Below are 72,089 nucleotides of genomic sequence, written 5' to 3'. Positions count from 1 at the left end.
ACACTGTAGTGTGATTAATGCACTTAAAGTTATCTTTTCAAGACCCAAGATTCATGATGTGGTAATATCAGATAACAGTATGTAGGCTTGGAATTAAATAAAATTTCAGTGGAGTGGATATTTCAACACTTGAGTTCTAATTCTTATTACCATCAGTCAAATGGTCAACCCAATAGAATGTTCAAACTGCGTAAAACTCATGAAGAAACAAGAGTATTAACAATATTTGTTACACAGAAGCACACTTCCTGGAATGTAGGAATACACTTTGCAAGGTGCAAGACTTTCACAGGGTCAGCTGTTAAAGGACTAGAGATTAAATATGAGTGGACTTTCTAACTATACTTCTATATCTCAACGTGAACACCAATTTCAGGTCCTGAGAGGCTGAAACAAAACCTCTTAAGATACAAATTCTATGATGATCCCTAAAATGTCTATCATTATTAAAGGAAGGAGACAGTCTGAGACTACAGCATTAGCATGAAGCTGCTGTCATTGCAAACCAGATCATCTGTGAGTATGGAAAGTGAAAATATGACTCATGAATATTATGTTTATTACAGATACTGTGTTTGTGATGTCTCCAACAAAGAGGTAATCAGAGTAATGTCCCTAGTGATATACAAATAACTGTGTCCATTGACATTTTCACCAGCACCAGAAGGCAAGATGAGGAGTGCTCTCTGAGACCAGAATATCCTTTTGGACTACTTGATGAGGACTTACTTGCAGCCATTCTTAGAACATCAAAATGAGAACAGCAGACTACAGACTTTCCAAAAGTATATTAAATTTGAAAGGCACAGTTGAAGGCCCTGAAACATGATGATTGCACTAATTGAACAGAGTAAAGTGATTTGTCTGGGTATTTGACCAACAAGCATGTTAGAGTGTTTTACAGTTGAACACCATGAACAGTCTGGAAATGCTTTAATATTGAAGCAATATTCGGAAACGCATAAAGAAAAACATTTGTTATTTAATGCTATGTATTTTATGTATGAATAAAATTTACCTCATAGAAAGGTGACATTTTGACTTCTGAAAAAGTGAATGCAATGCACATGCATAGTTTTAAGAGATTTGCTGCCTTTATTTGTTTATTTATTTATTATTAAAATAATAAGACAAAGCACATGAGGAAACATATTAAAAGAAAAACACAGTGAAGGAGGTTGGTGTAGAAAGTGAGAAGTAAGAGTGAAAAAATACTAAAAGGATACAAGGCCTAAACAGCATGTCCTACATGGACCAACTCAAAGCCCTGTCACTGTACAAGATATCCTACAGACTGAGGTGACATGTGTCTTGCATATGAGGCATCTTCTGACCCAGTACTGATTTATTTACTTCACATTGACAAGTCCAATAGAATCAGAAATACTCAGTCCAAGGATCTAAACCTGTTCTGCAACATCAACAGAATATTTTGGAGGGACAGATATATCTTCCAGATGATATAGTTTCTCTGGAACAGACTCCTCATCAATACTGAAAAAGTTTATCCCTGTCCATATTCAAGCACAACTTGGATTTATGGATTGGAAACAGAAGATTTACCTCAGGACTGCCCCATACCACTAATGTATAGAGACAACTGCTAATTCCTTTATTCCATGCATGGGTCCCCTCAAATTGTCTATGGTATGATCACAGTTATATTCTCATTAGGAATAATATAAAATTAACAATCATGGGGTGGGTAAAGCCATTCTCTAACCAAATGAGATATGTTAATTTGAGTACAAAAAGGGAAACTGGTTAGGCTTAAAATGACCAACAAGGGCAACTAGCCTAATACTTACATATGAACCCATGAACCTGAAAGACTTCCATATTGTTATTCCAAACTCTATGTTGGGTTTAATTTAACTTACAAACAATGATCTCATCATTTCAGATTTCCTAGACTCTAGAAATCTTTTTTTTACAATCTATAGTTCTATAACTATCATATTAGCCATTTGGTTGATGCGATCAGAAAAATTCAGAGATGGATGTACTCCTATACCAAGGTCCTTAAATTAAATTGCAGTTTTAATCATTGTGTGCTTTATTAAATATTCACTGCTATGTCTATGCCTCCCAAATTTCATATGCTTAGTTGTTGATACATTTATCAATATATTATTCTCTTGTGCCCAAATAGTCAACTTAGTCAAGTTCTTTTGCACACATCTCTTTTCTGTCACATATATAATCCATTTAACCATTTCAGGTTATCTGCATACAGACTATAGAACATTTTAGATGAAAAAGATTAATCTGAAAGATACAGTCTAAACAGGTATGGTCCTAGGACAGAACCCTGTGGGACGCCTTGACTGTAACCTCAAATTTCACCTGTTTAATTGTTGTATGATGTTTGCCATGTCTTATTTGTGAGCCATGCAGATATCCATCTCATCAAGGTTGCAGTAATACCTTGTGGTTCTTATTTACTGATCGGTGTTTTGTGTGTGTGACTATATCAAAGGCTGAAGTTAAGTCTATATAAATTACACCGCATCACACTTTTTTCATTTATAGCTGTTATTATATTATTATACAACATCATGTTACAGGTAGTTACAGGTATACTTTCAACATATTTCTCCTGGTGAGGGAAGGCACAAACAGCGTTGATTCCTGACTGTCTCTGATTGTGCAGAAAGTGTCTGTGTGAGACCTTCCTGATTTGTCTGGTTGCTATTCAAGGTATCTACCAGGAAAAGGCTACAACAAACCTACAGACCAGAGGTGCCAGAAGCTGTTGAAGACTGGGGGTGGAGGGTGAGAGGGGCACTTAGTGATTTAAAAAGGGCAATTTTTTAAGGGTCTATATCAGCATATCGAAAATTTAATAGTTCAAATCACTAAATATCGAACTGAAATGAGCGAACTATTACATTTTCGAATGCCAGTATAAAAAAAACAAAACTAAAGGGTGTAGACAGGGAGGCAAGCACCCCTGGACCTCCACAACACCCACTACTTAAATATACCAACTCCGAGACTGCACTACATTGTAGTAAATGAAAATCTCCCCTTACGGAGATTTCCGTTTACCCATTCGATGTTCTGCACTTTCGGCATCCTCGCATTGACAATATCGTATTCAATATTGTCGATGTTCGAGATGCTGATAGGAACACATTTTTTAAAACTATTTACTACCACAACATAGATTCACTTGGAGGACATTTTAAGCTTAGCCAATTTCCCTTTTGGTGCTTGAATTAACATTTCCTGATTGGTTTTACCTATCCCATGGCTGATAATTGTATATTAGCCCTAGTGAGAATAAATGTGATCATACTATAGATAATTTGAGCGAACCCATGTAAGGGATGCAGAATTTAGGAACTGCCTCTATCCATTACTGGCATGAGGGGCAATCCTGGAGTACATTTTCTGTTATCCATCCTTAGATCCAAGTTGCATTTGAATATGGACAGGGATGAGCTTTGTTTTACTTGAATGGATAGTCTGTTCTGGAACAGTGGAAGCCTCTGTGATATATATATATATATATATATATATATATATATATATATATATATATATATATATATATATCCATCTCTCCACAACATTCTGTTTAGATACCTAGACTGAGTATTTCTGATGCCATTTGACTTGCTGATGTTCAGTAGGTCCATCTGTATTAGGTCGGAGGGTGTCTTGTATGCCAGACAAGTCACTTCTAAGCACTCTGTAGGATACTGAGTATAATGTTAAATCTTTGAGGTGGTCCATGCAAGACCTGTTGTTTAGGACTTGTATCCCTTTAGCAAGGTATCTCTGTGGGTATTCCAAATGTTGCATGGGTCTGGACAGATACATGTCAAAGTGGGCATTATACAAAATGATTGACCTAATGAGGGCTTTGTAAAGGGGGACAATAACATCTCTAGATCTAGTCTCAATCAATTTGTTTATAAGCTGTGCAATATAGAAAGATTTTCTTATGACTCTGGGCACATGTTGGTCAAAAGTTAGGTCACTGTACACACACACATGTTCCCAATTGCCAAACAACTGGGTCAGCTCTCAGGAGGAATTGTCAATTTGGCAGCTCCCTGGATTAGATTTTTTTTTTTGGCTTGATAGCAGTTGATATCTACAGTGCTGACATTTCATTAGGGAGCTGGTATTGCATTTCAGCAGTGTGAAGCTGTGGTGAGACTAGCACTAGTAATAGCCAATTAAGTGAATTCTCACTATTCATCATTCCTGACAAAGCTAATTCTTTCTATTCATTAAGTACTGCTTGATTAGCTACTCTCTAACTTAACTTCAGAGTATCTCCATAAATGTTTCACCCATAAATTTTCAGGGTCTACTTTAGTAGTTCCCCCTCAAGTGTTTGACAGCACCCTGCATAGACACAGGTACCTTGAGTTGGCATTTTTCCTGTAAAAGCACCCTTGAAATTTCACCTATACTATTTGCACATAGGGCAATTAGTTTGTAGTGACAAGCACTGTCCCCGGAGTTGCAAACCAGATACTCCTGACATTAGTCTATATTCTCATTGCATCCATCTGTTCAATAAAAAAGGCCTTTTGCCATGGATATGAACTTTTCCACTGTCTCTGTTAACAACTTTGTGGATATGAGCATCCTGAGGCAACATAGAAATTGCCTCATATTTATAGACAACCAGCTAATTCTCAAGAAAACTATTAAGCTATGTGAGATATGTATTTATACAAGGCCACTGGAGGCAAGTACTCACATAAAAGCATTCCTAATGTCAATCAGGTTGTCAGTAGTACACATGCCGCATGCATCACACACAGTACAGAGCAGACACATAGATCCACATATGCTGAGGAATTTAAATGTAACCCTTCTAAACCCAAAAGACATCCTAGAAAAAGTACACATAACAAATGACCTCAGCAGCCCCAAATGCACTCTTTCAAAACAACACCTACAGCAACACATACAGTCAAATCTCATGGAACCTGTACTTCTAAGACCATAAGGCAAGCCACCACACAATCCAACATTCTTATCATTGGAGACTCCATTGCGAGACACACTGATCTCTCTCTCTCTCTCTCTCTTCACACCAGGCTGAGTAAGGAGAAAGTCATGGTCAGTTGCTTATTAGGGGCCAGAATCCAGCACATTATGCACACACTCAGGTCATTGGACCACAAGTACTCAACCATAGTCCATGTTTGCCAGGGATGGTCTGCCCTTCTTTCTTCTAGGTGAATATTAGCTAAAACCTTGTCCTCCCCTTAATGCCTTTTTTAGGCAATGCCAAACTGAAAATGCTTCCAACATAGCAAATCAAAACTAAGAAAACCTAAGTGTTACTGCTAAGAGTCTAAATAAGAAACTCCACTCTGTACAAGTTTTCCTCACCCTAGATAATGCTGACATCTGTGCAGTCACTGAGAAATGGTTTAAAGCTGCAGAGAGCACCATGACAGTGCAAGGTTATAATGCATTCCACACATTTAGACCAGCTGCTTAACAGGCAGGAAGTAATAGTGGAGGTATCTCAATTTACATCAAAAATAAATCAAACAGGAAAATGCACTTGAGTACAAGAAGTAATAGTGGAAGTGTCACAATTTTCATCAAAAATAAATCAAATAGGACAATGCACTTGAGCTTCTTCATGCTGAAATCACCATAGGCAATATCCCATGCCACTTCCTTGAACGGTATAGGTCTCCCTCAATGACTGAGGAAAACCGTAACACATATTTAAGCTAACTGGCAACACTCACCATCCAACCCAATACCATATTCATGGGCGATTTTAATTACCCCACTATTAACTGGAAATCATGTACAACATCAAATGAGTAGGCATAGAGATTCCTGGATTTTGTAACCACAAACTTCCTGGACAGATTGCCAGTACTCCAATCAGAGGTGCAAACATACTGGATCTGATTCTCACTAACATGGTAGTGCACTATCCTCCCAACCCCACAACCCCAGTATAATGTCCTCTCTGGTGAGGACAGACCACAAAATGGTCTCTTTTGAGGTAAAATAAAACCTGGAACTCCAGCTAACCCTAGAATGTTCAGGAACTACTCTAAAGCTAACTTCCTACTATTAAGTGAAAACCTGACAAAATTTCAAGCCCACCTGAACCCTGAGAACACTGTTGCCTATTCAGAACTGTTCACAGAAACCCAATTCAAGCATGTTAATAGCCACATAGATGCAGCTGTACCCACCAGGAATAAATACAAAACTAACTCAAAAAACAAGCCATCCTGGTGGAATCACAACATCAATAGGTTGTATAACAGAAGGAAGACAATTATGGCAAAAATTAGGAGGTGTTGCACCCAGCAGGATAAAAGTGCTGTCTTCAAACTAAACAAATGACAAAGTCTACCAAAGCCAAATTTGAGGTAAATTTGGCCTCCCAGGCCAAGGACAACCACAAGGCATTCTTTAGCTGTGTCCACAACCTCAAAGACAGTACACAATTATGTGCAAAGCTCATTGTTAATGAAACCACCTATACTGAGCCAGAAGCTATAGCAAACCTACTGGCTGACAAATTCATCTCTAAACTTACTCATTTCTCCCTCAACCTCCCCTTAGGAAATACAATCAAATATAACTCCCCCCTGCTATAACTAAGAGATAGGTCCCCAATGCACACTCTGCAGCCAAGAACACTGCTTCAATAGGCCCTGACAATATCCCAGGTTGAATTATAAATAGTATGAAAAATGACCTATCAGACCCTCTGGAGTAAGTTTTTAACCTTAATCTTCAAACAAGTTTTGTGTCTCAGAAATGGACAACAGCAACCATCTTCCCTCTGCACAAGAGCAGACCATCTACAAACCCTGGAAACTACAGACCAATATATCTGACTAGTCTCATAATGCAAAGCCATGGAAAGAGTTAGCATGGAAATGACCACTAATGACATAGTAAATCTCCAGACACTGAAACCAACTCAGTTTGGTTTCATTAAGTACAGATCATGCCTACTCAACTTGGTGGACCTCTTTGAGAAGACCACCAAAGCTTTGGATGAGGGCAAAACAGTTCACATTGCCTACCTTGACCTGGCTAAGGCATTTGACACAATATCCGACCTGGGCATTGTTGACAAACTGAAGAGGTTAGGTATAAAACCTTATGTCACCCAGTGGATAGACAGCTGGCTCAGAGGCAGGATCCAGGAAGTTAGAACTAGGGCGTCCACCTCTACACAGAGGCCACTCAACAGTTGAGTCCTTCAGAGATTAGTCCTGGGACTGCTCTTTTTTGGCAGCAACTTTTCTGAAGCCTACACCAATGTCAAGGGCCTCTGGCTAACAAAATTTGTAGATGATTACAAATTAGGAGCAGTCATAAAATACCACATTGATACTAATGTTCTCCATGGAGGGCTGGCACAGACAAATTATTGGTATCAGAGCCATGGACTAAAACTAAATGCTAAGAAATACAATATAGTATCTTTTGTGAAGTCAGCCAGCCCTGATAACTATCATATTGACAACACACCCCTAGGAGTTGACCCAGTAGTCAGGCACTTGGAGGTACACATAGACAATAATGTAGCCTTTGACCATTATGGGACTATGATAGCGAGGAAATCATTCTATGTTGTGTGACATATAAAGAAGGGTATGGCATCAAGGTTAAGGAAGTCATTGTTCCAATGTATTTGACATTCATCATTCCTATCACTGAGTACAATGCCCTTTTGATATGTACATTACCAAGCACATCCCACAATTGGAACATCTACAGTGGTTCCTTACTAAAAAAATACAGAGTATAAATAACATGTCCTATGAAAACCACCTCAGAGTCCTATCCCTGTATTCCCTTTCCTACAGGCTGGTGAAGGGAGAGCTATGCCTGTCATACAAAGCTTCATTGGACTCCACTGTGATGGATCTCATGCATATCTGTAAAACAAACAGTACCAGAATTAGCCATTCTGAAGACTTAAACCTTGCTTGTAATATAAATAGGACTTGCAGGACACACAATATGCATCCCAGAGACTACCCCTTCTCTGGAACAGGCTCTCCATCCATGTGAAGAAGAGTTCCTTTCTTATCTAATTCAAGTGTAACTTGGACAATTGGATGGGGAACAGGAAATATATCCCTGGTTTGGCACCTATGTCTCTAATGGACATAGGCAGCCTGTAAATGTTTCATCTCCCAAGTCCCTGCTTACACTTATCAAGGGTACCAGAACTTGTTAGAGATTTGTTATGCATGGCTAGGCTTAAAATGGCCCCTGTATTCATAAGTCTATATACACCTATGAACCTATCACCCTATATACATGTTGATATATGGTTTCAAGTCCCAACCCTTCCATTTCAGACAATAATTTATCCAAAATAGCCTTTCCATTATTTTTCCATATAAAAAAGTAAACTTATGGGTATATATGACCCTGGGGTTGTCCTATTCCCCTTTCCCTTAAAGATGGGTTTAACAAGTGCACACCTCTAATCTAGGGAAATCACCCTATACTTAAATGATCTAATAATTAACAGACAAAGTGGTATGGTATGTTCATGCTGAAGTCTTCTCAGGTCATTATTACTAATTCCGCATCCTACCTGTACTTTTCTGGGTCCAGGATGAATAGTTCCTTTTCAGTATAATGTAATTTAAAGGACAACAGGATTCTATTATTAAATGCTCAACTTCTCTGTCCTTTTTCTTCTTATTTATTGTCCCTGCTATGAGTAAACAACAACAACACAGCAATTAAAATATTTTAACCTGACTGTTTCTCTCCACTAGAACTGTAATGTGGTGGTTTCACTTTCAAAAAACTTCCTGCCCATACTGCAGTCTCCAATTTATAGATGTCATCAAGGCCACTGAATGCAGGTAGTTTTCTGGCCAGTTGCCTCCCCAAATTGACATCACCATGACTGTCCTAAAAACCCACCCATGCTGCGATGTCACAGCTCAGTGATCCTTCCCCTACACATACAGAAAGTAAAGGCTAGAACAAGGAAACAGTACATGAGTCAAGTCTCCTGCTATGAGCTGTAAATCACAACAGGAAACAACTCAAATTACCCTTAACGCTTTGGCAGCTAGGAAAGTTAGGCTTAAAGGGGGGATGGTAGATGAGTCAAAGTAGTACTATTCAGGCTTCACAAAAAAAATGCAGTTTAGCCATTCTAAAAAGAAGTAGCAGTAAAAAGCACTTTGAAAATCTGTTCTGTGGCATTTGCATTGTTTGTGTTTTAAGTAGTCATTGAACAGCATGAAATGTTACTTAAAACTGACTGAAAGACAGCAGTGTATGCATGCAAAATCAATGCAGTGACAGGAGCTTTAGGAAGAAAGAAGCCTGTGTGATGCAACTTTTACAGCCAAACACTCCATTTTAGGATGCCTAGAGCCAGACTAAACAATCAGAATTACTTCAAGATGCCAGATCCCATATGGTAACACTCAGAAATTATGTATAAAAATATTTAAAAATCTGTAAATAGTCCCAGAATGGTGTTAAAATGTAGTAAACACCAAACTATGATAATGAACATTTTTTTTTGAGTCTGTGGGTGCAGTTCTCCTTTAATTTAAGTATCTGAAATTACATGAGTATTACTTCAGTGTATCACCTCGTTGTGGAGCCAAACTGTTTTATGTAAGATTTTGTAAATATGTCTATAATCTGTAGTGTTTAAGAATACATTTTAGACCCTATGCTCAGTTAATCAATTTGTATATTTTTACTACTAGTATATGAATTCATCAATCTGTTTAGTTTTACACAGTGATTGTTTTGCCACTATATTGTCTGTTATTAATCATCTGTGCAATGGTTTAGATTTCAGTTTGGCAAAATTATCTAGCAGTAATAAAACTTTTATAATCCCATGATTATTGCAGATTAAATGCAGTAAAATGTGAAGTAACAATCATTTCCTTAGGAACACAAACAACATTCAAGAAATTTAGTTGCCTGATAAGTTTATTTACAATCTGCAGCAATTGTTGTTCCCTTTGCATCCATTTTAAATAATTTCATTACTAACACTGTACCACCAATATTTTATACTCGATTATTATGGAGATCATAGAATAGCAATTAGCAGTATGAACGAGACTGCTATATGATGCCATATTGAAAGTGTGTTTCTTTAAATGTAAATGGCCTCAATAATGGCAATAAAAGAAGCAGTTTAAGAATTTAAAATGCAAAAACCACAAAATGCAGAAACCTGTTTATTGCAAGATGATATTAGATAAAAGAATGTACTGTACTGGCAAGTTCTAGTTAGAAAGAAAACAGAAACAGAGCATCAGATGTCTGAGGTTATTGACTTGTACATTGACTATAAAGTTATGATATGTATGGTCATTAATGGATATCAAAAATGAAAAAAATAATTTTTGCAAATGTGTACTGGATTCTGGGACTTGAACATAAACTCTCTAAAAAGTATCTGAAAACTTTAACTTGGAATATGAAAAGAAGTATAATAATGACAGGAGACTTTAACTGTATACTTAAAGAAAATTATGTTAGTGCAAATAAACCTATAATCTCACCATCAGCTTACTTAATCTTTTAGAAATTATTAACTTTTCTGAATAAAATGTTTTATTTTATACTCATTACTGTTATAGATTTGGTATGTAATCAGAAATTGATACAGTATATATTTCAAATTATTTGATTTCTAAAATAGAAAAGTTAAAGGTGATAATATGTCCTTTATCTGATCGCAATGCAAATGCTAGCACATTAATGACAAACGCAAGAAAATGTGATTCTTTTAACAGAATAACAGCTTATATAAGAAATGCAATGGATTTTAAAGATTGTTTCTAACAGAAATACAGCAGATATTAGGTATTAATACTAATGGTGAAGTTTCACATGTGATCATATGGGACTCAATGAAAGCAGATTTTTTTTTATGGAAAAGCCTCAACTCTGTTTTCCAAGAGGAATAAATGGGAGATGCATACTTATTAGAACTGCAAGAAAATATAGAAAAATAAAGTTAAAAGTACAAAAGTAAAACGTTTTATTACCAGACAAAAAAAGGAAGCACAATTTCAGAAGATCCTACAGCATATGGTTTCCATTACACTAGACAAGGTCAAATTACATTCTTATTCTTTAACTACTAAAGGCTTACATAAATTAGTTTTTAGATACAACATAACAGCAAGAACTAATTACATCAACAGTATGTCTATCCTGGTAGTAAAAGAAAATATGTAGATGTTGAAGAAATTCTATACTGTTTTAAAACCACTATGAGAAAATTAATGCCTAGATAAGTAGTAATATACAAAAATATTATTTTCAAAACAAATTAGAAAAAATAGAAAACCTATTCCTCTATCAGTAATAAAAGAGCAATTTAAAAAGGCTGAAGGAAAGTATAGCTCCAGGTAATGACAGCATCATTTCTGAATTATATAAATTATTGTCTCAAATGTTTTATATATTTTACAGAAAGTATTCACATAAATTATAACTATATGTCACATACTTCTGTCATGGAACTATACAATAATTTCTCCTTTATTAAAATGGGATAAAGATCCACCTCTATGCTCTTCTTATAAACATATATCATTATTGAATGTTGATCACAAAATTATGTCAATTCCTGCCAATAGATTAAAAATATACTACCTACATTAACAGATGAAGACTAAATTGACTCTATATCAAAAGAAGGCAAACATAATAACATTGAAAGAATAGCTATTTTAATTGACTATGATAATAATAATGAAGAACTATCTGTATCTTACCTGGATGTAGGTAAAGCCTCCAATTCAATATACTGATGTTCAAGTGATTTTACATCTATTAGTCATCTTTACCAAAATTAATTCTCACATGTTAAATCAGTATCTTTTATTTCTCAGTCAATAAAGCTAAACAAAGGCAAAAAAAAACAAGGTTGATCCATGTCTCTCTTATTATTTGTTTTGGCTATTCAGCCTCTAAGTAATTACATAAAACATAAATATAATATAGTAGGATTTAAAATAATCAATATATTTCCAAAATTAATTTATTTGTTATTGAAATACTGTTAACAGGTAATATTGATTCTTCACTAATAAATATTCAAAATTCATTAAAATATTTTAATCTGTCAGGTCTTAAGTTCAGTCAGAATAAGATTAACACTGTATTAATTAATGAAATGTTATTTTTTAGGAAAATTAAAAGTGGCAGTAACCATGAAGAACCACACTGTCCAGGTCAAGAGTGTGTTCCCACTATTTATTAGAAAAACAAGTTAAATACTTTCGTCCCCTCAAGGACTTCATCAGAGGTTTTGATGAAGTCCTTGAGGGGACAAAAGCGCTTAACTTGTTGGACAGCATGTGGTTCTTCATGGCTACTGGTACTTTACTGGATGGACTGCACACAAAGCTAGTTAATTGGAAAATTAAAAGTGGATTTAAAGTGATACTAAAAAAAGTCTTTTGGCTTTTCCCCATTAGAGAGTCACCACTGGGGATCACTGGTCTGCTATTGCTTGACAGTGGATTTTTACAGTGTTGAGTTGCCAGCCCAGTGCCCAGCCTTCACAGAAGGCACACACACACACACACACACTCACACACCTACAAACATGTCTTTAAAGTTCACTTGACCACAGGGATGATATGCAGACTCCGCGCAGAAGGCACTCCAGCCAAGAATCGAACTGGAGAACCTCTTGCTGTGAGGCGACAATGCTAACCACTGCACCACCCTGGCCCTCTTATTTAAAGTGACACTAAAGAGATTAAATATTTCAGGATTATTTTCTTATACAATTGTATAGAAATATCAATGAGTTATAAAAAAGATTTTAGACAATATTAAACATTAGTAAATAAATGGAATAAGCTATTATTTCCTATGGAAGATAAGTTGATTTTAATGAAAATGGTTATTTATTTTATATTTGTTATATTTCTTACAACTTTTTAAAATAATTCATATCAGAGGCCTGGTTAATAAAATAAAGATAGATTAAAGATAGAATTGTACTGTTTTAGGCACATACCTCTCAACTGTACAGATTTTCACAGAATGTCCAGATTTTGGCCTCATATTTTTAGTCCATTTTTATATACTTGTGGTTTTCTGGCAAACTAGTGGTAACTCACTTCAAATTGCAGTTAGACAATAATGCCAAACATTTGATTTCAGACTTCATATCCTTCAGAAAATGCATGCTAATGCAAAACCTGTTATTCTGTCAACTTTCCAAGTTTGTAAGAGCAATATTTAAAAATTGTCCCTATTTTTGTGCCTTTGTCACACTTTTATTTATGGCTTTGCCCAGATTTCATGCTCTAAGAGGTTGAGAGGTATGCTTAGGCATTGTAAATAAGTTCAGTAAATTATTCAGAATGGTCACAAGTGTTTTTTGATTGGGTCTTTATCACTCAGTCATTTACAGTAAACACAGTTAACTGGAATTCAAGCAACCAGAAAAAAATTTGGAGAAATACAGTACAGTATAAACAATTCAGATTTTCATATATTGCATTTTCTGTTTTCCCCCACAGAAACATACCTCACATTTTTAGTTTTAAAAAGGAAGATACAAATAAATTCCCTTTCTACCCAACCTGAGAACAAGTCAAACTAGAGAAGTCAAATTGCTAAAATGTCAACACTTGCTCCATACTCAGTCAGTTTGCATCAGATTGCACATTCTCTCTTCGATTTCTGTTACATACACACAGTCTCTTCAGGTTTTATACATGCATTCACTTATTCTTTCTCTCTCCGATCTTTCACACACACCCTTCAGCTTTCATACATCTCTCCGATCTCTCACACATTTGCTTCTGCTTTCATACATGCATTCGCTGTCTCTCTCTCTCTCTCTCTCTCTCTCTCTCTATTCAATTCACTCAGTTCCAATCCACTCAATGTGCCACTGAAAACCATTCAGCTTGCCACGCTTTTTAGCAGAAATATAAGTTTGAAATATTATTATTCCAGGCAGGCTTTTAATTACTGTATTTCAATATTAAAATCAAATCAATACAATGTTTATAGTATAGCACGGTATAGTATAGAGTACAGTATTTTTCAGGTCTGTTTTTAATAGTAACTCTCAAGCAACCAGAAGCTACATTTATCCAGTATCTACCAAATCCCATGGGTGCTGGTTAAGTGAAAGTATACTGTATAGTACTTCTCATACTGAGCATTATGGGAGTGTTATGGAGGACAACAGCACTTCAGGCTATTCACTATAGCACATGGCATTGGACAAGAAAATGTAAGGTCAAGGTAGCATAATCCTCAGAGAAAGGTGTTTCAACTTCTATGGACCCACCAGGTAAAATGCCTGCTGTCTCTAGCTGAATATACATCTTTACTTTGTTCATAGGTTCATAGGTAGATACTAGGCTATCTGCCCTAGGGCATTTATAAGCCTAGCCAGAGTGTATTTGGCTTCCGCCTCCCTATTAGATTACCCTACTGTGCCTCTGTAAAGTAGGTCACAGAAGGTACCCTTTTAAGATTAGATTACTGTGCCTCTGTCTAGCAGGGACACTGGGGAGATCCCAGGGGTGAATTTGCGATTTCCCATCCACGCGTCCAAATTTTGCTTGAAGAGGGTCAGCGAGGAGCTATGTCTAACATGAATTGGGATTCTATTCCAGAGTGAGGGGAGCCTCTGGGAAATGAATCTGTCCCTCCAGAATGTCCTATTTATTTTTGTGCTGAGGTTTAGGTCCCTGGAGCATGTAGCTCTAAGGGACTTGGATTTTTTGAGGTGGAGCATGTCCATTAATTCTGAGTTTGATATGGCTTTGTACGTCAAGCATAGATCGCCTCTGAGTAGGTGGTAAGCAACTGCGTAGAGCTGGAGTTTCTTTAGTCGAGCTGCATAGGACATGTGTTTGTAGCCCATGATCCTCTTGGTGAGGTACTTTTGGGGTCTCTTCAGTTGCTGCAGGTGTCGGGTAAGGTACATCCCAAAAGGGGCATTGTATTCAATTATGGGCCTGATGAGTGATGAGTAGAGGGGCACAATGACCTCTCTTGATCTAGATGCGAACCCTTTCATGATAAGGTGGGCTATGTAGAAGGTCTTTCTAACCACTTTGGCAACGTGATTATCAAAGGAGAGATTACTATCTACATTGGTCCCCAAATCTCTAATTACTTCTTCCGTACTTAATGGATTACCACCTATGTGGTAATTTGTGGGCACCTTGTTTTTCCCAAAGGGGATGACTATGCACTTTTTAGCATTTAGCTTGAGGCCGTGGCTCTGGCACCAAGTATCCATCTCTGTGAGACCCTTTTGGAGGGTGCTTGTGTCAGCTGGAGATTCGATTATGGCCCCCAGTTTGCAGTCATCTGCAAACTTTGTCAGCCATAATCCCCCTGTGTTAGCTTGAACCTCAGAGAAGTATATACCGAACAAGAGATGTCCCAGAACTGAGCCCTGTGGGATGCCACTTGTAACTGGTTTGGATTCGGACATGGCACCTGCAATTCTGACCATGTGGGTTCTATCTCTGAGCCAGTTTGCAACCCATCTTGTGATATAGGGGTTGATATTTAAGCTGGTAAGCTTATTTATGATACCCGAGTGGGGTATTGTGTCGAAGGCTTTTGCGAGGTCCAGGTAGGCTGTGTGGACTACCTTGCCCTCATCTATGGCTTTGGTAACTGTTTCAAAGTAATCAACTAGGTTTAAGAGGCAAGATCTGCCCTTAACAAAGCCAAATTAGGTAGAGTCCAGTGTCTGGAGGCTCCCAATGTCTTTGTTTATGAGTTCCATGATAATACGCTCCATAGCTTTACAGACCAGACTAGTCAGGCGTATGGGGCGATAGTTTCTGGGGTCCGTTGTGGCACTACCTTTGTGGAGTGGGACCACTGTAGCTGTACGCCATTCTTTGGGTACATATCCGGTAGTAAGGCTAAGTTTGAACAGTGACTTAATGTGAGGGTTCAGTTCTTCTTGTAGCTCATGTAAGACACAACCTGGGACACCGTCCGGTCCCATAGATGCTGTGTTTTTTGCTTTGGAGAGGGCAGCTTTCACCTGTGCATCTGTGATGTCAGGGAGGTTACATTCAGTTGGGATAGGCATTTGCTCCTTTGGGGGGGAAGGGGGGGAGTTTGCGCTGAATCTGCCTGTCAGAATGTTGGCTATGTCTGTAGGTTCGGTATATTTTGTACCATTATGCAACAATTCAGAGCATATCTGGGAGTTTCCACCCATGTTCCTGACATAACTAAAGAAGGCCTTGTGATTATCTTTAGTGTCTAGGGCAATTTTTCTTTTGAAACTGGCTTTTGATGATTTTATGAGGGATCGAAGTTTCTTGCTAATACTGATCAGAGATGCCTTCCCTTTTTGGGATTTTGCTCTGTCATGTAGTAGCTTCCTCCTTCTGTTGTATAGCTTATTTATGGCCAGGGTCCACCAGACCGGTCTCCTGTTTTTGGAGGAGTGAGTTTTGGTTTTATTTGGGATAGCACGATCCATGCATTCCTGCAGGTGCTCATAGAATGCATTTGTAAAGGATTCTGCGGATTGGGCTGTATTATCCTCTGGCCCAGGGCTTTGAAGGATTCCACCTCAGTCTTGAGAAGTGCAAAGGTGGCTTTTGAGAAATTCTTTACAGTGATTTCCTTGGCTGAGGGTGGGGACGGGATATGGATGTCCAGGGAAATTTGTTTATGGTCTGATCTTACCAATGAGGGGTTTACCTCTGGTGTGGAACATAGAGTCCCCATGTTGGTGATGACCAGGTCCAATATGTTGTTCCCTCTTGTGGGAGTGGTGACCAGTTGTTCTATTGCATTAGAGTTTATAAATTCAAGGAACCATTGGGCGAGGGTGTTTGGGCTTGAGTAGTTTTCCCAGTCAATGTTTGGGTAGTTGAAGTCACCCAATAACATAGTGTTTGGAGAGACCTTCATATTATCCAGTGTTCTCAGGAATGCCAAGTGGGGTTCCTGTAATAGGGAGGGTGTTCTGTAGCAGGCTACAAACTGAAAGGCAGTTTTGCCCGCTGTTAGTTGCACATGGATGGTTTCCGATGCTTCGTGCAGTGCCACTAGCCTGGAGGTGTAGGTATCTTTGATGAATATAGATACTCCACCTCCTTTTGTGCTTCGGTCCGAGTTTTGGGGCCGAAACGCATGGTATACCACTTTGAATAAAAATATTTACTTTACTTTACTTGGAGAATGTATTTCACAATTTCCGGAGATATTGGTGTTAAAGAAGTGTTTTGAGACAAATCAGCCCTTTCAAATTTATTTAGCACATTTTTTTTTGTAGACACAGGTTTGGGTCTAATTCATTTGATATGTTCTGGCTTCATTTTTGCAGCATTTGCACAAGTAAAAACCTCTGTTATTTCACACTGCCATGTAGGATAAGGAACAACCCACTCACTATAGTTTTGAACTTCAGTCTGGTACATGCAAAACATGAGGTGTAAGTAACAGGACACTGCCCAACAGAAATAATTAATAATTCCTTGACCAATCAGTGCTGACAGTGTGCTAACCAAGATAATTTGTGCAGATTAATACAGGTTTTATCAGGTTCAAAAAGTGTCTCCCAGACACAGAAAACAAAAACTGTCATACAAAATAATAGCAAATGCAATCTCAATTTAATCAGTAGTGTTCCAGTATCTTCTGGATCCATCAAGCAATAGCCAATTTTCTTTAATATAACCACTACAAACTGTAGTAACTCTTCAGTTGAAATTAGCTCTTATGACATCCTTTAGGTTCAAAGGCTAAACATCACAGCACAGCTTGAACTTCTTTTAACTTAAATCATTAAATAAATAATAATAAATATAACATATAATCTGTACAGGCTAGCAATATGAAATCTTCTAAGCAGTATTTTACTCCTCAGATTGAAAAAGCTCACGTATGGTAAATACTACAACCATGTAGCTCCTTTACGTGTTGCAGAGCAGTTTGCATGATTGCTATATTGTGGTGTACTATTTTAGAATTATTAAGCCCCACCTTTATAAGAAGCCAGACTACACAACACCTGCACTGTAGCATCTAAACCTGATAACCACACTTACCATCTGCCTAAAAGTCTGTTGCTATTCTGATAAATTCAACAGTTTCTTAATTTCCATGTTAAAAGAGGGTTATTCCTGTTAGCAATGGCAGGTATTGGATATTACTCCTAATGCTGAGTTAGTGCCTAGCTTACCATGTTGGCATGATGGCAGTTCTTTGTATGAACATAAGGATTCCCACAACTGCTGCTTATTTGCACATTTTTTAACTGGTAATTCAAATGGTCTGAAAACCATTTTCGCCACAATTTAGGCAAGAAGGATATATACACTTTGGTAATAAATATAACTACCACTACCTCTATTTTATTTAATACAGGTGTATACAAGCTCTCTTCATCAGTCTAACTAATGTTTCATATAACTACTTCTCTTAAGTTCTATCCCCTTTTCTAAATCCCTTGTTGCCTTTGCTACCCTTCTCTGTATTTCCAGCTAAGTTCATTACATAATACATCCCCTATCTGTGTAATTTCTCTGTAACCAACTACATCATGAAAAAAATGTTTTCCTTAAATTTATAGGGTACTGTATGCTATATAATGTGTTCTACGGGTATTCATATAATTGTGTTTTCATGTAAACTCAATTCAGCACTGAAATAAATAGGACATGCTGGAGGGACAGATTCATAACCCAGAGGCTCCCTTCACTCTGGAATAAAATCCCAGTCCAGGTTAGGCAGAGTCCCTCATTGACTCTCTTCAAGGGGAATCTTGATGAGTGGATGGGAGATCGTAGGTTTACCCCGGGTATCACTTCTGTGTCACTGTTAGACAGAGGCACAGTATACTAACCTCAAAAAAGGGCATAGCAAAATTAATTTAAAATGGGTGGCGAAAGCCAAACACACTCTGGCTAGGCTTATAAATGCCCTAGGGCAGATAGCCTAGTATGAACCTATGAACCTAAAATGTCATTTTTTTGTCTTTAAATATACTTGCCAATATGTGGAGATTTCCTCCCTGGGCCTCTGCTGAAAATGGGATAAATCTCTGTCAGAACGTACTGGTAAACCGAGAGAAATAAACAAATAAAATAAATGTAAAACTAGTTCTATATGAACAGTTAGATAAGTAATAGTAGCTATTATTTATTACTCTGTACAGTAAGAGATAATTTGATACATGTCAACTTCATAACAAGTAGCTTGGATATAGATTATAACCGGGTCAGTGATCCTAACAAACATATCATGTGTTTGAGACCATGGATGCCAAGAAATTCACCACAAGAGCAAAGGTCAAGAGGTCAATCTTAGGTTCATAGGTAGGTACTAGGCTATCTGCCCGAGGGCATTTATAAGCCTAGCCAGAGTGTGTCAGCTTTCGCCAGCCCATTGATTAATTAACTGAGCCTCTGTCAAGCAGAGCCAATGAAATGATCCCAGTGGTGTATTTTCTGTTTCCCATCCACTCGTCAAGGTTTCTCTTGAAGAGTGTTAGTGAGGGGCTCTGCCTAATGTAGATAGGAATTTTGTTCCCAAGCATGGGGAGTCTCTGTGACAGGAATCTATCCCTCCAGCATGTTCTATTTATTGTTGTGGCGAGGTTTAGCTCACTAGAGTGTGTGGTTCGCAGTAACTTGGATTTCTTTAGGTGGAGCATGTCCATCAATTCTGAGTTGGACATGGCTTTGTAAGTCAGGCAGAGATCACCTCTGAGTAAGTGATATGCCACTGAGTACAGCCGGAGTTTTTTCAGTCGGTCTGCATAGGACATATGTTTGAGGCCAGTAATCCTCTTGGTGAGGTACTTTTGTGGTCTTTCCAGCTGTTGGAAGTGTCTTGTGAGGTACATCCCAAATGGGGCATTGTACTCTATGATGGGTCTGATGAGTGATGAGTAGAGGGACACTATAACCTCTTTATTTCTAGATGCAAACCCTTTAGTAATTAGTTGGGCTACATAGAAGGATTTCCTAAAAACTTTGGCAATATGATTGCCAAAGGAGAGATTACTATCTACCTGGGTCCCCAGATCTCTTATTACCTCTTTTGTGTTAAGGGGGCTGCTACTTATGTGGTAATTTGTGGGTGTTTTGTTTTTACCAAATGGGATGACTATGCATTTTTTGGCATTTAGCTTGAGGCCATGACTTTGACACCAGGTGTCTGTCTCAGTAAGGCCTTTTTGGAGGATGTCCATCTCAGCCAGAGAGTTAATTATGGCTCTCAGTTTGCAGTCATCGGCAAACTTGGTTAGCCATAGTCCTCCTGTGTTTGCCTGTACTTCTGAGAAGTATATGCTGAACAGTAGGGGTCCCAGGACCATGCCTTGTGGGACACCACTTGTGACTGGTTTAGAGTCGGACCTGCAGGTGCTATTCTTACCGCATGAGTTCTGTCTGTAAGTCAGTTGGCAACCCATCTTGTAACGTAGGGGTTTATGTTCAGGCTGCTGAGTTTTTCTATAATACCTGAGTGAGGAATGGTGTCGAACACCTTGGCAAGGTCAAGGTAGGCTGTGTGAACCACCTTTCCCTCATGTATGGCCTTGGTGACTGTCTCAAAGAAGTCAACCAGGTTTAGTAGGCATGATCTGCCCTTAACAAAGCTGAACTGGGTCGGGTCAAGTGTTTGGAGGTTCCCAATGTCTTTGTTAATGAGTTCCATGATGATGCGCTCCATAGCCTTGCCTCCATAGTCAGGCTTATGGGGCAATAGTTACCAGGGTCAGTTGTGGCCCCTCCTTTGTGGAGCGGAATAACCATTGCTGTGCACCATTCTGTGGGCACGTAGCCTGTGGAGAGGCTGAGGTTGAACAGCGTGTTTAGGTGGGGGGTTAGTTCGTTCTGTAGTTCATGCAAGATGCATCCTGGGACACCATCTGGCCCCAATGACGCTGTGTTTTTGGCTTTTGAGAGGGCTGTTTTCACCTGTGCATCTGTGATTTCTGGGACACTACACTTTTTCAGTATTGTTGTGGGCCCTTTTGGAGGTGAGAGGGGGGTGAAGTTTGCACTGAATCTATCTGCCAGGATGTTAGCAATATCAGTAGGTTCAGTATTTTTTGCTATTTTGCACTAGCTCAGAGCATATCTGTGAGTTGCCACTTAGATTCTTGACATAGCTAAAGAAGGCTTTGTGGTTATCTTTTGAATCTTTGGCTATTTTTCTTTTGAAGTTAGCCTTGGAGGATTTTATGAGGGACCTTAGTTTCTTACTGATATTTATCAGGGATGTCTTTCCTTCTTGGGATTTGCTTTTTCTCCTGAACTAGTTTCCTCCTTTTATTGTGTAACTTGTTTATGGCAGGGGTCCACCAGACTGGTTTTCTTATCTTAGGGGAGTGAGTCTTGATTTTGCTAGGGATGGCATGATCCATGCATCCCTGTAGGTGCTCATAGAGTGCATTTGTAAAGGATTCTGCATCTTGGGCAGTATTATCCTTTAGCGTGGGGGCTGTGAAACTTACCACCTCTGTCTTAAGTAAGGTGAAGTTTGCTTTAGAAAAGTTTTTCACTGTGGTTTCCTTGGTTGGGGTGGTAGTGGGGTGTGGACATCCAGAGTGATTAGTTTATGGTCTGATCTAACCAGTGACAGGTTGACCTCCGGTGCGGAATACCTGTCGCCCATGTTGGTGATGACCAGGTCCAATATGTTTTTACCTCTGGTAGGGGAGTTTACCATCTGATCCAGGGCATTTGAGTTGATAAATTCCAGGAAGCGCTGAGCCTGGGAGTTTGTACTCAAGTAGTTTTCCCAGTTAATGGTAGGGTAATTGAAATTGCCCAATATCAGGGTGTTTGGTAGGACCTTCATGTTTTCCAGTGTCTCCAGAAAGGCAGAGTGGTGGTCCTGGGTCATAGAGCATGATCTGTAGCAGGCCACAATTTGCATTTCAGATTTGCCCGATGTTAGTTGCACATGGATGATCTCAGAGGTATCATGCTGTGCCACTAACCTGGAGGTGTAGGTATCCTTGATGAATATGGATACACACCCTCCTTTTGTTTTTCGGTCCGTATTCTGTGGCCGAAAAGTGTGGTATGAGTTGTAGCCTGGTAGTGCTGGAGCACTCTCTGGAGCCTTGAACCAGGTTTCAGTTACTGCACAGATGTCAACGTTCTCCATACTGAGGAGTGCTTTGACCACAGGCATTTTGAGATTTAAACTCCTGGCATTGATTAGCATAACCCTCATTTTTTTATTTGTGCTGTTTATGGAGGTGGGTTTGACTTTTGAGCCTTGCCTAAAAAAGGCACTATGGGGGCAGCAAGAGTCTTGGCCAGTATTCAAAAGCCTAGGGGTGACAGCTGCAAGCTGTCTCTTGTGAAGCAACGCAGCTTGTCGAGCATGTCATCCCAGGCTGACAGACACTGGATCCCCTTTGAATGACACCAGAAGCTTAGCCAATTGTTGAAATTGATATTTTTTTCTTTATACCGAAGTATCATTCTTGGTGAGGGCAGGATGCTACTCAGGGTCAGGGTCATACCCACCTGGGCTACATGATCAGAGAGCCCTTCCATGTCTGTTTTCATGTAGTCCAGGGAGGTACGTCTCAGGTCATTCACACCAACATGAACAATGACAGAGTCATATTTGTACTTGTTCTGGAGTGACCTGAGTGCTTGTGTTATGTGGCGGATTCTGGATCCCGACAGGCAGCTAACAGTAACCTTCTCCTTGTCCAGCCTAGTGAGTGGGATGTCAGTGTGCCTGACTATAGAATCACCTATTACTAGTGTGTTAGGTATGTTATTTCGCCTTAAGGGCTGTGATTGTGCGGCACATTGATTTTGTGTTTTATGTGTTGTCTGGTTTGTGACGGGAGGTGCAGGTTTGGGTGTCTGCTTTGGAGCTCTCAGATGCTTTTACAGGTTTTTATTTAGAGCTTCTGAGTATGATTTAGTGTATATGTGTATTTTTTGCCAGTGCTGGTTTAGTAAGTCTATGCGAGGCTGGAGGTGTGGTGCAAGTGTTAACCTTCTCCTCATGACTGCCTGTTCCAGTCATGGGTGGAGAGACCTTAGCCTCCAGTTTGGCTGTATAACTGCATCTCTCGCATATGTTAGTGTTTTGTGGTAGGAGGAGAGGGTTGTCTGTGTACATGAGGCAGTTGTAACATTGCCTCAGGATAGTCAGGTTCACCAGCTGGACTGGAGAGTACACCTGAAGTTGCCCTTTGATCATGCCTGAATAGTAGGGTGAGCTGCTTAGTCTCTTGGTTGGTGAGGGGTGGATAAAGAGCCTTGCCCTGCTGGGCAATCAAGTGTCGGGGTATATTAGTGCTTGCTATTAGGTCTGAGCAAGTGCTGGACTGTAGGATGCTTTTTGAGTGCTTAGGTTGAGAGACTAGTTTCAAGGAAAAAACTGAAGAGGAGACTTAGTGGAGGCGGGAATAATTTAACCGTAGCTAACTGGTACTGCCTGGCACTCAAAACCGTGCAAACGCGGTTTTTAAACTACTAACTTCTGGGCTGGAACTACTCCTTCAGGGACAGATGACTGCTCAAAGTTCCCCTCTCTCACAGGTGAAAAGAGAAACTTCCCTCTATCCAAGTAAGGTATGGGCAACTCATAAACTTGTAACACACCCCTGAATTCAACACTAGCCTGAAAACTGGACTATACTAGCTTAGAAGGGTGGGAAACAAGGAATGTTTTTGTTTGTTTTTTTTTTTTTTAAAAGATAAGGCAAAAACAATAAAAAGTACACTTAAAACAGCTTTAAACGACTACAAGCGATCAGAAAAGGCTATCGTACTTAAGTGTGTAGCCTACAACAGTTAAACACATTATTTAAACAAAAAACAACTTTTTAAAAGTGCAGGCAGTCAAATAAGTACAATATGTGAGAAAAACAAGCTTTTAAATTACAATAAATGCTGGAAAATCAGTGTTTAGGTGGAAATCAGTTAAGTACAGCAAGAAAATACAGAAAACTGATTCTTAATCACTCTAAAGACTCTCTTTTAAGCTAGAAGGCTTGTATCAGTTTAAGGCTTTCTAGAGCTTTCCAGTAGGTTAGTTACAGGAATGATGGGAAACGAACGCAGATGTGGTCTTTTAAACCAGAAAGTTGAAAGAGATGGACAGCTTCCCAAGTGATCAATAAACTACAATTCCTGGACCAAGAACCACTCCTCTTGTGGTAGACAGGCTGCCTAGTACTTACCACTCCCACTGATAAGCTAGAAGGCTCCACTCCAACACAAAGGCTTGGGGGGCTCAGAAACTTACAAACAGTCCTGGATACAGCAAAGCTGTACCTGGACTAGACTAGTTACAGAAAAGGTGGGGATCAAGTGCAAACACAGGATTTAAAACCAGAAAGTTGAGAGAGATGAAAAAACTGCCAAAATGGCCAATAAACTACAATTTCTGGGCCAGAACCACTCCTCTTGTGGTAGATAGGCTACCTAGTGCTTACCACTCCCACTGATAAGCTAGAAGGCTTCCCTCCAACACAGAAAGGTTTGGGGGGGGCTCAGAAGCTTAAAAAGAGTCTTGGATACAGCAAATCTGTACCTGGACTAGACTAGTTACAGGAAAGGCAAACAAGCACAAATGCAGGCTTTTAAGCCAGCAAGTTGAAAGAGATGGAAAACTGCCTAAACGGCCAATAAACTACAATATATGGGCCAAAACCCACTCTTCCCATGGAAGATAGGTTACCTAGTGCTTACCACTCCCAATGATAAGCTAAAAGGCTTCCCTCTAACGCAGAAAGGCTTGAGGGGCTCAGACGCTTACCAACAGTCCCGGATACAGCAAGTCTGTATCTGGACTAGACTAGTTACAGGGAAGGCAGGAAACAAGCATAAATGCAGCTTTTAAACCAGAAAGTTGAAAGAGATGGGAAAAATCTGCTCAAACGGCCAATAAAGTACAAGTTCTGGGCCAGGAGCCACTCCTCTTGTGGTAGATAGGCTACCTAGTGCTTACCACTCCCAGTGATAAGCTAGAAGGCTTCCCTCCAACACAGAAAGGCTTGGGGGGCTCAGAAGCTCACCAACAATCCTGGATACAGCAACTCTGTATCTGGACTAGGCTAGTTATAGGAAAGGTGGGAAACAAGCACAAGTGTGGCTTTCAAACCAGAAAGTTGAAAGAGATGGAAGAAAACTGCCCATAAAGGCCAATAGCTACATTTTCTGGGCGAGGGACCACTCCTCTTGTGGTAGATAGGCTACCTAATGCTTACCCTCCCACTGATAAACTGAAAGGCTTCCCTCCAACACAGAAAGGATTGGGGGGCTCAGAAGCTTACAAAGAGTCCTGGATACAGCAAATCTGTACCTGGACTAGACTAGTAACAGGAAAGGCAGGAAACAAGCACAAACACAAGCTTTTAAATCAGCATTGGCATTCATGTTGAGAACACATAATAACAGGCTAGGACTGGTGACATGATCATAATTCTTTGTAGTACATGGAGCTTTTATGCTCCATGTAATACTCATTGCAGGGGAAAAATGCTATGTATTTTACTGGCTTTCAAAGCCATAAAACATTTAGCAAGAGCAGTCAGAAAGGCATTGTAACTTAGTCCTTTACATATGCACTCAACATTTCATGCTTCTCAACTATACAGAGTTTCATAGAATGCCCATATTTTTTGCCTTATATGTTTGGTCTGTTCCTCATAAAGTCTGAGTTTTTTTGACAAATTACTGAGGATTGAACTAATGAAATAAATGCAGGCATTTAAGTTTCAGACCTCGTATCCTTCAGAAAATGTAGGCGAACACACATCCTGTTATTCTAGTAACTTTCTAAGTTTATAACAGGAAGTCAAGGACTTTATCAGAAAGGACAGCCTGCAGAAGTAAATCTTTTATTCTGTTACTGTAATTTGCTGGTCAATACTGGTCGATTTTGATGCCTAGCCCGAGACTGACCTTAACAACTTAAGCAGAGGCTGCTTAATATTTGTTAAGGATAAGTCTCACACCCCTCTTGTGCTTAACTGATTTGTCTTTTTCTGAATATTGGAAAGTAATCACCACGCACCATACACTACATACAGGTGCAATTTAACTTTTAAGCATACAAGAACAGTGTTGTAGCATGAGACAACATAAGTATTATGTGCTAACAAGTGCAGTTAAAATGTTTGAGTGTTTTATTGCGGGTCTGTATTAGAACATCGAAAGTTTAATGATTTGAATCACTAAAGGTCGACCTTTAATGATTTAACCATTAAAATTTCGAATGTTCTCAAAAAATAAATTAAAAAAAAAAAATCTAAAGGGTGTAGGCAGGGGAGCAAGCCCCCCTGCACCCCCCACACTCCCCGCTACTTAAATATACCAACTCTGAGACTGCACTACATTGAAGTAAATGGAAATCTTCCCTTACGGAGATTTCTGTTTACCCATTTCACATTCTGCACTTTTGCTATTCTCGTGCCAACAATGTCGGATTTGACATTGTCGACTTTCGAGAATATAATAGGTAACCTTTTATTGCATGTATCTTATCTTGATATTTGACAGAATAAGTGATTACAAGTATATTAAAGTATATTAAGAAGGTTAATGAGAAAGCATTCAGAGTTCTATGTTGTTTAATATGGAGAACATGCCTTTAGAGATAGGAATCCTCAGAATAGATAACCACGTGGATGGTAGAAAGGAAGGTTGAAAAAGGATAGCGGAGTATAACGTGATCTAAGATGTCTCATTTTGGAGAACAATTTTATTTAGAGGATTCTGAAAAGTGTAAAAAAAGGTTAATTTAAAGGATGGGTATAGACTCAAATATCTTATTGAGGAGATATTGAATTCTAGGTGGAAAGTATTGAATTCTAGATGGTAGGAGTAAGTTTTGAGAATGATTGTTAAGAAATTGTGGGCAAAGGTTATTTTATGAAGGATATGAATTCCAGAAGTTTGAGTTCTAAAGGAATACAAAGTTGTTTTATATTGCATCTTAAGGGTTAATGGATGGTAGACCAAACAACAGTAAATGTGAGATGTTGTGCTGTACTAGAGGAATGATGCTCTTTTCATGTTGGGGGTACTAGCAGAGTTTAAAAGTAAGCAGGGATAGATGTGTGGGTCAGTTAAGGCAAGACACTGACACATGTTTAATAGTGTTTTTTTGTAGGCTTAGGATGTTCTGGGAGTAATTCAGGCTACTAAGATGAACCTATTTTATGGCCTGGATTCTCCTTATATTTGATCCTTAATTACCACCCACCAATCCATTCATATGGCGAACATGGGCTGTAATTCAGTACAATCATCTCCATAATGTCTGAGGGCCTACCTTTACCTTATAGATAATCTGTCCATCATTTATCTTAAATATTCCCATATCTTTATTCACTAGCTGGTTACATTTGAGGCAAATGTTCATTATCTTTGTTCTTGATTGTTAATAATTATAAATCATTACTCACATATTCCACATTTCCTATCAGCTCATTTAACAGTGTTTTCTATAATAAAGTAGTCTTTACAAGATCTTTGAATTTTATGACATTATCTAATGTATTTTAAAATAACAAAGATATGGGACACTAAAATGTTATCTACTATGGACATATTGCCTAATAAGATCAAACTTAAATGTGTTTAGTATCAGAACATGGGAACTGTAAAATGACTGATAATTTTTAACAAATATTGCTCTATTTCTGGCGCATTCAGTAGGAAACAGCTGATATATATAACCGGGAAAAGCTGAAAGACAAACATCAACTGAAGTTAACTGACAAAGACAAACCAATGCCGCTATTGTACATTTTGAAAAGGAAGAACTACAGTCACTTATACATGTAGTTGCAATAAATCATATTTTAGTATATAGTATATATCCAACACACTACCAGGATAGACAAAACATCAAAAAAATAATCATTCCTAGATTGGATACTCACTCACCAATCAACCAAACCTCTCTCAACTCACAGTCTCCCTGACAGCCTTAATGAACACCACTCCACCTTTTTACTCTGGCAGCAAATAAACTCATGGATTCATGGATTCATGGATGAGTACTAGGCTAACTGCCCTTGCGAGCAATTTTAAGCCTAGTCAATTATCCCTTGTGAGACTCAAACCCTGCACCTTGTGTTTGTAAAGCAAACACCTCAACCATTAGGCCAACTCTTCCAAAACCCCATCGTATCAGCAAATCAGAAACAAACAAAAAATTAAATCTCCAAGAGTTCATATATACACCGAAAAGCTGCAGATGGGCACCTCTCAAATACCTCCCATTAGACAAGGCAGTGGAGGTATTTAATTCCATCTTCCATAGCGTCCTAAATAAGGTTGCCCCACCTAGAACAATTAGGATAAAACCCAACTACAGCCCATGGCTAATCAAAGAAACAAGAGCTCTACTAAAAGCAAGAGACAAAGCCTGGGACAATTGCACCATAACAAATCACTAACCAATCGTCAGGAATATCTAGAACTAAGAAATGTTGGCAGTAGTAGCTTTAATGCCCTTGGGTCCCTGTGAAATGGTCTCAGGATCCGCAGTAGGATTTTTGAAAAGGAACTTGTGAAAATCAGGAACCCTGTAATATCTATCAGGTTTTCTGGGAGCAGGAGGTAAAGAGTCAGGAGCCAAGCTAGATTCTGAAAAGGCATAATCAACAATGTCTAGTACAGGAGGGATAGCTAAAAGCCTGTGCAGGGGCAGGAGTAAGAAATCCTTAAGTCTCTTTTTAGAATCAGAGAAATCCTGACTTTCCCAACGAAAATGCTCCCTAAGAGTATGCAAGGTTTCACCAAAAGAGAAATCCTCTGGGGGAAGCAGAGGAAATAGAGTCCTCAGCATCAGAATCCTCATAAGTAGATAAGGGTAAATCCTGGTCATCAGAGGAAACAGAAATTTCAGAATCCCGGTCAGAAGTATCATAAACAAACTCAGTCTAGGTCTCTTAGGGGGGGAAGGTTGGCTTCCCCTGATTAAAGTAATAAGGTCTTCAGCCATTCTTATCATTTGTTTTTTAGGCATAGAGGCCTGACCATGCGATTTGGGCGTCGGTTTTCTAGGCATGGTTTGAGTTTTAGGCCTTGAGGAAGATGGCGTTGGTTTAATATGCAAGTCAGTAGGCCTGAATACACCCTCAGAAGCCGGTGTCTGCACAGAGGCTCCGGACCCATCCAAGGTAGAGACATCCGCAGGTTTCACAGTTGATTCATCTCGCGGCATACTGGACTCTGAATGGGTCTCAGTAGAGGCCTGCAAATCTGAAGTAGCGGGTGTCAGGGGCTGCAAAAGCACCTCATTGAGTACCAGTGAACTGGCGACTGGCTTAGGAAAAGCGTCGTCGGCAGCTTTAGACCTAGGTCTCTGTCTTTATCTTTGTGTTTTTTCAGAATGTCGGTAGTCAGATGGCTTACTGAAGTCATATCTGGATAATTGAACCAAGCACCAAAATATTTAGAAGAGAAAATATACCGACGATGGATAGTTTGTTGTTTAAATAAGGCACAAAACCGACAATGAGGTACGCCGTGGTCAGGGTCTAGGCAAGGAATACAGTGCGAATGAAAATATTTATGAGGTATTTGCTTTCCACAAGAAATGCAATTATTTACTTTTACTGACATCGGTTTAGAGCAAGAAAAAGTACTTAGATTTTAGTTTATAGGTTCATAGGTTCATAGATTAGTACTAAGTTAACTGCCCTTGCGAGCCATTTTAAGTCTAGCCAATTATCCCTTGTGAGACTCAAACCCTGCACCTTGAGTTTGTAAGACAAACACCTTAACCATTAGGCCACCCTCCCAACCCCCAGTTTTGAAACTCGAAAACGAAAATTTCAGGAGTCAGCCGACCAGCACTTGCGAACTGCTTCTGCTTTGAGCACCGCATGGCAAGAAAGACTGATATAATGGCGTCAGCTGCATGTTTTATATCTCTGACTACCTGACGTCACAGAAGAAGAGACAGCAACCGACGCAGGACCCAAGACTTTGTTAATCAGGCCGTCTGAGGGCTACTGCAAGCAGATAACCCAAATGTGATGACTGCAACAGTGAAACACGAAGAACATCTGCACAGTACTGGGCATTACACACTGATCACAGTGCCTGCCTCCTCCTTGTGCCGCAACATCTGAAATAATTCAGTCATTATTAGTTAATGGCTGTATCAAAGGATAGGTGCAAAAATCCACACGTTGGTGAATGACAAAATGATGCATTACTAACAAACAAGACATATCCTATTGTCACATTTGAAATTGTTGTGCTTTCTCTCCATTTTAGTTTTCCTCTGTTATGATTTACACTGACATGTACTTTCTAATGTTGTATACTTAATTTCCAATGAACTGATGCAAAATAAGGTTATACATTACTATACCTGTATTTGCTTTGGCTTTGATTAATTTTGTTTTATTTTGTTCAGGTCCACAGAATCTGATGGAATGACCAGTTGTGGGAATCATACAATTTATTCAATCATGTTACAATGTAACAAACTATTATTCGGGTCTATATCAGAACACCGAAAGTTCACAATTTCGAATGTTCTTACATCGACCCCTAATCAGCGAACGCTGACAACATCGAACATTCAGAACAGCAAATATTTTCCTAGGGAAAAAATTTGCTGTTCCAAAACACATACACACAACACAAGCACACCAAACAAACAGCAATCCACACACATACACCCAAAATCTTACAGCTAACCCTACACTAAAGTGTACAAACACCACTAACTATCCACTTACCTTAACCCAAACCCTAACCCTAAGGTCCGTCACTATCACACACTCACCTCACCCGCGCCCTAACCCTAACTCACCTAACCCACCCTAACCCTCACGTCCACACAATCGCACACATACCTCCCTCACGCCCTAACCCTAACTCACCTAACCCATGCCCAATCACACACTTACCTGATCCCAACCCGTAACTTTCCACCACAGTGCTGAAAATAGCGAAATGACAGAAACGGACAACCAAATTCTTTCCCTTGGAAAAAATTTGCTTATCTGTCGTTTCACTATTTTCAGCGTTCGCTGAATAGGGGTCGATGTAAGAACATTTGAAAGTATGAACTTTCGGTGTCTGATGTAGACCCCTATTATTCTAATGTGTAGCAGTAGGAGAGAGACAGCACTTGGTTGCCAGCAGAAGAAATATGAGCATCTGTATTATATCTATTTAGCATATAAAATGTGTATAAGACTCTAAGAAGTTATTCATTTATTTATTTATTTGCTTTGTTAATTAGGTAAGTGAACTGAACTGTGGATCCTTTTGTATTTATTTTCATTTGTATTTGTTTACCGGGGCAGAGAACTGACTTAGCCGGAGAATACTGTCTGATTATATGACTTGCTCAGAGTCACACAGTGAGATAATGTGGGCTGAGGGAATCAAACTCTGGACTAGTGGACCACAGGAAACAGCTTGTTAACAGCTCTCTATACAATCAAAGGGTACAGCCACAGAGATTATACAGACTTATAACATAACAAGTAATTATAGAAATACATGTAAAATAAGCACAACTGTTAGAAACACATTAGACAATTGAAGTGAGCTTGTTATATACTGTCAGTGGTAGGAAATGGATGCAAACAGAAACATACAACTAAGGGACTTAGTTTAAAATCTTCATGAATTCATCGGTTTGAGTTTAACCCAATATTCTGCCTTTCTTTGCAACCTTGGATGGGTAGACTTCCTTGAACTTTAGTCTGTATAGTTGTGAAACTTGGTATAACATGAGCGTAAAGATTATAACCATAAGGCCATCTTGGGTGAAGAACACAAATAACAGCTAATGTAGAAAAATTACTCTGCACCACTCCAGAAGACTGAGACAGCAACAGTAAGAGGGCATATTCTGCAAGAAGGCTTCATTAACTACTGGAAAGTAGCTATTTTAGAATAAGTATAGTACACGGTGAGACCCATGACAACCATGTCATAATGCAGGTATCTTCAAGCTAAAGTGTTTTCGGTACTTTCATTCACTGCACGTTTTCTACACAATCCACTACTTGAATTTCTGAGGTATTCTTCAGTCAGTAAGTAAGGTAGTACAGTTTTGTCTGTATTCCCTGAAGTCACAGTGTCATAATTTCTTGTCATTATAAATGCCAGGGGGAGATGTAACAAATCATAAATAGTAACAGACCATAAACTGCATTTACAAATGCATGATCTGCTTGAAGCAGTATTAAAGTATAAATATAGCGTTCAATAATTATAACAAAAAGTGCAACAGAATTTGAAAAAGCAGTGATATTTGAGAGTTTTATGTTCATGAGAAGAATGTTTGTTTGTAGACAAGAAACACAAGTGTGATTTTCTTGAGATCCCAGACAGATTATCTCATTACAATGCACTGACATCACTTTCAGGATGAGACCCAGTTAAATCCAAGAGAGGAGAAGGGCGTCTCTTTAAGTGAATCTGAAGAAAATGCCAAAATAGTTTTGATTTGATTATTTTTATTTCTGTTCTTTTATTTTGTTCCCCTTCTGCTTCAATCTTTCTGGCTTCCCCTGAGCCCCCATCTATTGCTCAGTCTACTACAGTACCCAAACTATCTTTGTTCCAAAGGTGGGGTAAGCAATGAACCTAAGAGCATCTTGGGGGTCATGCCATTGACTTCTTTCACCGGGGGATTTTTTCCATTTATGACCTGCCCCTTGGTATCTCCCCTTCCCTACATTTACCTTTTACATCAAGGGTTGCTCCACTCTATGGACCATGCTTCCCCATAAGGAATACGTAGATGAATGCCCTCTGTCCTGAGATTAGTATACACATCCATCCGTGCCAGCACCTCAGACATCAGAGCCACTATTCAAACCTAGGTCATCTGGGCCAGTGTGAGGGCTTTATCCCTCTATACCAAAACACTGTCCTTTTACATTTTTGTTTTCTATCCTTTGTGCAATTCATTCGGCTTTTTACATAGTATTTTTATATATTTTGCTATTAATATGCTGTAGAATAACTTGGCTATCAGACTAAGTTACAGTGGTACATCCATTAGGCTTGTGTTTATTTCCACAGCTTTCTGCTATATATTATGTGACTAAGTAAACCAAGCCCTGTACATTCAAATAACCATTGAATGATTTTGAATCATTATGATCACATACGACTAACTGAGAAAATTACTGAGGAGTCCTAAGATTTCAAGCTGTCATTGTAAACAAAATTTTGTGCTTAGCATGCCTTGAAGAACAAACAATTAAAAGATTAATAATAAAAACAAACTATAACATGCTATTTAGTGGTATGGGGAACAAACTCTTTTATCTTATTTTTTGTGTATGTCTGATGCTTATAAAGGCAATAGTATGCTGTTTGCATCTGTCCCAGGAGTTATACTGTTAATGCATTTGCTATTAAACATTACAGTTTTCTTCAGTAATTCAACCCATCCATCCAGTACTTGTTCGTATTTAGACCACACATTTCAGGAAGAGCACAGATTACTTCTAACTGCATGCCCATCAGTATGTGAAAGTTATGTAAAGCAAAATAAATACTTTACTTAACATTTTATATTTATATTTCTTACAGCTTTTTAAAATAATTCATATCAGAGGCCTGGTTAATAAAATAAAGATAGAATTGTACTGTTTTAGGCACATACCTCTCAACTGTACAGATTTTCACAGAATGTCCAGATTTTGGCCTCATATTTTTAGTCCATTTTCATATACTTTTTCTGGCAAATTTGTGGTAACTCACTTCAAATTGCAGTTAGACAATAATGCCAAACATTTGAGTTTCACACTTCATATCATTCAGAAAATGCATGCTAATGCAAAAAATGTTATTCTGTCAACATTCCAAGTTTGTAAGAGCAATATTTAAAAATTTCCCCTATTTTGGGCCTTTGTCCCACTTTTATTTATGGCTTTGCCCAGATTTCTTGCTCTAAGAGGTTGAGAGGTATGCTTAGGCATTGTAAGCAAGTCCAATAGCTTATTCAGAATGGTCACAAGTGTTTTTTGATTGGGTCTTTATTACTCAATCATTTACAGTAAACTCTTAGTTAACTGGAACTCAAGCAACCAGAATAAAATATGGAGAAATACAGTACAGTATAAACAATTCAGTTTTTCATATATTGCATTTCCTGTTTTCCCCCACAGAAACATACCTCACATTTTTAGTTTTAAAAAGGAAGATACAAATAAATTCCCTTTCTCCCCAACCTGAGAACAAGTCAAACCAAAGAAGTCAAATCGCTAAAATGTCAACACTTGCTCCATACTCAGTCAGTTTGCATCAGATTGCACATTCTTTCCTCGATTTCTCTTACATACACAAAGTCTCTTCAGGTTTTATACATGCATTCACTCATTCTTTCTCTCGCTGATCTCTCACACACACCCTTCAGCTTTCATACATCTCTCTGATCTCTCACACAGTCGCTTCTGCTTTCATACATGCATTCACTCTCTCTCTCTCTCTCTCTATTCAATTCATTCAATTCCAATCCACTCAATGTGCCACTGAAAACCATTCTGCTTGCCATGCTTTTTAGCAGAAATATAAGTTTAAAATATTATTATTACAGGTAGGCTTTTAATTACTGTATTTCAATATTAAAATCAAATCAATGCAATGTTTATAGTATAGCATGGTATAATAAAGAGTACAGTATTTGTCAGGTCTGTTTTTAATAGTAACTCTCAAGCAACCAGAAGCTACACTTATCTGGCACCTACCAAATCCCATGGGTGCTGGTTAAGTGAAAGTTTACTGTATAATAACTCTCATACTGAGCATTATGGGAGTGTTATGGAGGACAACAGCACTTCAGGCTATTCACTATAGCACATGGCACTGGACAAGGAAATGTAGGGTCAAGGCAGCATAAACCTCAAAGAAAGGTGTTTCAACTTCTATGGACCCACCAGGTAAAATGCCTGCTGTCTCTGGCTGAATATACATCTTTACTTTGTGTTCTTAGTATTATGGTCAGATGATGAGGGGGGGGTCTTCTTCTTAAGTATGCAGTCCATTTTCCATAAACAAAAAGATTCACAGTTACCTAAACAGTCTGCCACACATACAGACGTGATCCAAGTCAAAAGGCAATTGGGCTGCCACTAGATCTAGCTGTATATATTCAAGGACTAATTTGGTAGTAGGAAAATGGCTGCAGATTGACTACTAGAAACAGTTTGAGCTCACAGATGATTGGCGTTATATATCTTTTTATTTCATTCTAGAGATGTCTATGCTGGGTATATACATACTCAGCTACTTGGTCTGAAGTGGTACAGAACTGGTGGCACAGAAATATCCATGATGCAAATTTATGACTAGTAATAACAGAGCTACAAATCATAAATTTAAGATGCTAGTACTAGCTGTAGTAGTAAAGTCCCTAAGTAAGCCCTCTTCTGTAAGCTAATCTGAAAAATCTGGGACTAATTAGAAGATGACATCAGAACACAAAGAAAAGGAGTAATTATGATAAAGAACTGTTTAGACAAATAGCTTTTCAGATTACTTAAGTGTGTGGGCCAGTGAATACAATCAAAAAGCAAGATACTACTGAACTATTTTCTAGTATTTAGTTCAGACCCCTTTACAAAAAAACAAGAATCAAACTGTGCCCCACATGAAGCAGTTTGTTAACAGTCCTTTGCCTTAATCATCTGCACTAACTGCCAGACACTGAACATTAGAAAGGTAAAACAGAACACTAAACACGTTGCTTTGCAAAATAAATAAATAAAGAGAGAGAGAGAGAGAATGAAAGAAAAAGAAAGAAAACTTACTGTTATTCCGTTGAGCAGTATATTAACAGAAATAATGCTCATAGCTAAAAAGTAAAAGCACACTTTAGAAGTACCATGTGAACTTTCAGTTGGTTTAGCATGTATTCATTGCTCCATGTTTCTCAGGCACCAGTGATTTTACAGTTATAAAAGCAGTGCTGGCACCCTATTAAGGAAATGTGCCAATTAATATTAAACAGGCATGACTTATTTGCATTCACCTGTACTATTCTTACTAAATATCAGCTAACAATGGTAAATAATATATGTGTGACATCTTTAGGTCAAAGAACCCACCACAAAAAAATTGCAATGCTAAGTACTGTAAATGTGATAAAACAGGCAATACACATCACATAAGGTATGGCCAAGGATTTGTAAATCAATCATACCTCTCAACCGCCCAGATTTTTGCAGAATGTCCAAATTTTTGCCTCATATTTTCAGTCTGTTTCTCATAAAATGTTGTTTTTCTGGCCAATCTTTTGCAACTTGATGAAGATAAAAGTCAGAAAATATTGACAGATATTTGAGTTTCAGACTTCATGCCATTCAGAAAATACTTGATAATGCAAAACTTGTTATTCTGTCAACTTTCTATAATTGTAAGAGCAATATTTAAAAATTGTCCCTATTTTTAGTCCTTTGTCCCCCCATTATTTATGGCTTTGTCCAGTTTTCTTGTGCTAAAAGGTTGAGAGGTATGATCAAGCTAAACAGATGGCTCCATATTTGACCTTTGTAGTCCCCGGACTGCTTGCCAAGTGTCAGATGCCCCCTATCTCAGTAATATCTCAAATTCTCCTGCAGATGGACTGACAAGTATGTGTAAGTTCTGTATACATGTAAAATGTGCTGGGATGCCATAACTGTTTCCAGAAATGCAAGGAGAATGCAACTTTAATTTTTTTGTATCTGCTTTTCATCCTTCACCTCAGTCCACCAGCTACACTGGAGTGGTGCCTCTTTTCACTATCCACAGCAACTTAAAGAGAAGTTGATTGGCATGACCCAATGCTACAACATCCTGCTATCTTGGGAGGTTTAGTTCTCCTCTTGCTTGCTATAGTTTGTTGTTCCCATCACATAACGATGTCATTAGCATGACCCAACACTACAACATCCTGCTATCTTGGGAGGTTTAGTTCTCCTCTTGCTTGCTATAGTTTGTTGTTCCCATCACATAACGATGTCATTAGCATGACCCAATACTACAACATCCTGCTATCATGGGAGGTTTAGTTCTCCTCTTGTTGCTATAGTTTGCTGTTCCCATCACATAATGATGTCATTAGCATGACCCAATACTACAACATCCTGCTATCATGGGAGGTTTAGTTCTCCTCTTGTTGCTATAGTTTGTTGTTCCCATCACATAATGATGTCATTAGCATGACCCAATACTACAACATCCTGCTATCATGGGAGGTTTAGTTCTCCTCTTGCTTGCTATAGTTTGCTGCTTCCATCACATAATGATATCATTATGTTTTGTGTGAATGTGCTACCATGATGTGAGGACATCAGAAATATGCGCCTTACAAGACACTACTATTTCAAGTTAGGGGATAGCCATGTAGTTTATTTATTTACTTTTTAACATCAACTCCTTATTAAAGATATCCAAGATATGTAGATCTTTTTTCAATATTCTAAAACTGACATATAGCAATGAAAATACTCAGTAGACATATCACTCTTCACCTAAAGAATTGCATAATTATTGTCATTCCATATCTGTATAAATCGCCCATCAAAGCTTGCAAATTCACAAAGAACACAAATAATATTTTCCACGCTAGCTTAAAAATAAACTGCAGTATACCAGACCATAGTCAGTCCTGCCACCTGACTACCAACCTGCTTCAATTCTTCCCCAAGTGGAGTGGCCCCACTACTTAATATAACCATCTTTAATACCACTTTGAAAAAAATATTTACATTACTTTACTTGGAGAAGAATGTTTTTCACAATTTCTGGAGATATTGGTGTTAAAGAACTGTTTTGAGGCAAAGCAGCCCTTTCAAATTTATTTAGCAAATTTTTTTGTAGACACAGGTTTGGGTCTAATCCATTTGATATTTTCTGGCTTCATTTTTGCAGCATTTGCGCAAGTAAAAACCTCTGTTATTTCTCACTGTCATGTAGAATAAGGAACAACCCACTCACTATAGTTTTGAACTTCAGGCTGGTACATGCAAAACATGAGGTGTAAGTAACAGGACACTGCCCAACAGAAATAATTAATAATTCCTTGACCAATCAGTGCTGACAGTGTATTAACCAAGATAATTTGTGCAGATTAATACAAGTTTTATCAGGTTCAAAAAGTGTCTCCCAGACACAGAAAACAAAAACTGTCATAGAAAATAATAGCAAATACAATCTCCATTTAATCAGCAGTGCTCCAGTATCTTCTGGATCCATCAAGCAATAGCCAATTTTCTTTAATATAACCACTACAAACTGTAGTAACTCTTCAGTTGAAATTAGCTCTTATGGCATCCTTTAGGTTCAAAGACTAAACATCACAGCACAGATTGAACATCTTTTAACTTAAATCATTAAATAAATAATAATAAATATAACATATATATAATGTACCAAAGGCAAGCGTCCAGTCTGGTGGACCCCAGCCATAAACAAACTCTACAACAAAAGGAGAAAGCTACTACAAGATAGAGCAAAATCCTTAAAAGGTAAGACACCGCTGATCACTATAAGTAAAAAGCTAAGAGCTCTCATAAAATCATCCAAAGCTAATTTTGAGAAAAAAATAGCTAAGGACTCTAAAGACAACCATAAGGCATTCTTTAGCTATGTCAGAAACCTAGGAGGAAACTCCCAGATATGCTCAGAATTAGTTCAAAATGATGTGAAGATTACTGATCCTACAGACATTGCCAACATACTGGCTGAAAGGTTCAGTGCAAACTTCTCCCCCCCCTCCCCCCCTAAAGGAGAGATATCTATACCAAATGACTGTAGCCCCCCAAACATCTCTACAGGTGAGAATTGCTCTCTCAAGGCAAAGAACACAGCATCCATGGGACCTGATGGTGTCCCCGGCTGTGTGCTCCATGAACTCAATTAAACCCACAGTTAGGACAGCTGTTTAATCTTAGTCTCACCTCCGGATACTGTGGTCCCACTCCACAAAGGCGGTGCCTCCACCGACCCTGGAAATTACCGTCCCATTAGCTTGACAAGCCTTATCTGCAAAGCCATGGAGAGGATCATAATGGATCTCATAAATAAAGACATAGGGAACTTGCAGACTTTGGATCCAACCCAGTTTGGCTTTGTCAAAGGCAGATCATGCCTTCTAAACTTGGTTGACTTTTTCAAAACAGTCACCAAGGCCATTGGCGGATGGAAAGGCAGTCCATACAGCCTACCTAGACCTGGCAAAGGCTTTTTGATACAATACCTCACTCGGGTATCATTGAAAAACTCCTCAACTTAAATGTAAACCCATACATTACAAGATGGGTTGCAAACTGGCTGAGTGACAGAACCCACAGGGTCAGAGTTGCTGGCGCCATGTCAGACTCAAAGCCTGTCACAAGTGGTGTACCACAGGGATCAGTCCTGGGCCCACTCTTGTTTGGCATCTACTTTTCTGAAGTACAAGCAAACACAGGAGGGTTATGGCTGACAAAGTTTGCAGATGACTGCAAACTGGGTGCCGTTGTTAAAAACACATCCGACACAGATATCCTTCAGAAGGGTCTCACAGAAACAGATAACTGGTGCCAGAGGCATGGCCTAAAGTTAAATGCCAAGAAATGCATAGTCATAAAAATAAGGTTACCCCTAGCTACCATATAGGTGGCAATCCCTGAACACAGAAGAAGTTATTAGGGACCTGGGAACCCAGGTTGACAGTAGCCTTTCATTCGACACTCATATTGCTAAAGTAGTTAGGAAGACCTTCTACATTGCCCACCTTATCATGAAGGGATTCACATCTAGATCAAGGAAGTCATAGTCTCCCTATACTCATCACTCATCAGACCAATGATCGAGTACAATGCCCCATTCAGAATGTATCTGACCCGACACTTGCAGCAGCTGGAGAGGCCACAAAAGTTCCTCACCAAAAGGATAAAGGGTCTCAAAAATCTGTCTTATGCTGCCCGACTGAAAGAACTCCAGTTATATTCAGTTGCTTACTGCTTGCTCAGAGGTGACCTATGCCTGACATACAAGGCCATGTCAAACCCAGATTTGATGAACATGCTTCATCTCATAAAATCTAGATCCCTCAGAGCCACAAGGGGGAGACTTAAACCTCGACACGGTTATTAATAGGGCGTGCTGGAGGGATAGATTCATCACCCAAAGACTCCCTATGCTGTGGAACAAAATCCCTGTTTATGTGAGGCAGAGCACCTCGCTGGCCTTGTTCAAGAGGAATCTTGACCAATGGATGGGAGATCGCAGATACACCCCAGGGGTTACCTCAGTGTCACTGCTCGACAGAGGCACAGCAAAATAATGGGCATAGTTTCTCCAAACTAAAGGGGTGGCGTTAGGCTTATAAATGCCCTCGGGCAGATAGCCTAGTATGAACCTATGAACCTATAATCTGTACAGGCTAGCAATATGAAATCTTCTAAGCAGTATTTTACTCCTTCTCAGATTGAAAAAGCTCACATATGGTAAATACTACAACCACTTAGCTCCTTTACGTGTTGCAGAGCAGTTTGCATGATTGCTATATTGTGGTGTACTATTTTAGAATTATTAAGCACCACCTTTATAAGAAGCCAGACTACACAACACCTGCACAGTAGCATCTAAACCTGATAACCACACTTACTCCATCTGCCTAAAAGTCTGTTGCTATTCTGATAAATTCAACAGTTTCTTAATTTCCATGTTAAAAAAGGGATATTCCTGATAGCAATGGCAGGTATTAGATATTACTCCTAATGCTGAGTTAGTGCCTAGCTTGCCATGTTGGCATGATGGCAGCTCTTTCTATGAACATAAAGATTCCCACAACTGCTGCTTATTTGCACATTTGTTAACTGGTAATTAAAATGGTCTGAAAACCATTTTCGCCACAACTTGGGCAAGAAGGATATATACACTTTGGTAATAAATATAACTACCACTACCTCTATTTTCTTTAATACAGGTGTATACAAGCTCTCTTCATCAATCTAACTAATGTTTCATATAACTACTTCTCTTAAGTTCTACCCCCTTTTTAAATCCCTTGTTGCCTTTGCTACCCTTCTCTGTATTTCCAGCTAAGTTTATTACATAATACATCCCCTATCTGTGTAATTTCTCTCTAACCAGCTACATCATGAAAACAAATGTTTTCCTTAAATTTATAGGGTACTGTATGCTATATAATGTGTTTTAGGGGTATTCATATAATTGTGTTTTCATGTAAACTCAATGTATTTTACAAAATGTCATTTTTTTGTCTTTAAATATACTTGCCTAATATGTGGAGATAAACCTCTGTCAGAACTTCCTGGTAAACAGAGAGAAATAAACAAATAAAATAAATGTAAAACTAGTTCTATATGAACAGTTATATAAGTAATAGTAGCTATTATTTATTACTCTGTACATTGAGATAATTTGATACATGTGAACTTCATAACAAGTAGCTTGGATATAGATTATAACCGAATCAGTGATCCTAACAAACATATCATGTGTTTGAGACCATATATGCCTAGAAATTCACCACAAGAGCAAAGCTCATGAGGTCAATATTGGCATTCATGTTGAGAACACATAACAACAGGCTAGGACTGGTGACATGATCATATTTCTTTGTAGTACATGGAGCTTTTATGCTCCATGTAATACTCATTGCAGGGGAAAAATGCTATGTATTTTACTGGCTTTCAAAGCCATAAAGCACTTAGCAAGAGCAGTCAGAAAGGCATTGTAACTTAGTCCTTTACATATGCACTCAACATTTCATGCTTCTCAACTATACAGAGTTTCATAGAATACCCATATTTTTTGCCTTATATGTTTGGTCTGTTCCTCATAAAGTCTGACTTTTTTTGACAAATTACTGAGGATTGAACTAATGAAATAAATGCAGACATTTAAGTTTCAGACCTTGTATCCTTCAGAAAATGCAGGTGAACACATATCCTGTTATTCTAGTAACTTTCTAAGTTTATAACAGGAAGTCAAGGACGTTATCAGAAAGGACAGCCTGCAGAAGTGAATCTTTTATTCTGTTACTGTAATTTGCTGGTCAATACTGGTAGATTTTACTGCCTAGCCCGAGACCGACCTTAACAACTTAAGCAGAGGCTGCTTAATATTTGTTAAGGATAAGTCTCACACCCCTCTAGCGCTTAACTGATTTGTCTTTTTCTGAATATTGGAAAGTAATCACCATGCACCATACACTACATACAGGTGCAATTTAACTTTTTAAGCATACAAGAACAGTGTTGTAGCATGAGACAATGTAAGTATTATATGTTAACAGATGCAGTTAAAATGTTTGAGTGTTTTATTGCGGGTCTATATTAGAACATTGAAAGTTTAATGGTTTGAATCACTAAAGGTCGACCTTTAATGATCGAAGCATTAAAATTTCGAATGTTAAGAAAATATAAATAAAAAAAAAATCTAAAGGGTGTAGGCAGGGGGGCAAGCCACCCTGCATCCCCTGCTACTTAAATATATCAACTCCGAGACCGCACTACATTGAAGTAAATGGAAATCTCCCCTTATGGAGATTTCTGTTTACCCGTTCGACATTCTGCATTTTCGCTATTCTTATGTCGACAATGTCGGATTTGACATTGTCGGCTTTTGAGAATATAATAGATAACCTTTTATTGCATGTATCTTAGCTTGATATTTGACAGAATAAGTGATTACAGGTATATTAAAGTATATTAAGAAGGTTAATGAGAAAGCATTTAGAGTTCTATGTTGTTTAATATGGAGAACATGCCTTTTAGAGATAGGAATCCTCAGAATAGATAACCACATGGACGGTAGAAAGGAAGGTTGAAAAAGGATAGAGGAGTATAACGTGATCTAAGACGTCTCATTTTGGAGAACAATTTTATTTAGAGGATTCTGAAAAGTGTAAAAAAAGGTTAATTTAAAGGATGGGTATAGACTCAAATATCTTATTGAGGAGATATTGAATTCTAGGTGGAAAAGAAACCCTGAAAAGTTCTGGTCAGCAATCAAGAAAATCTTCAGCCTGGTCAAATCACTACCCCCGCCCCAAACACTGACAACACCATAGATGACATACCCACACAGTTTAACAAATGTTTCACCAATTCTATACTCAAACTAACAAACACTAGCCACTCCCCCCACTCCTGTCTCTCCAACACAAAACGACAATAACTTCTTCCTACAACCTATTCCTACTGCCCCATAAAATGATACAGTCCAGGTTGAAAATATGACAACCAAGGCTTATGAAAAGAATTTATTCCAAGACTCTAAGTGAGAGCTTTCATACAAAACTTCATCAGACTATGAAATATACAAATGACAAACACTCTTAAATACAGATCTAAGCACCTAATTAACCAATTAAAACAATTCCCTTTGCAAACAATCAGTCTCCGTGTTAGCAGAAGGGGTTTTAAAGGTACACTTTCATTCAAGCCAAATCTTTTGTCAGCCTGTAGAGTTATGATCCAGTGTAGTTCCTCTTTTTCTATCCTGTTCTGAATACACCCTCCCCTGGGATTCACATTAAAAGTACGTAGTACCATAAACTCAAATGTGTGTCCTTCTTTCTGCTTAATATGTTTATTCAGAGCATTGGTAGGCACATCCCTTCTTATGTCTCCTAAATGCTCTAATACCCTGTCTTTTAACCTCCTGGCTGTCATTCCTACATAAAAAACTAGGACATTTTTATATGTAGCCAAATAAACCAGATTGCTACTGGTGCAGTCAGCATATAAGTTAAACTTAAACATTGCTCCTGTACCTGGATATACAAAATAATTTTTCTTAGAAATATGTTGACAAGCTTTGCAGGAATGACAGGGAAATTTCCCTACCCTATCAGATATTCTACTGATTTTCCTTTCTCTCACATAACAATTTTTGTTTCAAAGGGGGAGCATTCTTAAAAGCAAAATCTGGTAAAAGTCCAACAATACTCTTAATTTTGTCATCCATCAATAATTAGGCCGGTTACATTTGATAAATCACATACCATCCCAATATTACTGGAATATGTGAGTGCTAACCTCATCTTCACTTTTGACTATTTACTGATATTTCTGTTTCCACCATTCTCAGAAAAGTATGGTTGACCTACTGTATCTCTAAGTTCTCTGGCATATAACGCTACTTGCCGCACCTCCTGCTCCTTGTAACCTCTTTCTATGAACTCATTGCTTAACAAATCAAAAGCTTGGTCCATTGTGCATGTATCAGTGTGCAATCTGGAAACCCTTAAAAATTGCCCCTTCATAGAATTCCTAAAAACATAATTAGGATGCATGCTAAACCGATGCAACTTGTTGTTCTTCCAGCATGGTTTCTTATAGATCTAGGTATTAAAAGTACCATTTAAATCTTTAGAAACTAACACATCTAAAAATTCTGTACTGGAAGTAGAAGTTGTAATGCTAAACTTTAAAAAAATCATTGCTATTATTTATATAATCTATAAAGGTATAGAACTCATGTATATCACCCTTCCATAAAAGAAACACATCATCAACAAATCCTTTATAAAAAATGATGGGTTCTTTACACATCTGGTTTAGAATCACATGTGCCTCTTCCCAATAAGCCACAACTAAGTTGGCATAGCTATTGGCACATGCCGTGCCCATAGCTACACCCAACATCTGTAGATAATATAGGTCTTTAAAGAGGAAAATATTGTATTCTAAAACCAGCAACAACAAAGTAGCAATTAAATTAATTTGTGTTGCTGTATATTTAGTGTGGTCAGTCAGAAATGAACGCACTGCTCAAACCCCATAGTCTTTGGGAATGACTGTAAATAATGTTTTGACATCTAACGTTACTAATAGCAACTCTGTTCTACTTGGATACTCCTTCAAGCATCCATACAAATTAAGCAAAAAATCTTCTGTGTCCTGTAACACTGCAGGTGCTTGAATCATAGGTTCATAGGTTCATACTAGGCTATCTGCCCTAGGGCATTTATAAGCCTAGCCTAGCAGGTATGTTTTTTCTTTACCCCATTTTTTAAAATTTTTTTTATGCCCTTTTTTTGAGGTTAGTATACTGTGCCTCTGGTCTAACAGTGACACAGAAGTGATACCTAGGGTAGCCTATGATCTCCATCCACTCCACTCATCAAGATTCCTCTTGAGAGAGAGGATAGGAGGACTCTGCCTACTGGACTGACTTTTTTTTTTGTGGTGAGTGAAGGGAGCCTGGAATCTGTGTAGATCTGTCCCTCAGCATGTCCTCATTTATTTCAGTGTGAGGTTCAAAGTCTCTCGGTCGATAGGATCGATGGTTTGAGGGATTTTTTGTCCCCAGCAATTCCCTGGATTCCGGGTTGGACCTTATGCACCAGGCACACACACTGAGGTGACGGGTGGGCACATGAGTATGCTGGAGTTAACTTTGCTTGGGTGCATTTGGTTGTCCGGGTTGACCCTTTGATCCCTTTGAGTTGGGGGTTTTTGGTGTTTTCAGGGTTGCTGCATGTGTTTGGTAAGTTTTATGAGGTACAGTATTACGGGTATGATGATGATGAGTAAAGAGGAAATGAGCACGATGACTAATCCTAATCTAATCCCTTCATGATTAGGTGGTGATTAGATGGGTGTTTTAAAATGTTTTTGGCCACTTATTGTTGTCAAATGAGTCAATGAATGATTGCTATCAACTTGGGTCCCAATGTCCCTAATGACTTCTTCTGTTACTTATTGATTGGGTAATGAATGGATGTTGTTTTTTTGCCAAAGGGGGATGAGCTACCCACTTTTGGCATTTAGCTTGAGGCCATGGCTCTGGCACCGGCCATGGCTTGTCTGTTTCTTTGAGGCCAACTTTGAGGGATACTTGGGTCGGCTGGAAGTGCTTATGGCTTGGTTGCAGTCATCTGCGAGGCATCTAGCCACAGTCCTTCCGTGTTGTCCTGTACCTCTGGCTATATATATACCAAACAAGAGGTCAGGACTGAGCCTTGTGGGATGCCACTGCAACTGGTTTGAGTGCCTGAGATGGCCAGCCCAGAAATGGGTGGCTCCCATCCATTCCTAACCATGTTTGTTTCTGTCTAGTGACATAGTTTTTTTATTTTAAGCTGGTGAGTGGGGTTATAATGCCTGGAGTGGGGTATGTATTCAACTTTTCTTAAGAGTCACCACCAGCTGTGTGTGTGGACACTTCTTAAGCCAATGGCCTTGGTGACTGTTTCCCGAAACAATGGCCAGGTTTTGAAAGTCAAAGAGGTCATAGAGGTTTAATCTGGTAGGTACAGTATATATGAGTGTCATAATAGGTGTTATGAGGTCCATGATAGGTCTTTCATATCTTTGTTATCCAAGCCCATAGACTTTATTTTATAGCTGCTTGTGGTCAGTTACACCTTTGTGGTTGTGACACCACCACTGTTGAGAGGGCCACTCCTTGCTGTTATCCTGTAGTCAATGCCAGCTTAAGCTTGTCTTCCACATAAATTGATAATGGATCCGTTATACACCCTTGTCCTGCAACTATCGGTCTCATTGGAGGTGACCGAGTATGCTTGTGTATTTTGGGGAGGCCATTCATACTAGGAAGCAGGTTCATCAATGTTAAACTATGTATACAAATCATATGTTAACATCCCTGTTATCAGCATTTCATTCAATTCACTCCAAAACACATTAGTTTGCCTCTTGGTTTCCAATAAATCAATGTGTGCATAAATATTTTCATCATTCAAATGCTCTAACATAGTTCCATAGTAAAAGGCTGAGTCCACAACTACAATTGCACCACCCTTGTCAGCAGGGTGGATGCATTTAAACTAAATTGCTGCAATGCTAACCATTCATCAGGACTCAGATTATAAAAACACTTCCCTTTTGTTTTTTTACTATATACAATGCCTAAAAGATCATTTTCACACAAGTTAACAAAGGCTGTTATTAACGGGTCTAACAGTGGAGTAACTAAGCTTGGCTTCTTGAACTTATTGACCTGTGTAGGACATCCCTTAAACTGCAGTTTTAACATAATATTTCTGGCAAAATAGCACACATTCAACATTATATCACTATATATAAATTTCGCTGCTGGAATAAAAGAGAGTCCTTTATTCAAAATACTCAATTTATTTACAGGCAATTCTTTGGAGGAAATAGTAAAAACAAGAATTTTCACCATTTGCCTTTCTTCTTGCTTTGTGCTGGACTCCAGGACTTGTCATCAGATGCTCGTCGCTTCAGTATCCCTCTGCTCACTGATTGCTGCCTGCTCTGCCACTGCAGAGGAACGGATAAAACCGGAAGTGAGCTGGTACTTATATCCCCTAAATTTAAGGGGACCTTGACTTCTGGTCACTTCAGTTTCACTCCTAACCCCTTAGTACTGGTTTCTTCAAGTGTGGGAGCATTAATCAGATTACTGCTAGAAGAAACTGAATGACCTGTATCTTTCACTGCTTCAGCAGTGGAGGTACTAGTAGTTAAGTAATTTCTGTTCATTGTTTCCTTTACTCGGGGCAAAACAGTTCTATTAGTTGTGACCATAGCACACCCTTGTGGCCACACAAAAACATGCCCAAGAACAAAGTCATGATCCCTCAGCAGCTTGCATTTCTTCTGTTGCTGCATTTTGATGTCAAATGTGGATATATTGTCAAGCATACATTCTACTTCCTGTAAACAGCATTCATATACAAAAGTCTGTTTAATAGCAGCAAACTCTTCATCTATTTCCACCATTAAATCTGCCTCAATAGGTTTAAAAAAGTCAAACAGCAAATGCATGTAGTTGAAGCCCAGCTCCAGGTTAAGGTTAAAAAAAAAATTATGTTATGTGAGAGAAATGAAAATCAGTAGAATATCTGATAGGGTAGGGACCTGGACAACTGGAATTTTTTAATTGGTTAATTAGGTGCTTAGATCTGTATTTAAGAGCTTTTGTCATTTGTATATTTCATGGTCTGATGAAGTTTTGTACGAAAGTGCTTACCTTGAGTCTTGGAATAAATTACTACTTTTCTTAAAGCTTTGGTTGTCATATTTTCAGCTTGGACTGTACTTAACTATTTGTGGAGACTGGCGAATTTTGGTGGTGCATTTATTTTTGTCTACCATAAAATAATAGCTCAAAAACTCAGTCCAACAACCCTGTCTACAGGCAACCTACCGACAGACTATCTCAAAATTGCTGCAGAAGCCATCACATACTCTGTCTCCATCTATATAAACCACTCCATCACTGAACAAGTCCCAACTATCTGGAAAATAGCCTATATCATTCCACTACATAAAGGCAACAGCTCTATAGAGCTTTCCAACTGCTGTCCAATTGCTATACTCTCTCCACTATCAAAAATTCTGTGAAAAATGCATCTATACCCAATTTCTCCACTATCTCCTCACTAGCAATCTACTATCCAAACTCAACATGGATTCTGCCCACACCATAGTACAACTGCTGGCCTTCTAAGCTTCACAAACTCTGTAAACCTTCTCAAAAATGAAGGTAACCTGGTCTCATCTATCTTTCTGGACCCCTCAAAAGCATTTGACACAATCTCACACTCCAGACTGTTAAGCACATTATCAAAATTTAAAGCCAGCCACTCCACACTCACCTGGTTCCAGAGCTATCTAACTGGGAGGTAGCAAGAAGTCAAATGGGGTAACTCCCTCTCCTCACTACTGTCAGTCATCTTAGGGGGTCCGAAAAGGATCCATTCTTGGACCTATTCTCTTCACATTACTCACTAATAGCCTACATACTGCCACGAATGAAGCCATGTTAATACAATATGCCAATGATTCTACCTTAATTTGTGCAGCCCTAACACTCCACCTTCTTTAGGAAATAACACAGTAAGCCTTCTCTAAAGTAGAAACCTAGCTAACCGATGCCCAGTTAATACTCAATCCCAACAAAACTCATCCTGTTTCACCATAAAAGATCCCCAGGCCTCTCTTTGCTATTCAAAATCACCTCAGCAAACAATGCCATTATTAGCCCAGTCTCCCACACCAAACTCCTGGGAGTAGTAATAGACCAAAACATGAACTTTGATCTCCACATAAATCAAACAATCAAAATAGTCCACAAAAAATGGGTAGTCTGTACAGGAACAAACTTTTCTTCACAGCCAAATCCAAAATCTCCATTGCCAGAACCCACCTTCCCTCCACATTCCTATATGCACCTCCCATCCTTACTAACCTCAAGAAAACTTACATAAACAAACTAGATAGCTGCTATAATAAAATTGCAAAGTTTGCTACAGATGCCTGCTACAGATCACATCACTGTTATGCTCTCAAAGAACTCTCATGGCTAGAATTCCCCAAACTACTAATTTTTAACCAGATCTCCATGGCCTACCAAATACTCTGCCAACCTGAAAAAACACCCACTCTCAAAGGCCTACATACTCACTATTTCAATAACTGGACCCTGCGCTCCAGTAACAAAAACCTAGTAAACATCACTAAAAGTAGTAATAATGCTGGTGACTCGCTAAACTCAAACAGTATCACCAAAATCAGGAACTCCCCATCCATTGATATTAGATCCACCTCCAGCACCACCAAGTTTAAGAAACTACTAAAAGATCACTTAACATCTATCTGGCTCTGCTCATCTACTAACCCTGGATAACACTCCATCACTCAGATATAACCTCTAACTACACTTCTATCCAGTCTATAACTCCTGTAACCTCCTCCTTCCTTACCTATATCCCATTTTCTTCCTCACAGCTGTAAACTGTATTCTGTCAGATAACATGCTAAATGTACTGTAGAGGCTTAAGAAAATCTAAGACATGCTGTACTGTATTTGTACTTTATTTATGTGTTATTCTCATCTCTCGTGTATATTTTTGTTGTTTAATCTCCTATGTTTATAAATTGCTTTACTGATCTCTGCTAGACTGTAAGTAGATACATATAAGCTGTGTAGTAAACTTTTTCTTTGTCATACTAGACATGTATTAGTAAAAATGTACTTTGATGGAGCTTTTCTCCTTGGGCCTTCTCTGAAAATGGACACTGTTATCCAGTCGGACCATCCCGGTAAACAAATGTTAAATAAATAAATAAATAAATATTGATACAATATGATGATGTGCATATCAAAATATAGGCTGCCTGGTTATACAATGAATCTTCTTGTGTGGGTCATTGTTTATAGGACTGTTAGTATGTAAAATACTATACATATTTACAGTGGTTTACAATATAGTATTTACATAAGCAGAAAGCTATTAATAAAAACAAATAATCATAAATAACAAAATGACAATATCATGAAGTCCACAGAGCATACAGAAAGGATGTAGGGCAAATGTACTTGCATATGTATATAGTGTCATAATGCATTAGTTAGTTGTGAAACTCATAGAATATAAAAGAAATGAATAAATGAAAAATAAGAAATATACTTATTAAAAACTGAGGTCGACTTCGATGGCAATGATTTATGTTCATGGTCCAGGTGCTGGGTAGTGTTCTTCAGTTCTATGTCTCTTAAGGGGTTGCTTGGGTTACTCTGATTGGCTATAACCCATGCAGAGTGACAGTACTGATAGCATGGATTGTCATCCACAGTGGCGTGTCTGTTCATGAAGACATGCTTGCAAGAACCATTGTACTATCAATGCTCGTATTGGGTTGGTATAAAGAAAAGGGTGTATTAGAAAAAAAAAACATCTACCTACTATTAGCATGATGCTGTACTGGGACACCCCAGTCTAAACATTGTCTACCCCAATGCTACAATACATTCCCCAAATACAAAATCCCCACTTCAAGTGGAAAGTTGGTTGATTACCAGGTTGCTCATGGCTACAGAGATAAAGTAGGGGTACTGTGACATTGCAGAAGGCTGGCAGACAGAAAGTGAACTAAAAACAAAATTGAAAATTAATTTTAGATTGATGCCATCACCATTTTACAGTTGCAGGAATTATCAGAGCAACGCTATCCTAATCCGCTGACTAGTATTCTTCATGATATTCTTTTTTGCAACAGCATCATTATTAAGTTTCTTAACATCATCCTTGTTCAAGCTCTGCAGATTATCATAGCATTCGTACGGCAGGAACAGCAATTATAGTTTTTGCTACTTTCTATGCTTTGGTTTGAACCCTAATATGGTGTAATGGTTAAGGTGTTTACCTTAGAAGCACAAGGTGCAGGGTTTGATTCTCACAGGGGGTAATTGGCTAGGCTTAAAAATGGTCCATGAGGACAGCTAGCCTAGTAATAATCTATGTCTATGTCTATCAATGTAATTGTCTTCAACTTGATTACTATTTGAAACATGATTTTAATTCAGGAAGATAATGGTTCTGTGGACCATATCGATCCTTGCTTTGTAGAAGGTTTAATTAGTGACTATATTTGCTGTGCAGTGCTCTGTAGAGAGGCAGATTTGTAACTAGATAGCTTTATTGAAAGGTTGCTGGACATTCATGAAGCAAATGATAATATAACATAACATAACATCACATCACATAACATCACATAATATCACATCACATAACATAACATAACATAACATAACATAACATGACATGACATGACATAACATAACATAACATACAGATCCATAAAATACTTCAAGATATAAAAGATATACAAAGCAGATTTGCTTTAAAGGATTACTCCATACATGCACTCCTGTACAGAGCCTTGTGATACTGTACAGGAAGTGAAACATTACTGACATCAAGGAACTTAATGAAGGATTAATTCTCTGAAGGAGAATAAAGTACACCTCATTTTAATCCATTCATTCACATATAAATAAAATATATGTCATCTTAGAGAATTAAAGTCCTCTGCTAAAATGACCCTCTCTTATAAGAGATTAACATACAGCTGAAAGAATAATTCCTGACAACATGTGGAGCGTGAATGCTTAATGCCATTGGAAGGTTGGATAGGTGAGGCATGGGGCAAAAACATTTGGTCTAAAACACTGTGTTATGAAGTTAAACTGAAAATGATATATATTTATTGCGTATTTGCAGTGTTACCTTCTTCACAGAGTGTAGATACCTGTGGTTTACAACTTGTATTTCTTAAATTTATTTTAGAAATGTCTGATGGCTATGACCTTGTACTAACATTCAGGTCTTAATTTGCATACATGTTTGTGTATGTTCTTTTAGCACTCCCCTTCCCATGTAATGTTACATTTCATTCTGTGCTTATAAAGAAAAATCGGGAATACAGTAGGGAATTTACAGAAGATGTACTTAAAAATGCAGGAAAGCTACCAGAAAATGACAAAGGGTGGGCACTGAAGGGATAAAGAAAACTGTACTAAGTATCATGGTATATAAAGTGTTTTATAAATATCATAGCGTGACTCAGTTCAAATATTTAGGGTGATGAATGGAACCCCATTTTTTTCTCAGCCACTAGTTATCTTTATCTACACTTTTAACAGCATTTTCCTTTTATTCCAAGGTGATCAACATGGTGTATTCTTTATATACTTTCCGATCCACGCATGTTTAAACAAATTTGCATTTTTCCACATAGGCTGCTAAATCCATTGAAAGGATTATACATAAATGCAGAAAGCAGGAGTAGTTGTAACAAGGGCTGCTGTGTGGCACCGTTTCTACATTAGCAAAGTAAATGGAGTCATAACTAGACTTAAAAAACTGAACCTGCCAAGCCATTTAGTGAGGCCCTTACTTAACTGTTGCATGATTGCCCCCAGTTAAATGTTGCAGTCTTGTGCAACATGTCTTGGAGGGAGGTGGCCACAGCATATCAGTCTTCCAGTGAAGATAGTTTCTGTGCTCTCCTAGACAAGGTGAATACATTTCAGTTTGCAGGCTTAAAGTAATGTTCACAGAATATCCACACAAAGCATATCACAGTCAACTGTATGGTCTATGCTCTCTGAAATTATGCTGCTGGTGTTGTAGAGAGAAACAAACTCACAAATGACTGCATTATCATGCTATGTTGAATTACTGTTTAGTATTTTTAATTCTAATTATCATTAATTTCCACTGTGATTGTCCTTTCATAGTTATGGTCAGCGTGCATGAGGGGACTTTGGTTTCCCATGTCACCTATTGCAATTAAAATTAATGATGGTATAAAGTGCTACATTTTCCTGTTAAAGCCTGAAGAAATTAGATTAAAGTACAGTGGTCTGCTATTTTTAAGGTAAGTTGGGCCCTTTCTGTAAGCACTATAATTTAACTGTAACATAATTAATGTAGAAGGTAGTTTAAGCAGTAAAATTCTATTCCAAAGCATTCATACAGTTTTCTTAGGTGGACAAATGTGCAGCTAAGGATATACTTATACATACTAAGGAACTGAAAAGCAAGCACTACTAGGATATCTCTAGAATGTGTTCCTGTAAACCATTTGTCAACAATGTTGTCACTGACATGAACTAAACTGGAAAAACGTCCCTATTTCAAGTGTTAAAAAATAAATACCGCTTCACAACATTAATGTACATAATTTTCATGGGAACATGATTACTGTTGTATTGCTGAACAAATGTTTTACATGTAACTGAAAGGTATTATATATTTAAGACATATTAATGTACTCAGTAAATAATATTTTGTAGGCTTATGCCCACAAAAGGTAAGGATCTTTTTGTGCAAGTTTCCTTGCAGGATGCTTTGATTAAATATTATGGTTATGTAAAGTGCTTTAAATTTATGTATGTGCAAAAACATTATTTATAATAGTAAAGATACCGGGACAAAATCTTAACAGTCCCTAATGTTCCATATACAGATGTTAGTAATGTTATGATTCTTGTAAATCAAAGGATTTTCGTGTTTTTCAGACTTCTAAATTATTTATACTGCTAAAGGGGAAATCAGTAAACTTGCTCTCTTTGAAGGTTTTAAAGTGTTTATAGGTTCATAGGGGAATAGTAGGCTAACTGCCCTGAAGGGCCATTTGCCAACAACGCAAGGGCAGTATCAAATCCTGTACTTGGTGTCTATGAGGTGAAGACCTTAACCATTATGTCAAATATTAAACTCAGGACCACAGCTCTCAACATCTTTCCTCAATGATCAGTGGTAAGGCCTGCAGAGATGTGACACAAAGCATCATACTAGAGTTGCTATTAAATTATTGGCATTCAGAGGTAAGGCTTGCAGGGATGTGATACAAAGCATCATACTAGAGTTGCTATTAAATTATTGGCGTTATTCCCATTAAAGCTGATACAGTGATGTGAGTACTACAGGGGTGTATTGTCTGGAAAAAAAGGACTGTTTCTAATAAATAGCATGGCTAAATGGCTATACTACAGTTCTATCATAGAATCACACATTTTACAAGAAGCTGTGCAAAACACAAAAAAAAATCAGTGACGTCCCTAATAAATAAGGACTCATGGGAAGTATGGGAAGATGGACAGCAGCATGGAGACTTTGAGATATAAGTTCCCTAATAAAGTAATTCTATAGGCATAGGGAAAGAAATGGTTTCTCAAGGGGATGGTCTGTGACCCTGTAATGCATCATGCCTCATATTATTCATGGAAAGGAGTTTATGTTTGAAACTAGGCAGACATGAAGAACATTCTGAGAAAACAAAAAGGTTACTATTTAGTAACTGTTTATGATTTATCTAGTATTTTAGAGAGTGGCAGTCTGTACTCATATTTAGCTGAATAACAAGTTACACAATAATACTATGCAAAGCTTTATAGTACAACCAAATCTTACAACACACAAGTCACCAAATGGTCACAAAAATGATTTTTAGGTATTGTTGTCTGTGTAGTTTCAGAAGTTATTTCTAAATTTGTATTGTATGTCTGTACACCTACCATGCATTCAGAATAAGTGTGGGGAACTGAATGTGTTTGTTTAATTCTAAAGGGGAAGAAACATTTCTTTATACAAAATAATTAAAGGCCTCTTTTCTTTCATGTGTGCTGCACATAGGTTATATTAACTGACAGGCTTATTTTCCTCCTAAAAGTAACCTTCTTGAAGATCAAAGGGAGTGTTTCGGTCCATTACATGCATTAGGCTTTGCTGCCTATACTAAGACCTTCAAAATAAAGCAGAAGATGCATTTTAGAAGGATCTAAGCAACACACTTTACCCGTAACATTTTTTATTATATTGCCTATTTTTGCAATTTCAACTTAGCGTCTATCTGGGCACTTTATGCTGCATATCACAAAAGTGAACAGTATCCCTGAGAAAGAGTAAAAGCCGTTCTCCATCAAGTAAATGCACCTTCAAGTAATACCTTTTAAACTGGAAATTATGTTCTGAAAGGGGAGCATTTGTAGATGTTCAAGGTTAGAATATTGAAAATTGCCAGCCCAAGATAATATTGTTTAAATCAATCAGTTTTCAGCACTACCCTTATCAAGTAATTTCATTAAACACTTTGTTGTTGCCTTAGAAGATGTAGTTTATGCCAGTCTGTCTCCCAGTACAGCGTTATGAAGCTGAACTATTCTTAGGAACAAATGAGAAAACTGACAAGTCAGAGCACTTGGAATCTGAACCAGTTGACACTTGATTGGAAAAAATCTGCTGTGACTGCAATATCAGTACCATTAACAATGTGACTGCTAGGCCGTAATAAATTTGGTCACAGCACTGTGACTGCTACAAAATGAGTATCTGAACAACTGTTAGATAATGTAGGCATCATACATCGTCTACTATAAAATAACAAAGATTTCCCAGCTTGTCAGAATGTGAACATACAAAAATGTACACATTTTGCTGTTATACAGTTTAAGCAAAACAGACACAAAAGGCTTTATAAACCAGGTTTTGAAAATGCAAACTCTTCTTTAGTACTTTACATTTTTGTTGTCCTCTTGGCAGTATCACAGAGGCACGCTAAACTGAGGCAATCAACACAACTGTGTACTCATGCATGCAAGCGTACACACACACACACACACACACATATATATATATATATATATATATATATATATATATATATATATATATATATACACCTGCAAAAATGCAAAGGGTGTATACACACACACACACACACACACACACACACACACACACACACACACACACACATTCGTTTTTCATTGTCTAACAGGGTTGAGGACTGTATTTCTATTTTATTGTCTAATTAGTAAATATGATTAAAACTGGCTTGTTGGTATGGCCTTAAAATTCAGTATGTGAGATACTAATTAAACAAATGACAAAAATGGCATCTGCTCGTCCTTAGAAAAATCAAATCTACTTTGCTCACATTTGCCACACTGCAGACAGCCTGCTTACATTAGAACAGTTTAACATCTGAATTCTGTCAACATCTTTTCTGTACAGTAGAATGGCCTTTGCCTACAGTTCGCCGTCCACCACAACTGCATCAAAGCACCTCTTTTATTATATATATATATATATATATATATATATATATATATATATATATATTCCAAAATGAGGGTAAATGCTTGATGCTTGATATACTATGGATTAATCTTAGCTGGTGTCTACAGGTTACTTGCCACTCCTTCTATAGATGTGTTAACTTTTAAAGTAAATGGTAAAATGCTGGTAGCATTAAATCTTGTTTGATGACTGTCATTCTATATTAATATGTGATCAGTCACTTGCTTGAGATGGAATTAAGTGAATACTCTTTGATCAGAACCAATTGTCTCCACAATATTTGATTATTTTGTTTTATAATTTAGACAGATTTTTAAAAAACATAAGGTCTGCTGTATCAGAGATGTGGGTGTAAGAGGTCTCGCCATAAGAACAAAAGTGAACAAAACATCTTTTTGGTCATATGCTATTGAAGCAGATGATGGAAAATCAGATTACAGTTAATGACCCTGTATCCTTAGCATGTGTTTTAAAAATGAAATCTTTACAGTATTAGATCAGATAGGTTTTTATTTTTAGTTGTGGCACTATTTGAATTCAGTTTTAAACACCTATTTTTTCGTGTTTTATATAGACGGTGTGACTTTAAATGTGTGATAGATTAACAAGGGGCAGGTCAAAAGTTATAAAAGGAAATGACACATTGTTTTACTAACTCTGATGAAGTCACAGGATTTAAGGGATGAAAGCACTTAGTTTTTATGCGCCTGTGATTTTTAATGTATATGTGGAATAAAGTTGGCATGAGTACACCAGATTATGGATCACTTTTTATTTTGGGAGTCTCCATCGTCACAAGTGTATTTATGTAGTGAGATGAAACTTGGTTTTGGGAAGACCAGTGATAGCAATACTTTGGAAGGAAGCTGAATTTTCTGGAGGTTTGCGTACAGAGTTTGACAGCTATAGTGAAGTATGCACTGAGACTACAAAGTAGTGTTACAGGTGTACACTTCCTTTGTTCCAACTTTAGTCATTATGCAGAGATGTTATGTGGCACCTCACCGTATTATTCAGTGATTTATGTACTGTGGCAGGTAATTATTGGGAGAAGTCATATTAGAATACAAAGTACTGGTACAGGTGTATGCTTCTGTTGTCAGGGTCTTCAGTTTTGCCATTATAAATGTAAAATAAAATAATCACCACACAGCTTAAATGCTGCTTTGTATGCATACTAGAGGGTATACAAGTGTAAACATTGGAAGGTTAATAGGATTATTATATAAAAAAAAATAGTATTATCAGCTCAAAATGAGCTTACAGCTGCCTTTTACATGAACAGGTGTAGCAGCAATAAAACTATCTGACTAAGTAATTGAGCGCAGGTCAGGGATGCCCAATAGGAGTATTCCCTACTACTTTATATCCTCACTGATAACTTTTCCAACAGTATCCCCAATAAACTTTTTCAATAGAAAAGTTACCCTAGCTTGAAACATACACCCGTTATTCTACTCTACGCATCATTAGATCTTGACTAATACCATTGTATCCATGGTAACCATTTGTGCTTGTTACCATCCATCATTCTAAGTGATTACAAGTGATTACAAATTAGCTAGATTATTCAGCAATTTTTAAAACTCCTCAGTGCAGGGGGTGTCTGTCAGCTTTCATTTCCTTATTACTTTTTTAACTTAAAGAAGGATAGCCATCAATAACAAACTCTCATGTTTAGACCAAAGTCCCCTTTACAGAGTCCAATATAAAACCACCACAGCAACTGAGTTTATTTTCCTTGCCAAAAATCTGACAAAAAATGTTTGCAAATGTGATTTATAAAAGTTTAGCTTGGCACAAATCCAAAAAGTGAGTAACTATATGCCCCTGAACCCTGACATCTTCAACATTCCTCATAAAAATTGATGAACATCAACTGCAACTAGATAGGTATATAAAAAAAATGCTTGTGTTGATATTTTCAGCTAATATCCTGAACTTACATGAAGTTGTGGCCATATTCTGAGCCTGGAATAGCATCCTCCATTGCTGAAGGTCAGCTAATCTCCTCAAAGTCTATCCCAGTGAGCCTCAAGCTGTTCTGTAACCTCACCCTCATACTCCTATCAAGAATTGGAAAATCAACTGACCAGTCTAGTAACTTTGATTTGTGCAAAAATCCTATAAACCACAAAGTGAACTTGTTCTGGGAAAGACTGTTCCTCATTTCCATTAAACTGTCCCTCAAACCTCTACGAGAGGTAATCCATTTCCTATTATAAAAATTATGCTGAAAGCTTGCCCAAGGTATTATCATAGCATTCTCCTGAAACTGTTCCAAAATGGAATTTATGGATCTCCAAGCCTCTCATCACTTCTGCAGTTTCATGCTGTTCTGCCAATATAGTAAGAATGGTGACCAATAGGTTCAACTTTTACCAAAGCTTTCTTCTGAAACACCCAACTAAATGTTCCTGCAGAGTCACTATCACTTTTGCAGAAGATTTCTAAGATTCTTCTCCCTTATGCTCCAGTTTTACCTTTTTAAAAGCTTTCACTGGGTGTCTGGCGTACACATGTCAAACACAAAAAAGCCACAGCTGAGCTGTGCTCCAATATAAATATAAGTCTGCAACAGACAAATCTCTCATCCACTGTGGGCATCATCAGCAAATCCCAAGATACTCCCATTTTTAGATACTCCCATTTGTAGATACTCCCATTTTTAGATACTCCCATCTTTAGATACTCCCATTTTTAGATACTCCCATTTTTAGATACTCCCATTTTTGCTTTCACCCAGGCAAGCAAAATGATCATACTTTTCATCACCTGGAAAAATTCTGGCCTGGAAAGAAGAGTATAGTTTGAAAAGTGTATACTGCTAAAGGGAGTAGAATCATATGTACCACAACTATCTTCTGATCTATTTTTCATTTCTCCACTCACTACTTAATTTTTGTAATAATTTCCCATTTAAAGCATTATTTGTTTTAGTAAGGATTGAGGTAAGATACTCCCCTAAATATTTAACAAAATCGCTCTCTCATAAACCAGAGAAATCATCTCATAATCACACTTTAATTGTTTGTATCTTCATTATTTTATGCTTTATATCCATAGAATTTTTCAGAACAAGCCAATAACTCAAACAAAGCTGAAAGTTATATTTCTGGGTCAGTCAGGTATGCTGTCAGATTATCAGTATATAAAGAAAGCTTAACTTCTAAACCCTTTCAGTTACTTCCCTGAATCTATGACCTTTTCAGTACTTCCATGAAAAGTTTAAGATAAAACACAAACAAAAGAGGGAGAGGAGGCAGCTCTGCCTAGTGCTTCTAGACAGTGGCAATGGCATTGACAGACCAGCATTCACTTTATCTGAGACAAATGCCCCAATGTAAATATTTCATAATAAATGGATAAAATGATCAGAGATATGAAAAGTCCTCAGGATCTTAAATAGATAATCACAGTCTACTTTGTTGAAGGCCTTATCAGCATCCAGGTGTCCATCAATAAGGGGGAAACAGGTAGTTTCTGCCTCCTGAATTAGGAACAACACATTAATGACATTATAAAAAGTCTGTCTACCATTTATAAACCCAATATGATGAGAATGTATCAAATAGGGAAGCGATGGTGCCAGCCTAGATGTCAGGACCAAGACAATCATCTTACAGTCTGAATTGAAGCCAGAGATTAGCTTATTTGCCTCTGGACAAAGAGGATCCTTCCCCTTTTTTAGGGATCACTGATATTACTGTTGCTTTCCAAAAATACAGAGTCACCAGCATTCTTAACACCACATTTATCAAACATAAGACCCTAGCCAGCTCTGGTAGTATAGTTGGATAAAGCCCTGACTAAGGCCTAGGTGACCCAAGATTGCTAGTAGCTTGGGCGCGTGACAAAGTTGGCAGGGGATGATAAGTGTTCCCCTCCTGACAGACAGGAATACAAAAGATATAGGAATGAATGGGAATGGTTGATAGGAGAGGCCTGATGATTGGCAGGTGCAGTGGAGAAAACTACAAAACAAAAGATCCTAAACAACATCCTGTCTCCTCCCTGCTGATAAACCTCTAGTATCAGGCTGTGTAGATCCAGACCTGGAGTCTTTCCTTTAGTAAAAGAGTCCATCAATATGTTTAGCTCTTCTATTGTCTGTGGGCCAGCAAGCTTACTAATCAATTTTGGAAGAATAATTCCTCCTTAAAATATATGTATCTTTCCTCCCTTGATATTCCTAGCAGTTGATGACCTATAGAGTCAGAGATAATCTCTAAAAACCTCTGTTACTTCTTAAGATCTGAAATTATTTACTGTTTTTCATTGTTACATGTTAGAGAGATTTTATGCCAGTCAAAGGTGTAACGCCAATGTTGCCAAGGACCTAAGGAAGTAATCAAAATCTCTGACTTGCAGCACTGTCTTTCTGAAGTCAAATACCACACCTTACAACTTCATGAGTGCTGCTTTACCTTTTTCCAGATATGCCTCCAGCCCTCTCACCCACATCTTGCCTGTAATAGTTGAGTATTTGATACCCAGTCCTGATATTTAGTTAACACCATGGATATTTCTTCCTGAATGGAGCAGGTACATTGCCTTATACCCTATTTCAATTAACCTTTAAATGTATCCCACCAAGAAATCAAAAACCTTCCCTCTGTAAAACTTTTGCTTACCCCCTGTTGAAAATAATTTTCAAACTATTTCCTAAATTAGGGATTTACAAAATGACATTCTTAAATAACAGTATCTCTTTAATAAAGGGTTCTTTGTAAAAAAAAAAAAATGGGGGGGGGCATGATCCAAAACTGCAGTAGGCAAGTCCTTGGATGCTTCCAACAAATAATATCCTTCCTGTGAAACTGTTTGAATGTCTATAATATACTTGGAGACATATGTACATGTATACTCCCAGCCCTCAAATGAGAGACATCATTAACTAATCCCACTAATGTTTTTTACTTATGGAAACATTTTCTGTCCACCTCGTACATCTTGCATCTGAGTAATCAAATTCCAGTTTCAAACAAACATTAACCAGTCATGAAATTTAAACAAATGTACCATCGCCTCCCTAAATTGTGAGAAAGAGTTTCAGGTGGAAGACAAACTAGATAGTGCCACCTGACTCCATGCTAACTCGCCTTTATAACTATAAGCCTCTCTAATGGGTCTATCGACTGTTCCTCTCTAATGGGTCTATCGACTGTTCCTCTCTAATGGGTCTATCGACTGTTCCTCTCTAATGGGTCTATCGACTGTTCCTCTCTAATGGGTCTATCGACTGTTCCTCTCTAATGGGTCTATCGACTGTTCCTCTCTAATGGGTCTATTGACTGTTCCTCTCTAATGGGTCTATCGACTGTTCCTCTCTAATGGATCTATCGACTGTTCCTCTCTAATGGGTCTATCGACTGTTCCTCTCTAATGGGTCTATCGACTGTTCCTCTCTAATGGGTCTATCGACTGTTCCTCTCTAATGGGTCTATCGACTGTTCCTCTCTAATGGGTCTATCGACTGTTCCTCTCTAATGGGTCTATCGACTGTTCCTCTCTAATGGGTCTATCGACTGTTCTCTCTAATGGGTCTATCGACTGTTCCTCTAATGGGTCTATCGACTGTTCCTCTCTAATGGGTCTATCGACTGTTCCTCTCTAATGGGTCTATCGACTGTTCCTCTCTAATGGGTCTATCGACTGTTCCTCTCTAATGGGTCTATCGACTGTTCGTCTCTAATGGGTCTATCGACTGTTCCTCTCTAATGGGCCTATCAACTGTTCCTCTCTAATGGGCCTATCAACTGTTCCTCTACATGGAACATTATCACCACTCCCTTTTCTTTGCTCTTTCTATGCATAAAAAAATGCCTACTTGATATTTAATGTATTCAATTTATCATGTTCCTGCAATGATAAATGTTTCTTTTAAAGTCATCAACCAAGAGTGCAAATTCTTTAACACATTGAAAATTCTGGATCTATTTACATGATTTCTTAGACAATTGACATTCCATAGGGTCAGTTTAATAAGCTATGTATTGTCATTTACATAACTTTCCTTAAAAGCCCACATAGCAAGATACTTCCCCTGACCTGGTCCTGTAACCTCTCTCACTGAGAGTTTGCCTATCCATTGACCTTTTGACCATTGTCTATAGGAAATAGTTGAATGTTAAGCTACTTCTTGGGTATTACAATTACATCATTCCCACTTTATATACTTTCAAAAAACAGTTCACATTAACATTACTAACCCTAACTTAATGCAACAAACAAACAGAAGTTTTGTAATTTTAAGCACTACTGTCCTAAAACAAATTAAAAACTATTTATAAAGTTGTAAACATTGTATTGCCTGAAATATATTGTTATAATATAAGAAAATCACTGAATTCACTTCCAAGATGTCATTCAGGCCCCAGTTGACTCCTGAGCCTAAGGGTAATAATATTCCTAATGTCAGAGATGTATTCAGCAGTGAAACATTAGATACTCCACTAAAACCAGAAAAGTGACCCATCTGAATCTTTAACTGGTAAGAGAAAACTAGTAAACATTAAACATATTCATCCACTTTCTTTAACTGCAATTAGTAACCTGCCATTTTTCTTAGTGGGCTTGCTATGTATAAGGCTCTTCATAACAAAACATTACATTAAAACAGACATGTCTTAGATCCATTTGCTAAATGCAAGTAGTGGTGTTGCGGTAGTGTTGTCGCCTCACAGCAAGACGTTGTCCCATTCGATTCACAGTCTTCTGTGTGTAGGCATACGTGATTGGCCATGCCTTCTTTGAAGGTTGTGCGTCAGGGCTGGTAACTCGGCACGTAAAAATCCACTACCAAACATTAGCGGACCGGAGTTCTGCTGTGGCAACCCCTAACTGGGATAAGCCGAAAGACACAACAACAACATGGAGACATGCCAATCTCACTTATTTACTTTACTGCCCTGCCTTCCTTCAAAGGATCTATACCATATCTGTACCAATAGTCATTGCCCCACTGCATCAACATTAGTACTATATTGTCAAATCCTTCATAGATAGACTCATTTCCAACCAAAATCTGGGTACTATATAAAGAACATTCTCTTTGTTTAATTCTGACACTGAGCTCAATCAAGCCAATCAGCTTTTCAAAATTAATGTTTATACTCCTCAGCAGCATTAGTGAGGGCAGCCACTCTTAGTGTGCATACTGTTTTTATTTGTAGTAAGTTATTCTTTGTCTAAATAAGTGCATAATCACAGATAAAAGACTTACACTATTATAATGATTGTTTTTTTATATGCCTTTTGTAGTGCTGTTGAATAATTACCCCTATAAGTGTGTGAATCCTATCAAATTCTGTCACAGGTCAGCAAGCTGCCAACTATCAAAATTAAATGTATTGTTTGCCCTGTCCTATATCCAGATAAAAACACATTCCATATATAATTAGTTAGTGCAGAAAAATATATCCTCTGATGGGTAGGTTTCACTGCCAACATTGCCCAGTTATGCTGCTGAAGCTTCTGTCAAATCAATGGAATAGGATCTGATTATGTATCCCACCATTGTGGGCTTTGCTCTATTTCTTGTTACAGATAAACACCTTCCACAGGCAGTTCAGAAACCACCACATTTCTAAATGATTTTAATGTATCTGATGAACTCAAAAAAGTACTTGGATCTGAAGGGAAGACTACTGTAAAGCAGTGGTGGCTGGTGACTTCAAATCAAAGGGGGGCTGCAGGAGCCAGCTGAATGGGTGGGGTCAAGGGGGATGGGGTGTGGCCAACCAGAAAGGGGAGGGGCTATGCTCAAAACCACAAAAATTAACTTTAATTAAATACACTCCCCTGGGTGGCATGGCAAACCATCATTATGAGAGTCCAATCAAGACAAAAATAAGTGTTGAAGAATAAAAATATTTCAATGCATTGGCTGCATGACAGCTTACTTAATATCTAGATGGAAACAAAAGGTTGTGAGGCATGAAAAAATAAATTACTTTTTAAATACATTACTGGAATGCCAGTCAAAATCAAGTACAAGCAAAACCAGAAGCACTCAACTCAAACCACTTCTCCTTGCACTGCAGTTCTAATTATAATTTATATTCAGCTTTATTAAAGTGCCAAGTAACATGCTGAAAGTAGAAATCTCTGTGATGCCCCCACTTGTAAAATGTTTCTTATCCAAAAAAGACCTGCTGCCTGACAACTATCTACTTGTTTCATGGGGAAAACATGTAAGTAAAAAAATGAAAAGCAAACAAGAAACAAGCTCAAGATACATTGCTTAAAGGATTACTGTACAGGTTATGGACCACACATGATTGGCATTCTGTTTAGTTTACGGGTAAAGTCTGTAGAGATGACTGGAAGTCTCCAACAAGTGTAATGAGCTTTTTAAAATAATGGAATCCTGTCCTTTAATACCCAAGGCGTATACATTATCTAGTCAAGTATTCTCTGCATGGCAACAACAGAAAGGCTTTCAATGTTGGCAATTCTTTAACAGTATGCTTATTAAAGCTTACTTGCATCTTATGATCTCAGACAAGCTTACATTATGGTCATTAAAGCATTGCTACTTAAACACAGAGCAACAGGCACTTTGAGTAATAAGCATAAATCAACAGTACAAAAATATGACAGAAACCAGACCTTTCTGCAAAATCAAGGACAGATGAAAAGCCACTGTAGTACTTGTGTCTACCTTGGATGGGGGGCACACTGCACATTTACACTGCATAACTACTCCTTGCCTTGCTTGGACACATCCAGAGTCAGTACATGGTGGAGTGGGGTGCAACAAGTATGTCACAATTTGAAATGTCTCTGGCTGACTGTGATGGCCCTGACACATGTGTCATACCTCTCAACCTCAGAGCAAGAAATCTGGACAAAGCCATACACAGAAGTGGGACAAATGCCCACAAATAAGGACAATTTTTAAATATTGCTCTAATAAACTTAGAAAGATAATAGAATAGGTCTTGCATTAGTATGACTTTTCTGAAGGGTATAAAATCTGAAACTCAAATGTCTGCCATTATTTTCTAACTTCCGTCTTTAGTGATGTCACTAATTTGCCAGAAAACACAATTTTATGAAAAATGGACCAAATGTGATGCAAAAATATAAAATAGCCACACAATACAGCTGGGAACCTGTCAAAGAAGGGACACTTTAATATTAGTACTGCTAACTTGAGCAGCTGACAAAATAAAAGAATCTACATGCATTTCAAGTAATCTATAACTTTGATTATTACAGTTATTTCTTAATTGTAAACCCTCCATGTTTTCTTCCAAAATTGCTATTTTGCGGAGGGATTATTAGGGGGAAGAGCAACATTTTAAGCCAAAATCGGAGACAGTTGAGAGGTTGGCTATGCCTAAAAGCAATTTATTTGCATGTACCTCTCAACCTGTTAATGCAGTAAATCTGAACAAGGCCAAATATACTGGGGGAACATATAAACAGTACTAAAAATTGCTCTTGTATAAATTGAGACAGTTGATAGAATAACAGTTCTTACTTTAGCATGCATTTTTCTGAAGGTTATGAAGTCTGAAACTCAGTGTATCATTATTTAGTAACTTAATTTCTAAACGATTTGCCAGAAAACTACAAATTTTATGAAGAACAAACCAAAAATAAGAAGCAAAAATCGATTCATTCTTTGAAAATCTGGACAGTTGGGAGGTATAGTTCAGCTGGGCCTGTCTGAGTTTGCTGCTCTTCCCCCCTGACAAAATCACGGTTGAAGAGCCTATGCAGCCATTCCTATGAACCATTACTTGGCTATTTCACTCCATTTACCATAAACACTAATGTGCATACTGCTTTACTTGTATGATGAGTTGGACTTCATTTGAAAGTTTTATTTTGTATTTTACAGCACAAACACTAAGTCATCTACTAAACAAAGCAATGCAGTCTCACAATGAAAACTTAGCATTAAAACTTCTCTGCTCTTGAAACTCACATTCATTGAAACAGCATTGAAACCCACATTCAAAGAAAATACATTTTGCCAGTGGCAAATAAAGATTAATTTTGGGCTGTTTTCAAATCATAGGCCCCTTGCATATGAAACATACATGTGCTCTTTGATACACCTTCCTCATTGTACTAAATTATATTTCTTGTACAATATATTACAGTTGTTAGAGGCGTTTTAAATTTGTTTTGAACATTTTTCCAGTAAACAATGAAACAAAATGCATGCACCCATAATGACAAAACTGCCCAGTTCAGAACATTTATCATAAAAGTCTACTCAGACTTCCAGTCCACCATTATCAGTAAATATGCACAATTCTACAGTCCACCATTATCAGTAAATATGCACAATTCTACAGTCCATTATCAGTAAATATGCACAATTCTACAGTCCATTATCAGTAAATATGCACCATCTCTGAAGAAGTAAACGTCATCTAAATAATTCCACATTAAAGAAATCTGTAACTAATGAAGAGGTTGCTGCTAGCAAACACCTTTATATTTCATGGTTTCATCGAAAAATAAAGTGCCTGTTGCCCCTCAGGAATAAATTGCCTATATTACATTAAAAAATGATAAGCTAGTAATATTGCAAGAGGAAATGGATGGCAAACTGATAACGAACTCATAGTTAGTATCTTCACCAAGGAGAACATTCTCAGTACAGCAGCATCCACCCCTTGTGGGAGTAGAACCCACAGCCTTCTGCATCAAAAACAAGTACACAACTTGTTGTGCTATTAACAAGGCAAGCCAACTTCACTTAAGCAGTACTAAACTTCTGTTCGCATGCAGCTCTCAGCTCCTTGTAAAATCTACTCATTACTCAACTTTGCAGCACAGGAAAACGGGAAAAAGCCAAAATGTATTGGGGGGGGTCAAAAGCCCAAAAACCAGGGACACAAACATTGCTTGTATAATCTTGGAAAGTTGCTAGAACCATACATTTTACTGCCAAGCTCTCTGTGCAAAACAGAGCAACATACCACTACGCCAAATCAGCTGCTTTGTAAAAGAGGAAGACTGAAACTTAAATGGCTATCATTTAGTGAATTCAGTTCTCACCATAGCTGTCAACCTCTTAGTACAAAACACCTGGACAAACCCAGTAATGAGGGAATACAGCCCTCAAACATTCAGTGAATTCAGTTCTTGCCATAGCTGTCAACCTTAGCACAAAAGACCTGGACGAAGCCAATAATGAGGGAATACAGTCCCAAAAATAGGGATAAATTTCAAATATTCATCTTATAAACTTAGAAAATTGCTAGAATAAAAGGTTGTGTTACTATGTATTTTCTGAAGAACATGAAGTCTGAAATTCAAATGCCTGTCAATTTTACTGCTGACAGAATAAAACAATTTTCAGCAGAGACCCAGGGAGAAATACTGCAGACACGTCTTTGTAAAATGACAGGGCACCAGAGCAAATCCACACAAACACAGGAAGGAGATGCAGACTCCACACAGAAGGCACCCCAGCCAAGAATCAAACCAGAAAACCTATAGCTGTGAGGCAACAATACTACCACTGCACCATCAAATATGCAAAGACTTAAACATTCAGAAACCTGAAGTCTGAAATTCAAATGCCTGTCAATTTTATTTAACATTTGTTAATCAGGACAGTCTGACTTGGAACAAAAAAAAAAATCAGCAGAGGCCCAGGAAGAAATAATGCAGACATGTCTTTGTAACATGGGAGGACACAAAAGCAAACCCACACAGACACAGGGAGAAGATAAAGACCCCACAAAGAAGGCACCCCAGCCAAGAAGCAAACTTGAGAACCTGCAGCTGTGAGGCAACAATGCTACAACTGCCCCATCAAATATCAAGCATTACAACATTTACAAACCACAGATAGTATGAGGAACAGATCAGATCAAACATGAGGCAAAATCTGCAGTTTCTTTCACAAATGGTGGTGGGTAGGGAATTAAGGTCTTTAAAACCTGCATACAAGGTACAGGATTCAAGCCTGAGGTATTCCCTACCACACACACACAAACACCTGTAGTAGCAAACCACAAAAACTAAATATACTGCATTGGGTGCCAAACAGTTGTCATGAGAGTCCAATCAAGACAAAATGAAGTGTAGAAGAATAAAAATATTTCAATGCATTGGCTGCATGACAGCTTAATATCTAGATGGAAACAAAAAGGGTTGTGAGGCATGAAGAAATATTAATGGAATGCCAGTCAAAATCAAGTATAAGAAAAACAAGCAGCACTCAACTCAAACCACTTCTTGCACTGCAGTTCTAATTATAATTTATATTCAGCTTTATTAAAGTAACATGCTGAAAGTAGAAATCTCTGATGCCCCCACTTGTAAAAATGTTCCTTATCCAAAAAAGGACCTGCTGCCTAACAACTACTTGTTTCATGGGAAAACATGATCAAAGTAAAAATGAAAAGCAAACAAGAAATAAGCTCAAGATACATTGCTTAAAAGGATTACTGTACAGGTTATAGACCACACGATTGGCATTCGGTTTATGGTTAAAGCCTGCAGAGATGACTGTAAGTCTCCAAGTGTAATGAGACTCTTAAAATAATGTAATTCTGTCCTTTATTACAAATACTGGCATATGCATTTCAATACCCAAGGCTTATACATTATCTAGTTAAGTATTCTCTACATGGCAACAGAAAGGCTTTCAATGTTGGCAATTCTTTAACAGTATGCTTATTAAAGCTTACTTGCATCTTGCAATCTCAGCCAAGCTTACCTGATGGTCATTAAAGTATTGCTACTTAAACACAGAGCAACATGCACTTTGAGTAATAAGCATAAATCAACAGTACAAAAATATGACAGAAACCAGACCATTCTGCAAAAATCAAGGACAGATGAAAAGCCACTCTAGTACTTGTGTCTACCTTGGATGGGTGGGATTCTCTGCACATTTACACTGCATAACTACTCCTTGCCTTGCTTCGACACATCCAGAGTCACTACATGGGGGAGTGGGGTGTAACAAGTATGTCACAGATTGAAATGTCTCTGGCTGACTTGTGATGGCCCTGACACATTTGTCATACCTCTCAACCTCAGAGCAAGAAATCTGGACAAAGCCATACAAAGAAATGGGACAAAGGCCCAAAAATAAGGACATTTTTTAAAATATTGCTCTTATAACCTTAGAAAGCTAATAGAGGTCTTGCATTAGTATGAATTTTCTGAATGGTATGAAATCTGAAACTCAAATGTCTGTCATTATTTTCTAACTTCAGTCTTTAATTATTTGTCACTAATTTGCCAAAAAAACACAATTTTATGAAAAATGGACCAAAAAATGTGATGTAAAAATATAAAATAGCAACACAATACAGCTGGGAACCTGTCAAAGAAGGGACACTTTAATATTAGTACTGCTGACTTGAGCAGCTGACAAAATAAAATAATCTACATGCATTTCTGAAATAAAAGTAATCTGATTATTACAGTTATTTCTTAATTATAAACCCTCCATGTTTTCTTCCAAAATTGCTATTTTGCGTTGGGATCATTAGGGGAAGAGCAACATTTTGAGTCAAAATCAGGGACAGTTCAGAGGTTTGGCTATACCTAATTCTATAAAGCAATTTATTTGCATGTACCTCACAACCTGTTAATGCAATAAATCTGGACAAGGCCGGATATATTGGGGGAACATATAAACAGTACTAAAAATTGCTCTTGTATAAACTGGGACATAAATCTGGACAAGGCCAAATGTATTGGGGGGAACATATAAACAGTACTAAAAAATGCTCTTCTATAAACTGGGACAGTTGATAGAACAGGTCTTACTTTAGCATGCATTTTTCTGAAGGTTATGAAGTCTGAAACTAGGTGTGTCATTATTTAGTGACTTAATTCCTAAATGATTTGCCAGAAAACCACAAATTTTTATGAGGAATAAATCAAAAATAAGAAGCAAAACATCTATTCATTCTTTGAAAATCTGGACAGTTGGGAGGTATGGTTCAGCTGGGGCTGTCTAAGTTTGCTGCCCTCCCCCCTCACAAAACCCTGGTCGAATGGAGCCTCCTGCAGCCATTCCAATGATCCATTAATTTGCTATTTCACTCCATTTACCATAAACACTAATGTGCATACCGATTTACTTCTATGATGATTTGAACTTCATTTGAAAGTTTTATTTTTGCATTTTACAGCACAAACACTAAGACATAACAAACTTGGCATTAAACCTTCTCTGCCCTTGAAACTCACATTCACTGAAACAACATTAAAATCCACATTCAAAGAAAATACATTTTACTCGTGGCAGATAAAAATGAATTCTGGGCTGTTTTCAAATCACAGGCCCCTTGCATATGAAACATACATGTGCTCTTTGATACACCTTCCTATTGCTTTGAACATTTTTCCAGTAAACAATGAAACAAAACTGTCCAATTCAGAACATTCCCATCATAAAAGTCTACTCAGACTTCTACAGTCCACTATTATCAGTAAATATGCACAATTCTACAGTCCACCATTATCAGTAAATATGCACAATCTCTGAAGTAGTAAAAAAGTCATCTAAATAATTCCAAGTTAAATAAATCTGTAATGAAGAGGTTGGTGCTAGCAATCACCTTTACATTTTATGGTTTCATCGAACAATAAAGTGTCTGATGCCCCTGTGGAATAAATTGCCTGAATTACATTAAAAATAAGCTAGTAATATTGCAATAGGAAATGGATGGCAAACTGATAACAGGCTCATAATTATTATCTTAACTTTCAGCATTCACCCCTTATGGGAGTAGAACCAACAACCTTCTGCATCAAAAGCAAGCACACAGCCTGTTGTGCTATTAGCACTAAACTTCTCTTCCCCTGCAGCTCTCAGCTCCTTGTAAAATCTGCTCAATACGCAACTGCATCTCAACTTCGCAGCACAAGAAGTCTGGAAAAAGCAAAATTTATTGGGGTGGGTCAAAAGGGCAAAAACCAGGGACACATTAAACATTGCTTGTATAATCTTGGAAAGCTGCTAGAATAAAATGCTGTGTTACCACAGTACCACCATACATTTTACTGCCAAAGACCCTGTGCAAAAAAGAGTCAGAACATACCACTATGCCAAATCACCTGCTTTGTGAAAGAAAAATGCTGTGTTAGCATCGTAATTTTACAGACAAGGTCCCTGTGCAAAACAGTCAAGGGCAACATACCACTACGCCAAATCAGCTGTTTTGTGAATGAGAGGAAGACTGAAACTTAAATGGCTATCATTTAATTAATTCAGTTCTCACCATAGCTGTCAACCCCTTAGCACAAAACACCTGGACAAACCCAGTAATGAGGGAATACAGCCCTCAAACATATTCAGTGAATTCAGTTCTTGCCATAGCTGTCAACCTTAGCACAGAAAACCTGGACAAAGCCACTAACAGGGTATTACAGTCCCAAAAATAAGGAAAAATTTCAAATAATCATCTTATAAACATAAAAAATTGCTATAATAAAAGGTTGTGTTACTATATATTTATTGCTAGAATAAAAAGTTGTTTTACTATGTATTTTCTGAAGACTATGAAGTCTGAAATTCAAATGCCTGTCAATTTTACTTCTGATGGAACAAAAACAATTTTCAGCAGAGGCCCAGGGAGAAATACTGTAGACACGTCTTTGTAAAATGGCAGGATACCAGAGCAAATCCACACAAACAAGATGGAGACTCCACAAAGAAGGCACCACAGCCAAGAATCAAACCACAAATCCTGTAGTTATGAGGCAACAATAATGCCACTGCACCATCAAATATGTAAGAAATTAAACATTCAGAAACCTGAAGTCTAAAATTCAAATGCCTGTCA

This window comes from Protopterus annectens, chromosome 8.part0 (assembly GCF_019279795.1).
Source record: "Protopterus annectens isolate FY-2018-M chromosome 8.part0, PAN1.0, whole genome shotgun sequence".
Lineage (NCBI taxonomy): Eukaryota > Metazoa > Chordata > Ceratodontiformes > Protopteridae > Protopterus > Protopterus annectens.
Note: the sequence above shows the minus strand (reverse complement) of the source record.